Here is a 72,089-nt window from a genome sequence, read left to right on the forward strand (position 1 = left end):
GAGGGTTTTGTCCCAAATCTCTATTTCAATTATTTAATTTAATTGTTGTTTTGTTTTATATTTTCCTTGAAGTTACTAACGTGTGTATTTTGTTATTAGAAAGAGGTACGAGGCATCAATGTAAGTATTTTGATGGTTTTTATAGATGTTATGATGTAGAAATCATGTTTAAGTTGTTATTATGATATTCCTAGTATCATGTCTAGGGTAATTTTAATATCAAGTATGATTGTTATGATGTCTTTTATTTTCTTCCTAATATTTATTCATGTTAGTATCATGTTAGGGTTAAAGCTTTGATTTTTATTGCTTAGTGACATGATAGGGTTTGTTATTAATCTTGTTAGTATCATGCCTAGGATCTTGCTATTATTATGTTTTAACATGATTCATGATTATTTTTATAATTGTTTTGATTATAATTTTATGATTATTATTATGTTGCTTGATTATATTTATTGTTATTGCTTGATCACACTTTTATGCATGTTTAAAGGGAATTGGTACTTGTAATCACGCTTAATAAGATAATTAATAATCTTGTTAGGGTTAATTTGATTATAATTCAAGTGATCGCCAATAATAAATTTATTTGTGCATTAATATTCAACCAACATAGATAAACAGGTTTAGGGTTAAACCTATTGAATGTATGTTAATCAGAAAGCGCACATGAATACGATCTGAATAAAGTAGAGGTCTATTATTAGGGCAGGTTCAATCTCTTTTAGGTTGGATTTGTACCTTCATCCCCGAACCCTATTTAGTTCAAGACCATTTAGAGTTGACGATCTCTTGAATCGTTAAGGGGTGTAACCTTCACCCTGTGAACGGTTTACAAGTTCCTAAAAAAACTTGTTGGCGACTCTTTTGCTCTATCTTCTTTCCCTTTGGACGCCACCGTACTTTAGTGTATGATCACAGTGGGGTTCAAGCTAGGGGGTTAACGCTTGAAATATTTCTCACACTGGGAAAGGGTGGAGATGGGAATTGTTTGCTCATCTTTTACCTGATCAGTAGCTCAAGCAGATTGCTTCTCACTCAGTAATAGAGAATGACACCTTTGAGGACCAACTGTACTGGAGAGGTTCATCTAGTGGAACTTTCTCAGTTAAGAATACTCTAAATCTGATGCGTGAAGAGGATGTGATCCTTAGAAATCCAAAGCGGGAACTTGCGTGGCATACTCCTATGCAGCAAAGGATCAAAACATTCTTATGGCTTGTGTTACATGATCGAGTCCTTTGTAACGCTAATAGGCAGAGAAGACAGTTGACAGATGACCCTAGTTGTCATATATGTGATCTTGGTGAGGATGAATCTTTAATTCACCTTCTAAGGGATTGTCCTGCTTCCAGGGAATTTTGGAAGAAAGTTGGGGATTCAGCACTACATCCTTCTTTCTTTACAAGAAGTCTAGATCGATGCTTGGGTGGTGAAAATTTTGGAAGCTGATGGAGCTACTTACTCGGACAAATGGCCTACATGTTTTGTTGTCACCTTATGGTGGATTTGGAGGTGGAAAATATGCATGCTTTTGGAAGAAAAGAGGATATTTCTATAGATGTTGGTGGCTTCATTCGAGATCAGGTTGAAGAAGTGTGGAGGAAAGAAAGAAAGAAATTCAGGTGCATTGGTTATCCCCCCTGCTGGTTGGTGGACATTGAACACGGATGGAGCTGCGAAAGGCTCACCTGATATTGCTGGTGGAGGTGGTATAATTCGTGATATTGAGGGCAGATTCATCAAGGGGTTTGCTGCAAATTATGGAGTATGTCATCCTTATAGGGGCTGAGTTGCTAGCACTGGAACATGGACTATAAATGGCTAAGCAACAAGGAATTAGGAAGCTCATTGTTCAGATGGACAATAAGGCATGTGTGGAAGCTATGAAGAATGCAAATCAGCAACACGGGGAGTGTATGCACATCATCAACAACTGTCGTAGTCTTTGTAATGTTTTCGTGTCTTTTGCTTTTGTTAATTGTTATAGGGAAGGGAATAGAGTGGCGGATATTCTTGCGAATATAGGGGTAGGATTTCAAGAGAGAGTGGTTTATTTCGATGATCCTCCCGTCGAAATAAAAAACTTTCTTTGGGAGGACTTAGTTGGTGTGGCTTTGCCACGTATGGTGATGTAATTTTCTTGTTTTAGTTTTTGGGATCTTTCCCTCATTTGCATCAAAAAAAAACCTATTTATGTGGTCAAACTTATAAGAAATAGTTATCATGTTATCATGTCATCATGTGAGTTAAAATATTGTTAGATTTATTGCATTTTGTATTTTCATAACATCACACAAATTTTTCTAATACAAAACTAGAGATATTAATAATAATCAAAGTTGTGCATTAAAAACCCCGTAAAAGTAAAAGTAGTATCTCATCCATCCCTTAATTAGATGCCTACTTCTAAAATTACACGGGAATTAAGAAACTTAGAGTATCCTTAAAACCCACAATTGAGAAGTACAAAGGGAATAAAAAGACATTTATTGTTGTCTTTGAATAAAACAAAACATAATGAAATTAAATGTTTGCACATATCAGCAATCTTTGAGGAAAAAAAAAGGGCCAATGACATTTGTTTATGAAAAATAAAAGGACCAATTGGATTATTTTGTTCAAATGGGGAATGAGGAGGAAAGAGACTAAAATGTTTTTCTGCAACCACTAAATGCCAAAAACAAAAGTAAATAAAGTAGTGTCACATCACACTAATTTGGGAAATAAATTTGGAAAATAAGGATAATTTGGTTAAAATTCACTTATTAAAAAAAGGAAATAGACATCTAATTTTAAAACCCTTAAAAATAAAAGTAGGCATCTAATTAAGGGACACGGGAGTACATATGAATAGTGTATAGATTTAAGTGTTTCAAAGTATATAAATATAATAATGAGTATTGATATTAGTGCATAAAAGAGTGGAACTTCTTTCCTAAATAATTAATCATATCAAGGAAAAATGAAAGTAATTTTTTGAAAAGAAACTAATTACAGACCTTCGTAGTCGTCACCTAGTCACATACCATTATCCCTGAATTTGGAAGAAGTATCCAGAGTTACATATGCAAAATCTTAGAGATTATAATAAAGAAGTTGTTTTAGGCATGGAGGCATTTGTTAGCAATAAATTATGTTATTGAAGCCAAGTTGATTAGTATATAATTAAATCAAATATCCAAGTTGATTCCTTTTCAACAAAAAAAAAATTAATAAAATAAAAATATAATATAAAAAATTAGTCAAGTTTGTTAATGATCAACTCAACCAAAAGATTAAGATGACGGTTGAAGTCGGGATTGGTTTATAAACTTTATATATCATACTCCATATGAGAGTCTTTTGGGCTTAAAGTATGAATGCTGCATGGGCCCCTTCATACCCAACGTTTAATAGTTCACTTTGAAAGGAGGAAGCGCATATTCTTAGGTGCCCACTCATGCACCTAGAAATAGGTGTAACAACAACAACAACACAATATGAACATTAGATTTTCAGAAAGTGAACATTAGCTTTCTTCTCCTCTGTTTTTCTCCTTCGTTTTTTATTTTCACTCTCTTCTGTTTTTTTAATTTTCCCCCTTTTTTTACAGTTTTTTGATTGAATTTGTTTCTTACAACATGAAATTAGTTATTAAGTATGAATTTTTGTGTGAATTTCGATAAGCTTTAATTTCAATTGATTAAGGTTTATATAAATCTTTCAATTCACAAATTATACTCTGCCTTTTTTCCTTCCTTCTTTAATTCCCTTTTCCTCTGGTTTTTTTTCCTTTTTTTTTTTAAGGTTTAATGATTGACTTTGTTCCTTACAATATGGAATTGGTTATTTATCTGATTTTTTGAATTCATATGAATTGAATTTTTTTTTAGTTTCGATCAATTTCATCATTGTATAAATTTCATCTGATTTACTGCATTTTTTTTTATCAATGAACATAATCAAGCAAAATATGAACATATGCATAGGTTCCCTTAAATGTGAACATTAGCTTTTCAGAAAGTGAACATAGACATAAAAAATATGAACATATGCATTTTAGAAAGTAAACATAACAATTCAAGATATGAACATAAGCATTGACTTCTTTAAAGTGAATATAAGCATTTAAAAGGTGAACATTTGCGTAAAAAATATGAACATATGCATTTAAGAAACAGAACATATGCATAAATAGATCAGACTTTATGAGAATATTTATGAACAACAAATATTTACTATGAATATTTACATTATGAACATATAAAATATTATTATGAAATATGAATATAAGGCATTTAATTATGAACATAAAAAATTGAAGAAATAAAAAATAATACGATTATGAAACATATGAATCATAAGTATTAAAAATATGAACATATGCATTTAAAATATGAACATATGCATTGGTTCATTTTTGAATGCGTATGAACATAATTAAGCATTTCATAAGGTGAACATATACATAAATAATATGAACATATGATTTAGAAAGTGAATATATGCATTTTAGAAAATTTGCAAAAGGATTCAAAATATGAACTTAAGAATTCAAAATATGAACATAAGAATTCAAAATATGAACATATGCATTTCATAATGTGAACATAAGGTAACCATTTGATTTCACTAATTTTTTTGACAATTCCAATAAAAAATTTCAAACAATAGAGTATCGAACAATATTTAAATAAAATTAAGTGATAATCATATAAATTCAAACAAAATTAAGTGAAATTTACATAAAATTGCCTTTTTTTAAGAGAGGATCCTTTTGATTTTGCATCACTTCTCTAATGTCCATTGATTTTTTAATTTGCAGTTTTTTAGTGAGAGAAAATGAAATAGAGGAGAGAGAAAGTAAAAAAAAGGATAGAGAAAATCATATAAAAGAAGAAGAGTTTTGAGTTTGGAAATGACGTTACATTTATTGGGTGTGGGTGGGTGTATTGCAGTTTTCGTATCTTTTAGTTTTAGGGCTTAATTTAATTGGGTTGTGTGTAAATGGGCTTCTGGGCTGCGTTGTTACACCTATCTAAGGTGCACAAGGGTGCACCTTAGATTAATTGGGGAGAAAGTGGATGAGATTCGAACCTGTAACCTTTGTGTCACGTTGGCGCTAGGATTGGTTTATATACTCTATCTAAGTTGATTAATACTACGTAAGTACGTATGTAGCTTCTTTCCTTAGTCCTTACATGTTATAACAGACGCAAAAAAGGTTAGCAATAAATACACAAATTTAAGTGGCAAGCGCTAATGATGACTGATGAGTTAGCTAAATTCACAAGCATGCAAGATGTAGTTAGATAAATTATGAGGAAGAATAATACAAATTACACGAACTCAAAAGATATACTTGAAAGATAGGGTTACTAGTAATGGGGCGTGATCATATGACCCAAAGTCATGAAGATATATTTGATTTTTAAGAAAATAAGAACTATGTCGTCTATAATAACATCATATAATTTTACATAAATTTGTAAATTTTTCTAAAAATATAACCATAAATCTTTTTTTTTTTTACATGGTATAATGTTGACCACATGGTAGAGTAAGAGATAAATGTAAGAATATCTTTACTAATAGACATCTCAATAAGTCAATGCGCTCTTGAATGGCTCATGAACAAATTAAACTTAGCTCGATCATATCAAAAGTCTCTCACTACTAAACAAATGAGCTTGAACAAACTTTCGAGCTCATTTAGTAACACTTATTACTTGACTCAATTAGTATGGTAGACAACTTGTTCAGTAAAAGGCTAGGGGTACACTAAGTGTACAAAATTCCTTTTGTACACCACCAATAAAAAAACGCCAACTCATCAATGTAATAATGGAAACTAAAAAAAGAAGAGGGAAAGGAAAAAAAAAAAGAAGAGGGAAAGATGAGCGCCAAAATTTTCAGCCTAGGCGCCATTGTGAGGAAGGTGAGAGGCAAAATTTTCAATGGGCGGCAACAATTAATGGATAATACACCATTAAATTCCCAATTAAGCATCAAAATTTCCCATCTTCTCCCCCAAAATTTCAACTTTTCCCCAAAAATTCCTTGGCGGAGAACACATCCAATTTGAATAAGGGAAGAATTGTGAAAAAATTATTCAAGTGTGGATATTAATTTCGTCAATCAGTTACAAATATTCGCAGGTAATCTTGTTAGTTGCTGAATTATTTCGTTTATAATTCCTAATTTGATGATTTTGATAATTTAGGATTTTCATTGTTTGATTTTGAAGTAGATGATTTTTGGGTAAAAATTAGGTTTTTATAAAGATTGAATTGAAAGGGTAAATCATTTAGATTAATAGATTGATTTGTATGTTGTCTTTGGTTTTGTTTCTTGTGGGATGTTATTTAATTGAAGGAGTTTTATGGGTTCCATTTTAATGGAAGCAATTGTTAAATGAAATCGAGGTTTATTTGCTGTCAATAATTTTATAGCATCTATTTTTTATACGTAGGATCATTTTGTCAAGATTAAATTAAAATATAATTTTATAGTATCTTTTTTTATTTTGTTGAATCTAAAATAAATAACAGTAGTGTGTTTGACATTGTGGCAGTGAAATGGAATGCAAAAACATGTCCCCTCGTTTGAACATTAATCTTAATGAAGTGATAAACGATGTGATTAGCTCAATCGGAGATGCAGATCGAATCAAACGATGTAACAGAAGAAGAAGCAACAATGCATGCCATTTGATTATTAATGAAGAAGCTGAGGTTACTAACATTAGTAATGAAGAGATTAAGGTTGAGGTTAATAACAATATAAATGAACATGATTCTCATAATCGGTCAAACGGAGATGAACAAGTCAATCGTACTCCGGCTGTGGGTATGTATTTTGCAAGCGGTGAAGAATTTACAAGGTTTTGCCATATGTATGTCTTTGAGAAAATGTTTGTATTTGTATGAATTAGATATGAATCAGTAAGCCAATATTTAAATTGATCCTGTTAATACCATTTTGATGCTGTTTAAATTCGGAAAGATGTTGTTTTATGGAATTTGATGCTCAGAAATGCGGAAAGGTTTTGGGTTTGTAGTGGGAGTTTCATAATTTCATATTTAAAGAAACCAGACCTCGAACTGTTTTATTTACGATTGGTAACATTAGTATTTAAAAGTACTAATTTTTATTAGGACGTTACTATTTATGGGTAATAGGTGAATGAAATATAAAATGCAAACAAAAATAATAATAATTGGTATATTGAATTTAAATTAATCATGACTCGAATTGTTTTATTGATAATTAGTATCGTTGATATTTAAAAGTCTAATTTAAAATGGGAAACATTAGTATTTATGGCTATTATATATGTGAATGAAAACTAAAAATAAAACCCAAAAAAAATGGAGTAGTTTGGATTCGAACACGGATCACTTATACATAATAGGAAAGCATTCACCAACTACACCAAGGGGTATCAACACATATATTATCGTATTATTTATTTATTTGTACTATTTATATTTATGTCAAATGTATTAGATGATTCTATTAAAGACAATATGATTCCTTAAATGGTAATAATACGCTTATTAATATATTATGATGATTATTATATGTTGTTGTTTGGTTTAATAATGTGTTTCAACAAAAAAAAAAAAAAAAAAAAAAAAAAAAAAAAAAAAAACTTAAATATATTAATCAAAGTGAGATATTTTAATAGGCAGTCAAATTTAAAACTATTTCAATTGCACACCGTCATTCGCTAAGGGTTTGTTCTCTTCACCTTATAAAAATAATTTTTAGGTCTAATAAGTTCAGATTAGTTCAGATAAGTTATAATAATGTCCAATAAGTTACATAAGGTCTAATAAGTTACATTAAGTTAAATAAGGTCTAATAAATTTCAATAAGTTCTAATCAAGTCTAATAATAAGGTCTAATAATAAGTAGGAGTGTCCATTCGATTTTTGGTTTGAATTTAGCCCAAATCCAATCCGATCCGAAATAAATTTCGATTTTCAATTATCAAATCCAACCTGATCTGAATTCCTCACCAAATCCAATCCGATTCAAACATATTTAAAATTCAGTTATTTGGACTCGTTACGAGAGTGCAAATTAAAATACGTTGCATATATTTTGGGCCTAATGCGATAATAAAAATTAAATTACAATAATATAAAAAAATTATTTATTAAAAGTATAGTTGTACACGATTAATAGAAGTATTGAAAACGTAAATAGGTTACATGATAAATAGTAATAATTATAATAATAGTTTAGCATGATTATATTAACAATACTTATTTTTAAACTAACGATTTCATATTTAATTTATTTCGGTTATTTGGATTCAAACAAGGTCAATCCAATCCCATTCGAACGTCCGAATTTTCAAAAAAAAAAACGATTCGATCCGATTCGATTTAAAGTTTGGATTTTTGATTTGATCTAAAGTTCTAGTATAGTGAAGAATCGAACACGAATCACTTGTTTACAATAGGAAAGCATTGACCAACCAAGTCATGGGGTATCAACACGTGCACTTATAAATATTAAATTTATATATGTTATCCATTACTAAGTAAGTTTTAATTTATTAAATTGAGTTTGAAATCATACATGTATATATTAAATTTATCATATTAAAAAACATCCACTAAAATGAACTATTTACATAAGTTATTTGGGAATTAATATAATCGTTTTTGTATGTTTTGCATCATATCCATCAACATAGGTTACATTTATTGTAAGTTGGGTATTAAATGAAGTGGTTATCTTTTAAAATTTCTTAAATTTGAAAAATTGTTACTTAAAAAATACTTCTTTTTTTTAAGAAAAATAAAATACTTATTTAAGAGCACTGTTTAGATTTGATTTACTAAAAAATAAAAACTAAAGATTATTTATAGGTCCTTTTTTATTATATATAAAGAGTTACACATAAAAGTATAACTTTATTCCCTTAAAAGAAATTTTTAAAAAATCTGACTTTGTTATTTTGATATATTAAAAACAAATATGATTACGTAAAATTGGAAAGTTATCAAACCAATGTACTGTCATAGAGTTCGAACAAATATATTTGTTAATTTCGATTTTTGTAAAACATAAATGATTCGTTCATTTCTTTTGTTAGTTATGATTCTATAAAACCAAAAATGATTACTTAACATTTAAAATTTTACTGAAAATAAAATGAGGGAAGATTTTCGCTAAACTCCCATTCAATGAACACTTAATGGTGGTAAAATTTCATGTGGCACTGACATTTACTTTGGAAATAGTAATTAGGAGAGAAAAAGTAATTTCCCTTTTCACCATTAGCGCATACTTAAAGTTTCTTCATCTCCTTCAATATAATAAAATTTGATATATTCATTCGTCTACTGATACTAAACATATTCAGTGAATACTTTTATTAGTAACTTGATACCTAGAAATATAATTTAAAAACAAGTCTATGGCACCACTTGACTCTGCATCTTGTTTCATTCAATATCGACTACATACATTAAAAATATAAATAAAATGAATGTATTGAATATTTGATCTCATGCCCATTATAGTTTATAAGACTAACAATGCAAAATTTATTATATTGTTATTTTAAAAACTAATATACTTGACTAGTATAAATATTTAATAATTCTTATTATAAGTAATATTAAAATAAGTCACGGTGGACTAAAAGTAAACTAGGAATAGCTGAAATAAAATTGAAAATTATACCAATGAAATTAATTAGGGCTCTATTGTCATAAAAATATTTAGATAATAAAATACAAAGTCTATTGTACGCACACTTTATTGTAAAGGAAGAAACAAAAGTTAAAATGGTAAGAGATATTAACATGAATTCATCATTATAAATACTCCGCATATAAGTCAAGAAGGGGTAAAAATATAACATTAGTGAAGGGCTAAAAAGAATTGAAAAATGATGCTACTAAAATAAGAATTCATTTTCAAATTATAGCCTAGAATATATACGAGAAATTGAAATATGATTTGATATTAATAAATGGGTTAGGATCCTGAATTCATTTTTCAATCTTAAATATATTAATCAAAGTGAGATATTTTGATAGCGGTTAAATTTAAAATTATTTCAATTACACACCGTCATTTACTAAGGGCTTGTTCTCGTCAGCTGATAAAAATAAGTTTTAGGTCTAATAAGTTAGATCAGTTATAATAAGGTCCAATAATAAGTTAAATAAGGTTTAATAAATTATATTAAGTTAAATAAGGTCTAATAAATTTCAATAAGTTCTAATCAAGTCTAATAATAAGGTCTAATTAGTAGGGGTGTCCATTCGGTTTTTGGTTTGAATTTATCTCAAATCAAATCCAATCCGAAATAATTTTAATTTTCAATTATAAAATCCAACCCGATCTGAATTCCTCACCAAATCCACTCTAATTCAAACCGATTTAAAATTCAGTTATTTGGATTCGATATGAGAGTGCAAATTAAAATACGTTTCAAATATTTTGGGCCTAATGCGAAAATAAAAATTAAAATACAATAATAAAAAAATTAATTCTTAAAAGTATAGTTGTACACGATTAATAAAAGTATTGAAAACGTAAGTAGGTTACATGATAAATAGTAATAATTATAATAATAGTTTAGCATGATTATATTAACAATACTTATTCATAAACTAACGATTTCATATTAAATTTATTTCGGTTTTTTTGGATTCAAACAAGGTCAATCCAATCCAATTCGAACGTCCGAATTTTCAAAAAAATTCAATCCAATCCAATTCGATTTAAAGTTCGAATCCGATCCGAATTAATAATTCAGTTTTGATTTGATTAAATTTCGAATTTTAATCCGAATGATGGATACTTGTACTAATAAGGTCCAATAAGGAACAATAAGTTCAAATTAGTTTAGTAAGGTCTGATAAGTTCAATAAGGTATAATAAGTTTGACAAGGTGTTACAAAGTTCCAATAAGTTTCATGACTTTGAAATACGGTATAAGTTTTAATTTTACAAATACAAATATGATTCCTTTAAAATTAATATTAATTATTTTTGAGTTTTTAAATACCAAAATGATACTTAAAATGAAAATTTATAAAAATAAAATAAAAGATCAAAACGTGTTTCTTTATACCTCCATAAGATTCGAACACAGGACGACTATCCATAGTCATTCAAGGGGTTTGTTTATTACTAGACTAAGGAGTATCAGCACATACATTGGATGAAAACAAATTAATTTTTATAGTGTATCTATTAGACTAAATTTCCTGGCTTATGCCCATAAATAATTGATTGGACACATTATACACATAATTTACGTGCAAAACATTTAAAATAAAAAGAGTTTTTTGATTTTTTTTTTTCACTTTGAAATATGGTGTATGTTTTGACTTTATATATACAAATATGATTTCCTTAATATTATATTAATAACAATTAGTTATGATTTTTTAAATACAAAAATGATACTTAAAATGAAAATTTATAAAAAAATAAAAAGCAAAATGTGTTTCTTTTGTACCTCCACAAGATTCGAACACAAGATGACTATCCAACATAACTCAAGTGGTTTGTTTATTAGACCATTGGAAAATATTTATTTTAGAAAAACAAATAGTTATTAAAGATTAGTTATACATCTAAAAGTATATCTTTGTTCCCTTCAAAGAAATAAAAAAATTATGTTTTGTTAACAACAAGGTGTTCTCCATCTTTGTACTTCAACTTAGGATAATATACAAGCCTCCCACCCTGCCAGATTGTACACCTTATGGAATTTGAACATGTCATTCTGATCTTTAAAATGCATGTACTAAAAATGGATCTAAGAAAGAGAAAAAAAATGTGTAAAAGGGAAAAAAAAAAAGGGGGCAAAGCGGATTGGGAGGTGATGGCGGTTGGAAGTCTGGTTTACATATTCCACAACACATACCATTAGTTTTATTAATTCATTTCAAACTATAGTGTGTACTAGCATTTTAAACATGTTGTACGGAGATCTCATAGTGACACGTTTATCAAACAAGATTTTATTAAAAGAAGAATGATTCTTTAAAATAAAAAATGTTTTTAGGGGACCAAAAAAAAAAGATGATTTATCATGGTCGCAAGGTTCAAACACTGAATGCATTTGAATAATACAACATTTTGATAATATCAACACCATAGGACTAGGGGGGTATCAGCACATTCACTGGATTACATATTAATATGTATTATTAGTTGAATAGGTTCTTTTTTTATGTTTATCAAAAGAGTGAAAATTTTAACTTATTAACATACTTTTTGTTTTAAATAAAATAGTTTTTTTTTTAAATACTAATAAAAAATTATTAAATATAAATAATTTATATCTAAACGTATAACCTTGTTTCCTTCACTAACATCAAATAATTAAAAACTAAATAAAAGATATACGTATAACATTGTTTCATTCACTAACTTTTACGTTATTCTGATATTTTAAAATTAGATATGATTCTGTAAAGTTAAAAATAATTAAAAACCAGAAGAAAAAATACAATTTATGCCGTCACAGTGTTCGAACAGTGGTTTGATGTATGCACATGCAGCTTTCAAAGTTAACCATTGGACTAAGGGGTATCAGCACGTTCATTATGTGGGAAAAAAACTATATATTACAATGTTTGTAAGAGCGTCCCAACAAATCGTTTTCTTGGAGTCGATTCAAATTCCGGATCGTTTGTTTTGGGTGAATTGTAAAACATAATCTTTAACCAATTTTGCAGCTAATAATTCTAAATCTGTTTTTGTTTTTCACACTTTCACCATACTTTCATTCAAATTAGTTTATTCTTCAAATAATAATCACTACAATTCATTTTAATAATTGTAAGCCACACCACGACGGGCCGGAATATACATGAACATTACAAAAAATTCACCGACGCCGATAGGTTGTTCACCGGCAACACATTCACCCACGGCGTTCGCATTTTAACCAACACCTTATCGCACCGCCATCAATCTGTTTCACGCTGAAATTCAAAAAATCAGATTTGTATATTGTTCTTCATTTGTTATTTACACAGATACATTAGAGGGGAAACATTAGGAGAGAGAAATTAGAAAAAACGACATATGCATCCCATAAGAATCCTAAAAATTGAAATGTTAAGTTAAATCAAATATTTTATTTACATTTTATTCATTGTTCTTCATTCGTTATTTACACAGATACATTAGAGGGGAAACATTAGGAGAGAGAAAAAAAATTAGGAGAGAGAAAAAAATGAGGTCAAAAAATCTGATTTTTTTTTTGGGATTATATTACATTAATTTGGGTAGGTGAAAGGATAGATAAATTTGAAATTCAAAAGTTAAAATTTAAAAAACAAGTTTGAAATTCAAATGAAAATGAAGGTGGCCCACAAAAAAAGAATATTCTCAATCAACCAATAGGAAACTTGTGCACAGGATTCCTTTTGTACACTAAGTGTACCTTAAATTGCTCCCTCCTTACTGAGTAAAAGTATCGTGCATCAGATTTTTTTTTTTATTTTTTTTTTTCTTTTGAAGAAAAAACAAAAGACAAAAAAAAAAAAAAATCAGTGTTCCTAAGAATCAACAACAATTAAAACTTCCAGTAAAAGAGGTATCCAACTTTTATTCCTCACTTCTGATTTGTAACATAAATTACAGAGTATAAAAATATATCCTAAACTTTTCAGATGTCTCTTTAAAGTATGGCTAAACTCTAAGATACAAATCTATTCCTATGGAAAAATAAATGAAAAGAAAAATACACACCTTGTTCTACATTGCTTTTGTTTTCATTTTCTGTTCTGTGCTTAATTTAAAACAGACTATATTTTGTGTTTCTATTTCTTAAAATACATATTAAAAAGAGCTATCATGTTGATGAGTACACAATAAATTAAGCCACCCCTTGTGCTTATTTTGTGTCTGTGCCAGTCTTGAGTCCTCCTTCTGCAGTAAGAACTACCTGCTGATGATCGAAAGCACACGGACTAGCCCAGTGGTGAGTAGCAGATAATCATGTACAGGCCTGACATCTGAGATTGTATCAAATTGGTTTATTTTTGGCCAGCATTTGCTTAATTCACTCTTGATGATAACTTAGACACATATGCATTAACGCGCATCCCTTTATGCTGCTCACACCTCTTCCTTCCTTTCACTGGCTGCCTTTCACAGCATTTTCCATCACCCAAATTCACTCCACAACAGTCTGCAGGGTCGGGATCAGATAAAGGATTTTCAATAACAGACTTAAATATCAGAGACTTGGTTATTTGGTTAACTCTCATACCTTTATGCTCCTCACATCTTTTCCTACCAGGAGAGGGTGACTTTGTACATGGAGAACTATCAAGTAAAATTACACCACAAATAGAAGAAAACTCGTCGTTAACAAAATTTTCTACCTGAGAGTTATTAGTGCTGGAGTCCTTTGTCATGATTTTTGAGTTGATTGATGCACTAGTCAATCTTCTTCCTTTGTGCTCGGAACAACGTTTTCTTCCTTTAAATGGTGAATTACTACAAATTGTTCCATCATTTAAAATCACTCCACAAATGTGAATTTTATTGGTGTCCTCAGCATTGGCCTCAGGATTAGTAGAAACTAATCGTGGTTGTGAACGAGAAAATTTGAAAACTCGATCAAAGAGGTTGAAATTCTTGTCATAAATATCATGACCTGGTTTGTTGCCAAGTGAAAACTTCTCTGCTTTGATTAGGATGCCTACTTTTTGCTCTCTGAAAGATTGTAGCATCTTCAGAATCTTAGGGATTTTAATGTTTCGGGATGAAATCTTCTCCATTTTAGTTAGAACATCATTAGGACGGCGTGCACCATTTCCAGCTTTGTTCCATGCATAATCAAATCTTTCAAGCAGCTTAGCTTCTGTTCTCTCAGCATCACTTTTGCTCTTCATCTGTTTCACGGTTCAACCAAGAAGCAAACCATTCATAACAAGGAATACCACCTTTAAGATTGCAAAAAGCACTGGGAAAAATTATAGCATTTTTCTTACTTATCCATTTAGGGATAAAATCATAAAATACATATCTAGAGATGCAATGCAGGGATTATCATCCACATATAAACACTGAAAATCATAGAATCGAAATCTAACAGACTGGAGGAAGCTATTAAATCTGAAAGATCTATGCTAATATAATTTCTCACAAGTTTGTCTTATCAGCAAAATACACCAGGAATTCTTCCCCTCTTTACCACTCTAAGTCTTTGTCTACATGAACTGCCCAGGAATTCAGCATAAACTCTGGTTTTCTGGTCAAAACCAACCAGAATACTATCCAAATTCTTTACTGCCATAAAGTACCATGACGGAGCATACACTCAAATTTGGATAATGCTATCTTCACTCTTCAGCAATTTGTAGCATTGAAAAGGGATTTTCAGCTTGCAAATTAAAGTACTAAACCTACACTTTTTACAAGAAATTATTCTACCTCAATTAAAAACTGAAGCTAAACACACCAAAACTAGACGTTAAATTTGGGTGAGATAAACCTCTGCAGCAGTTGTGGTAGCAGCAACCAGCTAGCTAGGAGGGGTTGCAGCAACAGTTATGTCCATGCTGTACCCTTCTAACAAGTTTACTTTTGCTAAGAAAATATCGCAGTCTTCCTTTAAGAAGGATTTAATTTGTGATTAAGCTTAAAACATTGTATCATCCATCAAGATGGATGCACAAATACCTATGTTCCTGTTAAATGATGGTTCTTTACCATTTAGTCCCAAAGATCTTACTTTGTTGGTAATCACTAATCATTTTGAAAATACTCATACACACCAATGTATTACCTATCAAGCATTCTACCAATAAGCTAGCAAAGTAGGGTACTTTGTAGACGTCGTCTTTGGAGCAAATATTTAAAGGCCAGGGTTGAGTGAATTCAGTGAACTTATGTTATTGCTTAAACTATAACAGATAGAAATTGCTACCTAAGAATCAATTGCCTTTGTTCTGTCTATTTCAAATGTAATTCTGATCATATTGAAGTGTTCAGATTCATTCTACCACAAGATTTAACAGCAGTCTATCACTTTTGGTCCTCCAATACTCGTACTTCACACTCAAAAGTCGCAAATAGCTAAAGTAGCAGCACACAGTTCTATCAGTTTTTTTCTCACCGATATAACCAGAATTGTCCTCTGCCCAACAGATCTGCAAGAGGGTCTTGCAAGTATGAAGGTCATGCATTACTTTGATACACAATTTAGTACCAGTGTTCCTTTGGAATGGTAAAAAAAATGTGGGAATGAGCTTAGAAATTTGCATCATGTCTGGTGCAAAATCTTGTTTGGGACGAATGAATGTTCTAAACTAATTTTCTTAAGTCCCATAATAAAGGGCAAATAACTCAATGATTCAAAACCATCTAAAAATATTGGTAATCTTTCTAAGTAAATCCCTTTCACACCTATTGCACTATGTACATTCGAGCTACCGCCATGAACTGGTGATACAGCCAACTTTATGACAGCTTGGAACAAATTCCGAAAGACCAAGGTTTAGTGAATGGCTTTTACTATAGCTTGAACCTAGAGCTACTCAATCTAGAGAATGTGCGGCCTACGATCCGACATTACTCAACATAAAAATTCAGGATTTTTGATCAATTAAATCTATAGATTTAATTTTGAATAACATACTAACTAATCTACTACTCATTTTTGGCATAAGTTTGCTTCTGCATGTATACAGGTGCACTCTTTTCACCTAAACTTATATAAATTGAACCTTTGGTTTTACCTCAAGTTTACTTGATTCCACCTTAAGTTTACAGAACCTAATTAGCCTTTTTAACTTATTCGTATTTATCATTCAATATACTACAATTTTAACAACATTAATATTTTTGTCTCATGATGGCCACATATTATTACAAATTCCACTTGGTAGGAAAAAAAAAATCCCCATTTGCTACAAATTATTCTCTACTTTTGCATGAATTTGCTACAAATTTTTTAAGTAGCTATCTAAGCAAAAATTGAAATCCAAAATCTTCATATTTCTTTAACAATTTGACAAAATCGAAAAACCCTAAAAAAAATTGAATTGGGCTTTTTTCTTTTTTGTGAATATCTGATCAAATTCTTATGAAGATTTGATCAGAATTAGTACTCTAGTGTTTGGTTTGATGGGTCGGGCCAAGACAGGGCAAAGCTAATAAGCGAAGGAAAAGGTTCAATTTAATACAAAACAAAACAAAATTCAAGATCTATAATTAATCTTCTTGACCTTTGCACCTAACAAATTCATATATAAAAAAAAAAAAAAAAAGGGAAATCCTCATTGATAGCAACAAACTATTGCACATTCTCATTGGTAGCAAATTTTTTTTAAAAAATCTCTTAAATAGCATTAGTAATCTAATTACTCTCTAATATAGCGTTATTTTACTAAAACTAACATAATTAAATTAATTGGACTAACCATGGTTACATAATATGGAATGGATTAAAATACCCCTTTTAATTTTGTAAATGCACCCCCATTGATCAATTAAAAAAGGCTCATTCATTGAAGACTTTTGCTGTTCAACACTTTCGAACGTAGTTGTGCTGCTGCGTTGATGATTTTCGAGCGCTAAACAACAATCATCAATCTACCAATTTCAATCCTAATCTCTCCAAGGTGCTAAATTCTCACTTTTCCACCATCGCAACTAGCTTAATTCGCAACATATAAATTACAGAGAAGAAGAGGAAGAAGAAGATGGAAGTTAGAAAAATTGGGGAAATAGGAGTTTTATATAAGAACCCTAGTTTTTGAGGGAGGGAAATCGTTTTAATTGTGTTGGAGGGAAATTATGTAACCATGGTTAGTCCAATTAACTTAATTACGTTTTTTTTTTTTTGACAAAATTAACTTAATTATGTTAGTTTTAGTAAAATAATGCGATAATTAGATTACTAATGCTATTTAAGAGATTTAAAAAAAAAATTTGCTACCAATAAGAATGTGCAATAGTTTGTTGCTACCAATGAGAAATTCCCCAAAAAAAAAAGGAAAATCAATAAAACAGTGGAAAAATCTTGCATGAGCCCAAGAATTAAAATTTGTAGAATCTTGATACATTGAACAATAATTTTGGACCCAAACCCCAATTAAAAATAAAAAGTTGCCAAAAAAAAAAAAAAAAAAACCAAGAAACAACAAATAAAAATGACTAAAAACAAAGAATTAAAATTTGTACAATTACTTACAGGAGCCCATCGATAAACAATAGGATAGCCTCGAGAAAAGATCTCCTTAAATAACCCAAAACCATTAATCAAATGTGATCCATTACGCCCATAATCTTGAAGCCTAGACCTCACATTATCAGCTTGTCCCAAGTACACCACAACAATAAACTCGGTATCGAGTTTCGAAACATCACGGCCCGAATCAGAGTGACAAACCGCAACTCCAATTTCATACAATCCAGGATTACAAATTGGTGGGAGGTTAGCTACTCTGTATCTTTCTGCCCCTTCTTTTTTTGCCTCATAATTAACCCAATCTGATGGACCGATTAGGATTTTCCATTTTGAGAAGGCGGTATCGTGTTTCGTCTGTCGGTAATTCTCCCTCTTTAGCCTTGGTGTGGTGGTGGAGGGAGTGGTGAGGCCTTGAGGCTCTCCTCCCATTTTTTGGAGGTGTGTTTAAAGAAATAACCGTTAAAGTTTAGGCGGCTTTTATAGTTGTAGTTCAATAATTTGATTTATTTTTGTTTTATTTATTTATTTATTTATTTTTGTTTTGGGACAAGGTTGCCCATGTGAAAATGTTACAAATTGTGTGGTTGAATTTTATTTTAATGATTTTATCTCTTTCCCTTTTTATTTCTTTTTCCATTAAAAGGAGATTCGATTATACTTCTTTATGAAGTATTTGCTTTATGGGATTTATTTCTTTGATTTGATCCCTTTTAGGGCCATTATACCAAAATAACAAAAAGCTTACTTGATTTCACGCGGTCACACGTCATTAACGTTTACTTGATTTGATTCCTTTAAGGGCCATCACACCAAACATAGCAAGAACTCGAATTTACTAAGGCATAATTGGCCTCAACACTCTGAACTATGACTTAGGTACATTCAGTATCATATACTTTGTGTAGTAGTCAAAACGCAATAAACTAATGAATTGGGTGCAAAGTGTAAACACAACTTGATACAATTCAAACCTGGAAGTAGAGGTATCAAAACCACACCCGACCGACCCAATTTGAAACTGACTCGAAAAATATCCGTTTCAGATTTCAAATCGCGTGGACATAATACTTTAATATGACTCCACTTTTAAAATTAACCCGACCCGACCTCATCAGACCTGATCTGAACATCCGAAGTGACACCTCCACCTGAAAGTGAACCAGACATAAATTTGATTCGATTTAGTTCGGCCAGCAAATAAAGGGTAAACCAGCGATCTGACATAATTCAAACTTAACTTTACCCAACCCAACTTGAAAACCCAATAATGAGACGTTGTATCTTAGTGACATTGTATCTTACGAAGTACATAACATTTGTAGATACCAAAACGTGTCTCCCCAAAATAAAGCCCAATAATGAGTACATTATAGTTTAATATGGTTTGGGACTTTGGGTTGAATAATGAACTCGATGGTTGCTTGAATAAACTTTTGTTCTAACCCAAAGCCATTTTATTTAAGCCCATCAGCCATTTAAACCTTTTTTTTATATTATTATTAATTTAGCCTAAAATCTTTTGTTTTGCCCATAATCCATACACCTAAAGCCAATTTCTTTTTCTCATAGCCTTAAGCCCTTAATCCAAAACAGTGAAAATTGTGGTTTACACCCGGGTGTACGGTGCATCCAAGGGTATTATTTTCTTATTTCGATGATTATGGCTCATTTATCATCAAATGAGAAAACAAATATCTTTGGGTGTACCGTACACCCGGGTGTACATAACAACCTCTCCAAAACAGAGCTAACCTAAATTTTGAATCTTATAAGCTTAGACGGATAGATAGCCGTTGAAATCGCAATTTCAGTGATAATTCATAACCTCAATTATGACTTAAAATGAAAGAGATATGACTAAAATACCAAATAACTGAGCCTAAATCCGACACTCTTGTACTAGTTTAGCCAAATATTGGAATCTACAAAAGATATTGATCGTATTCTAGTTTGATTAGAAAGTAGACTTGAGCTTTCCAATGATATATTAGCCTTATTTAATTTTGAATTCAGAATCAAAAGTTATGAACATTTTAAAATTGGCAACTTCTGTAGACCGCGAGACACGCAAGTCAAGTTGCGTAACACGCGAATCCCATGTGTGTCTCACAAATTTCTAAACTTTTCAATTTTTTTACTACTCGTGAATGGTTTAGGAGGCATCAACCATCACGGAGCCGGAGCCCCTAACAAAAATAATAAGTCGTTCTTGATCAATTTCCAATTTACTTTCAATCATAAAAATTCCATATTCAAATAAGTTTTATTAAAATAATCAACGGTTTTTTTCACCACATATCCCTGAGTTTGTTTATTCATCATATACTCATGAAAATTTTCAAATTCGTCATATACCCCTAAATTGTTAAAGTAATTCATTATATACCCCTAATAAAAATAAGATAAGTGAAATTTGGTTAAATATAACTCGAAATCACTTTAGATCTCTCCCCCTCATTCCAAAACCACTCCTCTCCTTTTTTCAGCCACTGAAACCACTCCAAAACTCTATAACCATATCCATATGATTGATTTTGAGGATAAGAAAAGAAAATTTAGGGTGGTTTTAGGGGTGAGAAAAGGAATGTGGATGGTTTTCGGGGGTTGGGAAATGTATTTAGGGTGGTTTTGGTTCATAATTAACTCTAATGATTGACAAAACTAACAATCATTAGTCATCACGAGTATATGGTGTATTTTTGTGAAAGCTCAGGGGTATATGATGATTTTAAAAATAGTTTAGGGGCATATGGTGAATAAACAAAAAAACTCAGGGGCATATGGTGAAAAACCCGAAAAATCAAAGTTCTACCTCCGTCTACAAAATAAAAGTCAAAATATAATGTTTTCAAATCCAAAATGGAGATAGCAAAGGATGCCAACCTTTCATGAAGTTTTTTTCAATCGGAATTTTAAAAAGATTTGGTTCAATCGCTTGAGTTACTTCGTTTAGAGACAACAAGTTCACTATCTTATGCTATCACATTGTCAACTATTACAAGACAAAACTTTTCCCACAATCAGGCTATCATGTCTAACTCTAATTGAGCAATCCTTATGAATAGCTAAAACACGTTATATTACCAAGAGTTTTTTGTCACTTAGCCGAGAGTAACAAAATAAAAGTAAACATGTGGATGATCAATCACCTTAATACCTAAAGTTTGTAAGGATGATATTCAAAACATGAGTTCAAATCTCATTTATATAATTTATCTTTGTCATCTCTACAACCAAAAAAATAAACATAAAAATTCTCAAAAATAAATTTTGAATCAATCAATTATCTTCGAATCACACACTCCTTGTTTTAGTAAGAAATAATTTTCTTATACCAAATAAAGTAGAAAGATCAATTTAGTCCATAGTTAGCTAAAATAGCATGAAAACATTAGCTTAATGAGAAAGAACATGGAACAAAGTGGGATTGTCACCGTGTCAGTGGTCCCACAAAAAAATTCTCAATAATTTTGATCTTACCTGTTTATGGGATCAATTTCATTGTCATTATTACAAATCCAAACTTCATTAAACTTCCATACATCAAATTTGTCTAAGCTCTCTTTTTTATCCTCTTCTTTTTTCCTCAATTTCTGCTCCAAGAACATTACCCCTTTTAACATCTTCTTTACCCCTTTTTGTATTTAATCATGCAATAAAAGTTACTTCAGAAAAAAATGTAGAAATCATGACATTTTATTGATTTCCCCAAAACCCCATCTCATTTTTTGCATCATTACTCATGCTTTTGCTGCTCACTGTTCAAAATAACAGAAATTTTTTTCTGTTAAAGCTGAAATAACAGAGAAAATTCATTGTTTTTGATGTGGGTTTTTCTGGGTTTGAGCTAAAATTGGGGTTTTAGTGAAGATTAAAGAGGTTTAGGGTTGAAGAAATTAAGATGAATTCGAATCAGAAGAAGGTGGTTGTTATAGTTGCTGTGAAAGCTACAAAAGAAATTCCAAAAAATGCAATGGAATGGGCTCTTGCTCATGTTGTTCAACCTGAGAATTGCATTAAGCTTTTGGTGGTAACTTCTCCTCAAAATTTTGGTAATTTTTCTTCCATATTTTTATTACTTTTCTTTTTCAGTTTAATTTATTGCTGTTAAGTTTGTTTCTATGATATTTTATTTTTGCTTATTGGGTGTTTTTAATTGAATAATATGCTCTTGTTGGTTTTAATTTTGTCTAACTTATTTTCATCCTGTTTGTATGTAATCATCACTATTATACAATATTCGGGTTTAATTTATTTTGCGAATTGTAGTTCTTGTATTAGACGGTCTAGGGACTAAATTGCCTTAGTACCTGCTGGCTGCTGCTGCTGTAGTAGTACTGCCTCTAACTAGAATTAACTCATAGTGTATGAACATGATGAGGGCTCACTTCTAGAGTGGGTTTTCGGGAGGAAGTCATGATTAATTTGCTTTTGCAGTGCTTAAAGCGTTTGAATTAGCACTTTTCTCGTTTTGAAAGTGAAAAGGGAACTGTTTTCCGCCGCTTTTGGTTGTTTTTCTGCTTTAGAATTGGATGTCTTTCCTAATTTGATCCCTTTCTGGCCGGAAATAATCATAGGTTAATAGGCAGTTCAGAAGGTTTAAGGGATATTAGTTGAACCAGAGAATATAGCATTAAAAATCTTCTCGTCTCAATAGCAATAGGTTTCGAATTTAAATGGGTGTTCCCTTCAGTATATCAGTATATGCCTTAATGTTCAAGAATGGAAAGTCAAGCACTCAAGCGTGAAGCTCTATAACTGAAGCTACCCTTTTCTTTTGATATTTTACCTCTATGTAGTGATCTTCTCTGCTTAAAGCAATTTAGCAAATCGCATCAGAACACCTTCTGAAATCTGAATTCTATACCAGAGAAAGTGCAAATGTATTCTCATGCTTATGCAATAATGTATTTGTGTAACTGCAAAACAATGTTACATTCATGGTTTTCTGCCCAATTTAGTGCTAGGTCATTAAATGTGTATTTCCTCATGGTTACATACTGCCGTTTTATGTGTAAGTCTCTGAGTAAACCCCGATATATTAGTATGAATAAACCTAATATTACTGTGCTCTTTAGCTGAGCTACCTTGCCTATTACTGGTAAGATTTTTATTAAAAATGTGCCCTTTCCTCTAATTCAAATGTTGATTTGTATTTCTCACATGAATCAGTACAACTCCTCAAGAATATAGCTGCTACTTTTTTTACATTTTCATTGCCTAGCAGTCATGGTTTTGAATTCTTGGATCAGTTGGATGAAATTTTTCCCTTTATTCTTCACATCTTTATTAAGACAGGGGTGCTGGGTGCAGAAGATTTGTACACAATAAGATTATTAAATGCAACAACAGTGTTCTAACATACCAATGAAATATAATTGTTTTCTTTATTGCTCACAGCAGTTGTCACTTGTCATTGTAAGATCTATAGGCTGACCTTTGTGCTGAAATTAGCTTGTGCATTGATAGTGACTAGTGAACTGTGAATGTACATCATTCAGGAAAAAAACTTTGGGGGCTTCAAAGGTTTACTTCTGATTGTGCGAGTGGAGCATGGAGATCTCGCACAGGAACCCTTTTGGATCAAGAGGAAGACATTACTGACTCTTGCTCACAGTTGATGCATCAATTGTGTAAAGATCAGAAATCATGCAAGGCTAGTTCTTTGACTGAGAACCTTAAGTAGCTTTTGGTGTAGGCTTGATTAGTCCAGTAGGAGCTTATTCCCTTGTCAATTTCTATACAGATTAATGTGAAGATTAAAGTTCTGACCGGTTCTGTTGACGGAGTTGTGGCAGCTGAAGCCAAGAAAGATCAAACAAACTGGGTGATACTGGATAAGTAAGTAATTTAGTTTTAATTTTCTTTGTACTTGTCCATGTACGTGAACCATATAATTTTCAGAGTTTTCATACTAGGCTAGTATTTAATAGTCATTTACTAAACGCAAGTATTCACTTTGTCTAAGGATGTTGGTTTCTCTCCAGAAAGCTAAAGGATGAGGCAAAATTCTGTATGGAGCAGCTTCAGTGCAATGTTATCATGATGAAAGGATCTCATCCCAAGGTTCTTAGATTAAATTTAACTGGATCAGGTGATGTCGAACCTGAAGTGATGCACTCACTGTCCACCATGTCTGAAGCGTCACGTGCTAATGATGCATTAGATTGCCTGAATACAATTCGGGTGCCAAATGTGACACCCACCAGTAGTCCAGAGCATGATACATCGTACACAGCAACTGATGCTGGAACATCATCTATATCAAGCTCAGATGCAGGGACTTCGTCTTATTTCCTCTCAGGAACGATTGAGGACCAAAGGAAAGCACTTTTATCTGTTGCTAGTGAAATTGATAATCTAGAGGATTCTGATACGGACAATGAATCAATGAGTTCAACAAGTTGTTGTCAGCCATGGATGCTGAATAGTCCTATCGTCGGTAGTGACAGCTTGAAATCTGACATAGATGGGTCACTTAGAACTACAGATCAGATACTGGCCCGTGCATCTATAAATCTGCTGAAGAGATTTTCAGTTGCTGAAATGCAAAATCCTAAGCATAAACTTAATTTAAACTCAACAAGCGTACGGGACGCTATCTCATTGTCCAAAAAGTCACCTGCTGAGCCACCACCACTATGCTCAAAATGCCAACATAGGACACCAACGTTTGGTAAACCTCCACAGTCATTCAAATACGCAGAGCTAGAAATGGCAACCAATGGATTTTCAGTCAATAATTTCTTGGCAGAAGGTGGGTATGGTTCTGTTTATCGTGGGGTACTACAAGACGGACAGTTAATTGCTGTGAAACAATATAAATTGGCTAGCTCTCAGGGAGATAAGGAGTTTTGCTCTGAAGTGGAGGTTTTGAGTTGTGCCCAACATCGTAATGTTGTAACTCTGATAGGCTTCTGTGTAGAAGGCGGAAGAAGGTTGTTGGTATATGAATATATATGCAATAATTCTTTGGATTATCATCTTTATGGTATGTTCGCAAATCCTTATGCATATCAGGCCATTTACTGAAAAGAGATGTGGACTGTTAGAGTTACGTGTATACAAAGTATTTACCTTTAAAGCGAGATGCTTAGAAATATCCCATTTTATTAATACTATTGTGATACAGTGAATAAAATAAGCAACCAGCCCTTTATCTAAACCTCTAATCTCAACTTATTATAGTGTAATTTGTTAGCTCTCCCGGATATATTGCACTTGAAATTGTCTTTACATGCTTTTGTACATTACAATGTCTAATAAAGTATCCTTTACATATATGTCGTGACATATTTTTGTTATACCTTGTTTCCGTGTGGCCTATCACATGTAACTTCAAAATGGAATTTACTTAACTTTGGGGTGTACAGGTCGTAGCAGCAATATATTAGAGTGGCCTGCGAGGCAGAAGATTGCTGTTGGAGCTGCTCGAGGACTGAGATACCTTCATGAAGAATGCCGAGTTGGCTGTATAGTTCATCGTGATATGCGACCAAACAATATCCTGTTAACCCATGATTTTGAACCATTGGTATGCTTCTTTCCATTAATATTTACTAGATTGTTTAGAAGAATTTTCCCATCATACACTTGCATAGAAGATTGTCAGTATAAATCATCACAAGTTGTTGATCAAGTATTCTGTACAGAGCTATATTGATCACCATTTAGAATTTGATGTATTCTATTTCCTCTTTTTCTTTCTTTCTTTTTTTTTTTTTTTTTGTTCAAGGATGCCGTGTCCTATATCTATAAGTTTCATAATTTTCTTGAACAAGCTAACTATGCACGATATATCTCTGATTAATAGGTTGGGGACTTTGGATTAGCAAGGTGCCAGCCTGATGGAGGTGTAGGTGAGGAAACTAGAGTTATTGGAACATTTGGGTAAGTTCAGTACTTCGGTGACAACTTCCTGTTATTATTATTAATAATTGCAAGAGATAGTTACATCCATGTTATATGCAGGTATTTGGCTCCAGAATATGCTCAAAGTGGTCAGATTACAGAAAAAGCTGATGTCTATTCATTTGGCATAGTGTTATTGGAACTTATCACAGGACGGAAAGCTGTAGACATAAATCGGCCCAAGGGAGAGCAATGCCTGACTGAATGGGTATGATTTTGATTTTCCAGGTATCTTATGATAACCCATGTCTCTCAAATGAGTAATAAAATTGCATTAATTGGATGGTCATTCAGGCACGGCGTGTAGTTAAAGAAGAGAATCTCAAAAAGTTGATTGATCCATGTTTGGGAAACAGCTATGTGAAAGAGGATCTTGTTTCTATGCTACATTGTGCCTCATTGAGCATCAGAAAGGATCCTGATTCGAGGCCTCGCATGTCTCAGGTTTGAAAGTCTGCACCATATTTTAGGATTTTTAGGCAATAAATATAATTCAATTTGAGTTCTGAAAGTCTGCACTATACTCTTCATTTCTTCAAACAACTGGTACAGTTCATTTTGAGCTCTTATGCCTCTCGTAAGCTAAGATCTAGCTTTTGTAATCTGGACTGGGGTTGAGATTTGAATCTAAAATTTGAATTTCAATTAAGTCATGAGTGTGTTAGGAAAAATAATCAAAGGGACGTGAAAATCACTGTCCTTAAAGTATTATTTGCCCCCACTAAGTTTGCACTTGGGAGATGGCAAAGATACTTCCAAGATTTCCCTAAGAACTAGTGTTTAATGACTGCAAAAATCAATACACACTCATGAACGTTGTTTCCAGAAATTTTACAGAGAAGAAAAAGAAAAGAACGTAGTTTAGTAAAAACAATCATGTTTTATTTATAGAGAAAAATACAACAGATAAGAAGATACAGTTTTTTTAATCTTATCTTCTTAAATCACCAACTGACACAATTATCCATAATTAACTTATTAATTACGAATTTATTTAAAAAAAAATAATTAAATAAATAAGTAATTAATTAATCTGTCAATTACTAACCGCGGCGCGTGCAGTCGTGCAAAGTGCTCTTGATATAAATAATATATATACCAACACTAAGCTCATGCACAATCTTTTCTCTATTTTCAAACACATAGAATAATGCAAGCATTATAAATATTACAAGTACATTTTATTTTGTCAACGTGGGAAACAAACAAATCATTATAATGTTGACATCATCAAAGTACACAACATTATAAAGCAACTCAAACTTTTCTAAAATTTCTATGTGGGATTACTCCTACACAAATTGTTAGAAGACTATCTAGGAAATATTTCAACAAAGATCATCCCTTGTTAACTTTCACAGAAATCTTCCATGTGTAAATCGCTTTATGCTGTTGCATGACATGCATAAATGCAACAGGTTTACATGAGGTTGGGCATTGTTTGGGTGGGATTGGGGGGAGGGGGGGAGGGGGGTCATAAGGAGCTGCAGGTGATGCCCTACTGTCAGAGATGAATGTATCATTGGTCAACATACAAATAGGATACGTCATTATTGGCTTAGTTAGCCGCATTGACTCTTAAAGATCATGCTCAGATAACCCAAAAAAAAAAAATGTTGGTTATTAGGAATTTGAAATTAACGCTAAAACGCTTTTTTTAGTTGTGCATTTTGGACAGATTTGTAATCAATCTAAATTTATAGATCAAACTGTAATTTGAATTTTTAATCCAACTTTCTAAACGAGCGATTGATTTCTGTAACCCCCTGTGAAAATTTAAAACCAGAAGCAATAGGCAATGTGCTTTATTGGGCTGGGAGGAATCAAACATGATCCCAAGTACCAAACTGTAAGGCATGTGAAGTAATAATTCCCAATGTAGGAAGCTCATTGTAGCTGAAGATAGTAGTAATGCCGGGGCCTGCTTGAAAGTCTGTTTACATACTCAACTTTTAGCCTATTGTTATGGTTATTTCACTGTTTTCAGCTAAATTTGGCATTGTAAAGTTAAACAGCATCCCCCCACACCCCCAACAACGTGTTTTGAATTAAAAACTACCATATCCTCACTCGAGTAAAATATTTGATCCCACAACTTGGGATGTGGAAGGCCAAGCCAACCATGATCTCCATGATTAATTTATCGTCATGTCCTGATTTATGTTTGCTTATCTTACTCCACATTGTTGACAATAAGTTGTTTATTAGGTTCTGCGGATGTTGGAGAGTGGCCACTCAAACTCAATGGGTTAATTTAAAGGCTCTAGATCCTGAACAATACTTCAGCAGAAGTCCTTGGCAAAGTAAATACCTTGTTCAGCTCTGAATTCACTTCGGACATGCACTGGAAGTTCTGTGCAAATGATGAACTAGTGCTAAGAAGCTGAAGAAATTTTGTTTGAAGCACCTCAGAATGACTATTAGTGCGAGTTCAACTCACAATGTCTGCAAACATGCAGCAATCTCCATGCAGAGCCACACAGAAGATGGAGACTTCATGCCAGATTTCTATGTTTTTTTAGTAGTGATATCTAATCTTCCTTATCTACCTCTTTCATACAAAGCGCGTTTGTAAACTAGTAGAGCCCATATGTGATATACTGTGGCACTGTGCTGTATAGGGTCATGCAGGCAAATTGAAGGTGTACAGATTTAATAAAGCAATCATGCACACATATTCTTGTATTATTTCATTACTCATTCCTTAATAATATAAAGATCCCTAAGGGGACTACTTTGCTTAATTTTGTAGGATAATTTTGCCCTATATATTTCTAATAAATACAAAAGCTCATCTAATTAAAATTTTCATGTCATGTTGATCTCTTTTAGGCTTATTGACCCTATACTCTTATAAACATTTTTTCATTGTTGTGACATATAACACATATTGACGTATTTAAATGATCTTCTTGTTGTTGAGCTTAAACTGTTTGATCTTTAATTGTAAAATTCAAAGTAGAGTTTTCTCAACTTTTTTTATTTTACGCTTAATTAACATGAAAATTTCTTAACTTATTTTGATAAAATTAGTCAAATTACAATGAAACAAACAAAGGCTAACTTTTATCTAACCCTTTCTTTTTATTAGTGGAACTCGTGGACTTGTGGTCCACTAATCAAGGTATAAACTAAATATTATTGCATATAAAGTATTGGCTGAATATGTCATCCGGTTTTACTGTAAATCCACCTATCCAATACATAAGGTAAAACTAGTGCATGGACTATCCTATTTCAATTCTCGCTCTGTATCTAAATAAGTGAAACATTTTGACTTTTTGCAATATTCATGTAATTCACTTTGACTAATATTTGTGATTAATACATAATAACAAATATAGTCTTGTTGTACTTGTTGAAACTCTTTCAATGAATAGTTTGTTAATATTCAATTGTTATAATTTTATTTATTGATAATTAAAAATATTACTAGTCAAAGTTTTGCATTGACATACGTATATAAGAGAAACGTTTCACTCATTTAAATAGGGAGGGACTAGCTTATAGCCTTATACTAAAGTTTTCAAAAATTTATACATATAAAATGTGCTGATGTGTTAAAAAAAAACTCGTACTTTCTCTATCCCAAAATGTCTAACTCATTAGAATTTTTTTCACTATTATATATTAACTTTAATTATTGTTTTTTTTATTAACATGATAACAATATATTTTATTTTAGGTTTTTAAATAGGTATTGATATAAACTTTTATAATATAATTAATTTTTATTAATATTTACTTATGTAAAAATAACTCAATAAGAGCACTCCCAGCAGTGAGGAGAAAAGCCCTCACGAGTAAAAATAAGGGTGTTAAAAAAAAATCCGAACACTACATCAGTGAGTGAAAAAACACTCACCGATGAGTGAAAATAAAAACCCTCAAGTGTTGAGGGCTTTTGGTGATGAACAGTAACATGTGGCCCCCACTGCTTTTGTTGTTTTTTTACAACGGTTATATTTTGTATTTGAAATATAACCGTTGTAATTATTTTTAAAAAAAAAAAAAAATTCACCAACGACCATAAAATTTTTTTCTCTATAAATAGACATGCATTTTGATATACTTTCAAAAAAACCCATAAATTAGAGAAATTAACATATTTTTCCAATTTCTTCTTGTTATTATTATTATTATTTCTTATAAAAAAAATTTCCAATTAGTATTATTAATATTTTTAAACGTAATTATAAATTTTTATTAAATTATTTTTAAACGTAATTAAAAAATAAATTAAAAAATAGTGGAGGAGAAAGTGATGAGAGGTTTTTTTTCTCCTCATTGCTGTGGTGAAAAAAACATTTGATGAGAGAAATTGTATGGGAGGAGTGAGAAAGTGGGTAGAGAGAGATTGAGAGGGTTTTTTTTTTCCTCACTGCTGAGAATGGTCTAAGGTCAAAGCTTTATTTTTAATTTTAAAATTCTGTATTGTCACTTAAAAAACATTTGAGGAGAAGAAAAAGAAAGATAGTAACGAGGGAGATTGACTGAAAAGAGCAAAAACACAACCAAAATCTGCAGACTTGAAAAAAAAAATAAAAAATGAGGTGGGTTTGCAAACCTCGCAACATCAACACACTTCCTACATCACTGCTCCAACTTCCTTCACTCTCCTTCCTCAGACTTCTCTCCAGTAAACTTACTCACTCTAACTTCATCAACAAATCCTGATTTCTGGGTTCTTCTTTTTCCTAAATTTCTAACATTTTTTGGGGTTGCTTTGATTGATTTACAGATGCAGCAGCAGATGCTTTGAACCCTACTTTTGTCCACCCAACTGCTATTGTTCATCCCAATGCTACTCTTGGTCAGGTTGTTTTTCAATTATTTTTTTGTTTTATTATTAAGTACAATATATGTTATTATACTCTCGCCATCTCTAAAAGTTTTTTCGTGTTTGGAAGAATTTTTAGAAACGGAGGGAGTACCCGTTATGGAGAATTATCGGATTAATGGAGGATGCTCTTTTTTATGATTGATGGCAGGGTGTATCAATTGGGCCGTTTTGTACAGTTGGGTCGTCAGTAAAACTTGGCAATGCCTGTAAATTGTATCCTGGGAGTCACATTTTTGGATTTTCTCAATTGGGTGATAACTGTATTCTTATGACGTTAGTATTTATTTATTTCTTTTCTGACGGTTTTTTTTTGTGATTACTAGGTTTAAACCCGTGCAATGCATTGACTAAAATATGTAGTGTAGTATTAATGTATGCTTTTTTTTATTGTATGGTGATTTTCTTTTATTGCTTAATTGAAAATGTTTGGTGGAATGTCGGTAGTGGTGCTGTGGTTGGTGATGATCTTCCTGGGAAGACTATGATTGGATCAAACAACATTATTGGACATCATGCTATTGTCGGAGTAAAGTGCCAAGACTTGAAATATAAGGTGTTTATTTGTTAATTCTTAATGTTGTAACAATATTGGAATTGGTATTGCATTTTTGGACTCAATGTGCCTTGATTTTTCCTGAGTTCTGAAGTCCGATTATATTTCTTCGTACATGCTACTAAAGTTTATGACTATAAGGAATAATCACTTTTGGATCATGTAGCCGACCCCGCTTATGGGATTAAGGCTTTGACTGATTGATGCTACTAAAGTTTATGTATATGTATGATATGTATGGTGAAGCCTAGATTAAGATGTTTGTTTAGTTAAGTTGTTTATACTTGGTTTTTCATATTATTTTAGTTTGGAGATGTTTCGAGTGTTGTGACGCCTTAGGTGGTGATGATTGTCAGTAATTTTACAAAGGATTAGTGGAGGGTCTTCATGATAGAATCAAGAATTATGAGATTCAATAGTTCTGAAATTAGTGTGCAGTAGATTCTGGTAATGCTTTACGCAAAGAGCATTTTAAAGTACTAAAATATCTAAAAGAAGCATCATATATTAAGCATGAAAATTGTGATTTCAGGAAATTAGTAGTGGATGCGTCGTTGTATACCATGACTATATATATATATATTTAGTTTTCATCTATAAAAATGTTATGGAAAGTAAACCTTCATCATCCAATTTTCAACTAGTGATCTTATTTTCTAAAATCTGTAACAGCATTGTCTGCCATGAATTCAACAAAGGCCTTCAAGCCCTATGCTATTGTTAAGAAAGACAATTTGTGAATAGGATATTGAACTTGTTTTGAAAATTATATTTCAAATTAGAGTCAGAATTAGGCTTATAAATATCACATGATAGTCCTAATTATCAAAACTATATTCAGTCGTGATTTACTCCTTTCAATTTTGGATTGAGATTTGGAGACAAAGGAGTATGACACCCCTTTTGTAGATCAGGTCAATCTTTAATCTTTAATTGTTAATTAAAGAAATTTTCAGTAAAGCAGTCTTTGCACTGTGATATCTGTTGCATGCATGAACTTTGTTTTTTGGTTAGCCTTGTATTGCCAATTTTTTCATTGCTCTTACCTGCGAAAATGCAGCAGGAACAAAAGATGTGACACTTATGACTTATCCTTCTACATAATTTCAGGATGGGGATGAATGTTTTCTTGACATTGGTGACAATAATGAGATAAGAGAATACAGCTCTGTTCATAGATCATCCAAGCCAGATGAGCAGACGGTGTGGAGTGCAACTTTACTTCAATCACAGACATTTTGTTTTGATTGCCTTGCTATTTTATTCACACTTTGTTCATGACTACAGATCATTGGTCATAATAATCTAATTATGGGATCCTGTCATGTTGCTCATGACTGCAAAATTGGTAACAACAACATTCTGGCAAATAATACCTTGTTGGCAGGACATATAGTAGTAGAAGTGAGTTTATCGTCTAATTTGATTTTAATTATTTTCATTTCGTCCTGTATTTCATACAAAGTATATAAATTCAACAGTTTCATTTTACTTTGTCAAAATACCTGAATTAGGATTACATTCACACTGCCGGTGCAGCTGTTGTCCATCAGTACTGCCACCTTGGCTCATTTTGTTTTATTGGTGGTGGCTCAGTGGTATGTATTTTATCCCTTATTCAAAGATATTGATCTTTAAGCTTATAGTAAACGTTAGACATAGAACATAGGGTGTTAAAAACTAGTTGAAGATACCTATCTGGTTTTCTTGATGCATTTTAGCCCTTTCATCAGCTACACTATGCCTTAACAAGAGCGTGCATACTTGTAGTTATCCCAAGATGCAGTTTCTAATACTTGTATCCTTCTAAGGTTACTCAAGATGTTCCAAAATTCATGATGGTATCTGGTGACAGAGCTGAGCTCCGTGGCTTGAACTTAGAAGGCCTGCGACGTCGTGGGTTCTCTGCCACAGAGGTTAGTTAGGTTTGAGGTTTTTAATTAAAATCAGTACATGTGTATGTTAAAATTTTATTACAGATTTGGTGCCTCTGCCTAAGAATGAACTGATGTTACAAAAGCAATAAAACCTTCCATAATTTTATCTGTGTGACCAGTTTAATATGTTGCTGATTTCAGTACATTCCTATGGCAGTTGTTGTAAATGGTAAATTAGTTTGCTTACTGATACTGGGAAAAAAAGCACTTTTTTTTTTCTAAACAAACATTTTACTGATAAAAAATTTCTTGCAAGCTAGCTTCATTCTTGTTTGCTAGGCCTCGTGGAGATCTGATGTATGTAGCTCGATTAGTTTCTTTATATGAGCATGTGGAACATCTTGCTGTCTATTTCCTGGCATCATTTCTCACGTTGTGGTTAATAAATTTCGTGACAGCATTGAGATAATAGTTTTCTTTTCTAGGTTTATGCTGTCTGGTATTTGAGTAAAATTTTATATCATTAGTTATCACAATAGTTTGAATCTTTCAGAACAATAATGAATGTAAATCATCCCACTTGGCAAGGATCTAGATTAAGGGCTTGCGAGCTGCCTACCGCAAGATTTTCATGCCTACTGACACTGAATCCGGGAGCATTGAAGATCGTCTCAAAGAATTGGTAATTTTCCTCCCTATTTGGGCTATTTCTGAATCGATTAAAACTTTAGCGTGCCATTAACTGATAACATTTTCACAGGAGCAGCATGAAGAACTGGGTCAACTTCCTGTCGTATGCTCCATGATGCAATCTATACATGATTCCTTTTCTGAGAGTCGTCGCGGAATATGTAAATATAGACATTGGAATGCATCTTGAATTTATTCTTTTCCCTATAATTCATGGTGAGCTAGTTCTTGGGATTAATTTTTCTGCTTCAATTTAAAGTATAATTATCAATTCTTTCAAGCATCTGCTTGCTTCAGATTAAAGTTCTTCTAGGGAATCAACACAGACCATAATTCTTATTCTGTCAAAACTAACCACATCATAATCCAATAATGCACCATATCTCAAAAACATTTATTTTTTTTTAGTGTTACCTATCCAGAAGATCTTAGCATGCAATCTGAATTTCTGTTTCTTTGTGGACTACAATTATTCTAACTCTAATGATCTAATCTGATTTCTGGGACTTCCTAATCTGCAACATCCTGCATAACATCTCAATTTTGACAACTTTGTGTAAGAATTTTGCTTTAGAAATAGGACCTCAGAGTAGTACTCCATTAGTCCATTCATCCCCAAATTAAATGGCCAGAGGACGACATATAACCTGTATTGTATCAGAAATAAACTGTCAAAGTTTAGAAAAATTTGTTACTAAAAGGCAAAAGTAAAATGTAGCCTATCATTTTGGGATGGATTGAGTAATATATGCATGTAATACATGTTGATGCCTTGATTTGTAATATCTCAAAAGTCAACATTACAACCTTTATTTTGTAAATGTCTTTTATATTGTTTGTAAATTGAGCAAGGTGATGAGGTCATAGTTTGCTCAAGGAACTTCAATTTGCATTATTATTTGACTTTCAATAATATTCTGTGGAGAATTATTTGCCACATTGTCTCAATCCCTTGTATTTAAGGATGTGAGAAAATTTAATCTAAAAAAGCCCTCTATAATAGTTGAATTATTCCCACATTGCATTACTCTACCCTAGTAAGATATTACTATATTTCCTTCGCTCTATTAATATTGCAACAATGGACTTTTTGCACTATTCATCACTCTTGTTTGACCATATAATATGATTTATACGTTAAGCAAATTATATTCATGTGGGATCTTGGTAGATTCGTCTCATAAAATACTTTCACAATATCAACTTTTTATAATTTTTACTCTTATATAATTATAGATATTTAGCATATAAAATGTGCTTTGGAATGCGTAATTTTATCCTTGTTACAATATTAATAGAACGGAGGAAGTATATTTTAGATATGTCAATCACCAACCACCATCTTAGGAAATGTGATGGCTTTTTCTTCAATGTATAGTTTTTTTAAATGCATTTGAGCAAGTAGTGATACTTGATTGCTTGTTATTTTCCAGGAATTCTTTCTCGGTGTATCTCTTTGGACCGTGTGTTGCCTGGGAAAGTCTTCCACAGACATGCGTCTCAGCAGGTTCTGATAAACATATTCACCCTTGCTGCCTAAGCATTAGGATGGAGCTGTGTAGGACAATGAAAGCATATTGAGACTTCTCAAGGAGATGCTAATTTTTGAGTAGTTGCAGATAAAAGATAGCAGTATTTTTGTTGATGTAAGTTGTAACTGCTTGTAAGTTGACACACTGATTTTTGGTTAGGAGATAGAGAAATAAGACAGAAAGTGGATTATCTGGTAAATGAATATGACAGCAGCTTTGTACCATTTTCAAAGCTGGTAGAGTAGTGACCAACTCTGTACTATAATTTACAGCTGTGTTCTGGATTTATGCATCATTTTTTTTGGGTAGCTGGATTTTGTATTCAAGTGGTGAATATGTCTTTGTCATAGCCAAGATTACATGTACATTGTACACTAATTAGTAATTACATGGTAAACTTTCTATTATCTCGCCGACTTGAAAAAAATGAAAGCTTTATGAGTCTTTGGTGAGCTAATAGAAACGAAAACATATACGGAGTAATATTCTATGGACACTAATGTACATAAATCTTGATAAAATTGGTGTAAACATAATTGATAAAATTGGGTATACTCCTCTTTTGTACAAGTCTATGTGCACTAAAACTGTTTGACTTCATAACGAGTATACAAGCCGTTTGACTGAGGAAGTAATATATCAAGCTGATAGCCGTTTCTTTTTAGACCTTGGTGAAAAGAATTGGAGACGAGACAGAAAAATAAGATCATTCTGAGAGTTCAAGCCAGGGGAGGCTAATTTGAAGAAAATATTACAGAATTTCTCAAATAATACACTAACAAAGAAGATCAGCTTTGTTTCTTACACAGATCACCAACAAAATTGGTGAACCAGGCATATACAGCAATAAAGTATATTAACTCGGTGAAAATAGGGAACAATATTACTCAAAATTATGTTCAAATTTGAAACGTATCTAAACATATCACCCAAATTTCCGCGGGCATAATACGGTTTTCCTTTGCATTATAACACCCATACCATTTCCCAATTACAAAAGATATCTAAAAACCCTAACCATAACATGAAAAGGAATCATATAAAAGCTATACACACGAGATTAACAAAAAAGAAAAAAAAAATACGAACATCACAACCACCACCACCACTAAACAAATCACCAAATATTCCAAAATAGCAGAACCTTCATGATTGTGAGATTCCTATATAATAATACCCTTTCACACAGGAATAACGTCGATCTTTGAGGTGTCTTCACATCTCAAGACAATACCTTCTAGGTTGGCAGGGAGTATGCACTTAGACCACTGGCACCCTGTTGGCAATGGCTCAGGAGGAGGAACAATCATTAGCACATTATCATTTCTTTGTACAACCCCCATCACACTCACGGTACTACCTTCTTTGATGTACCTATCATAATAAAATAATACCAAACATGTTACATAGCTCCAATACAGAGACGCTCAAATAATATTACTTCCTCCGTTTTTTTATTATTGCACCATAGAGGTTGGGTGCAAATATTTTGGTAGTGGAAAAAAGTAAGAAAGAGAAAGGTAAACATACAAAATTGCCCATGTGACATATTGATAAACTAAAAAGTAAGTGTGAAAAAACAAGGGTATGTTGGGTATTTGTAGTGTGAACACAAATAATTTTTTTCCTAAAGAGGAAATGGTGCAATATTTGTGAAACTTCCTAAAAAGGCAAGTGGTGCAATAATAAAAGAACGGAGGAAGTATATATTTTGCAAAATGACAGTTTGAGTGTTTAAGCTATTTTTGTCATTGATACTCCGTATAAAAAAAGGATTTATTGAAGTAACAGCAGCAGGTATAGGGTCCGAATAAACCACTAGTCAATTTTAAAGTAATACCCTAAATTTCAGAGTAGTTCAAAAATGTAACACCCTCTGAATAAAGCATTTATGAAAATAGGTACCTACCCTTCTTTCAAACGCATGACACGGTCATCACTAGAGAGGTTCCTTTCAGATATCCACCGAACAAAGTCAGGTGACATATCTTTGTTTGATGGATTGATATCAATGACAACAGATTCATCAACATATGGAGTCACTCTAGCACCATAGCCCGTCTTGACCAGAGCCCTTAACCCAGATTGGAAATCAGAAATGTAGAAATCAACCACATGCCGCTGCAATGACAAATCAAGTTCAGAATAGATTAAAAAAATTTAACATGTATTGCTATTCAAAATCGTTCATATGTTCTTAAGCCAAGATAGATGCTGACTGAAACAAAGAATATAATCTGGCATCAATGCCATGATAAAAAGCATACTGCAAATAAAATCACAACAATTTTGCACAATTTAGAACCTCTGATAAGAGAATTTATGTCACAAAAGAACACAAAGCATTTGATCTGTGCATTCACACACTCACGTCAGTCTGCAACTTTATTTGCAAACAAAGCACAGAAGGGGCGTAGAATTAGAATTGGTTCAGTTTTCAGTTGAGTTTAAAACAAATCAGGAGAGAATGATAATCAAGACAGCTTGTTCCCTGACTGGATATCATAGCTGTTTGAACAAAAACATGCACAGTAGAGGCACTAGCACTAACCAGCTTTTATCTTAATCTTACAGAAACTACCTTAATTACACCTTATTCACAACTAGCCAATATGCAAATGGAAGCCTGGTCATCACTAGTTAAATTCTAGGGAGAAAAAAGAGAACAAGTTCAATGACTACACCAAGTTTGTTCTAATTCTAAGGCTTTTCCATCAATGGCAAATGCTGTAATTTGAACTCTAGTTTAGCTTCACAATTTCTTTAGAGAAGACTACCGGAAATCCATATAATTCAAAGAAAACAAAGGTTTACTTGCACAGCCTAACATATAACTGCCAAAAAAAATATAAAAAAAATGTTGATAGACACTTTTTAACAAACAAACATTTGGAAGAAGATGTGCACAAAAATAGGCTGGTGCTAACTGCTAATTCACTTTACTTCCCCACTAAATATATAGAGTTCTGATACAAACGCAAGAAACACAACTCACCTTGAATTTTCTACAAACCCAATATATAATGCAGGCACCTTCAACGAAATAATCTACATCAAAACCAATCAGTTGCAAAATAAAGTATTTGAAAATAAAACGAGCTTCAGATTTTTTGTTTTTAACAAACAATGAGTATATCTTCTAAAAGTAATTACTAGTATTTCAGATCTTTTTTCGTCACTAAATATTGGGTATATATCAGATCTTCCAATGTTTCACTAAGTTATAGTCAAGAATTGTGAAAAATAAAAAGGCAGCACATAGTAGGAGAAAATAACTTCTCAGCATCTACCTAAAGATACATGAAATATTTTAGTATTCTAGAATTGGAACTAGATTACTACTCCCTCAATCCAAAAAAAAAATTCAAACTTAGGTTTTACAAAGATGAATACATTGGAGAGAGAAAAAGCGGCAGAATTTTTTTATTGAGACTTGAAATGGGAGGAGGGGTTTTTTTTTTAGACATTTAGATAAACAGTAGCATGCAAATTAGGTGTATCATAATTTACTATGGAATCGTTAACCTGATAACCTTTCTTCCTATGGAACTACAAACCCAATTCATAAACTATTAGATATGCCCTCAATCAGAATCTGGATTGACGGTGATGCCAACAAGCAAGTTAGAGCAACCCTGGGATCAACATTAGCATTAGTTCAATGAAGTAGCACCAACTATTTCAATCGTTAAGTTCAAGTCAATACCAGGAAACACAATTAAGTCTATTAATATGAAATAAAAAATAATAAAAAACGCAAATGGCTTGAACTTTAGCAACATAATAGACACAAGGGGATCCGTACAAATGTGCAAAAAAAGGGTTCAATAGTTACCACGCAAAAAAATTGTCAATCCTCAAACCATCAAAAATCATGCAGCGGCTTACAAGGCCACATGAAGCCCACAATCCTGGAGGGTGTTGAAAGTATAATTCTCCATATACACACAATAGCCAGATTTTTCTATAATTCTATACCTAAGGAAAGCAGTGAAGAAGCTAAGGAAACAAATTAAAAGGTCAAATAAGAAAGATGTTATCACCTCTAGCGATCTGAGGCCCCACGTAAAACGCCGATGACTGGGGTTAGCAGCTTTTGAATCCCAACCTCGATACTCAAATAAGCTAGTTGATGTGTAGACACACCGTGGAACCTTTTGGAAAGACGACTCAAGAGGTACATTTCCACATGTTACCACCTTCACAATAGCATGATTAATTTAGTTAGAAAAACTAATTTAAACAATGCCAACTGAAGCATAAAACAGCATATATTTTTCATGAGATATTGAACTTCTCACAACAGCAAGAATTTCAGAATCAAAAACAAAACACAAAACAGCAAGAGCTCAAAAACTCTTAAAGTTCTGTTTAGATAGATTTAAAATACTTGGAAAAAACTGTATTCAATACATAAAAGCTATCAAACAGAATCAGCAACAAAGTTAACTCAAAAGGAAAACCACATGTTGAAAAGACTTTTGATTAGCCTGCAGACATCATAACTGAGATCGGTTGACAGTTTGTACTTTATCAATCACTCATCCTTCTTTTTATTCTTCAGTTTACTCTATTGTTCAGTTCTTTTCTTCAGGTTAGACGTTTTCCCCAAAATTTACTAAAGAGAAAACAATGTTCCCTTCCACAGCTTCACCTGTCATACTGCTTTGTATAATTACAATAGTACACCCTTTTCAGCAAGGAAAATACAATGCTAACTGCATAACTTAGAAGTATACCATACGTCCCTAACTTTCATTCACTCTAATGTGCTCAACAAACATGTATCTTTAAAGAATACAGTTTCTGACAAAAAAAAAAAAAAAAAAAAAAAAAAAACCACCATAAAGTATATTCCAATCACTAACTAGTAAAATATCTAAAAATCCACATCATGTCATACTCATTAAAGCAAAATTATCAACACTATGTATCCCTTTAACTAAAGAGCCAAAATACATTCTTGTTTAGCAAAACAAATCTAATGCCCATCCTAAGTTACATTCAAGAATATCAAAAGAAAATACTGCGGTTTTAGTTCCCAAAAATAGAAGTCCGTGTACCAATGCTGACAACACGCAAAAAAATAATGATAAAAAAAAGATAGCTTTTTGTAGCATTCAGATAGATCTCACATACCCCAGAAACTTTGACAAATTGACCATCTCTCGCTGTTCGAAGCTCTGCATCTGGGTATTGAGCAATAAAGCCTGTGATAGCTCTCCTTCCCCAGAATGTGTTCCATGTGAAGACAGCAGCAACAGCACTAAAAAGCACCACCACGACAATGAGAAGAATTGGATTGTGCACAGCTCCAAGAATAAAACCACCAGCAATAAAACCCATCACAAACAAAAGACCCATTGCCCACAAAATTAGCTTCGGGAAGCTCTTGTGGAATGAGTACTCATCCTCCTGAGTGAGCTTTGTCACAGCCTGGTTGTGTACAATTGATGCAGCATGATGTTTCATAGAACTAGTGGACTCCAGAGGACCAGATGCCTTTCGAGGAGCTCCAGATGAGTTCAAGGGGCCAGATGAAATAGGTCCAGAAGTTATCAATCCTGTGGCGGGAAGGATTGGCGCAAGAGGGCCTGAATTTTGCCGAGAAACACCTCCACCAGCTTGAGGGCCAGAAGACTTTTTCACTGGTTCACCATGTTTGTTAAGTGGGCCAGAATTAGATTTTTTCATGGAAGCTGAACCAGAACCTCCAACATTAGAAGATGAAACCCTGTTCACAGAATTCTGTACAATTGGGCCAGAGTGAGATGCAGCTCCTCCAAATGATCCAGTCCTAGTAGGGGCATTGCTTATTGGTCCAGATTTACGTGACCTTGACCCATCTCCATGTATGTCAAACATCTTCCCAAGTTCCCCAGACTTTTTGATATCACCTCCAGTATAAGGCATGGCCACTGAGCTCATGGTAGGTTGCCTTTCCTTAGGTTGTTCCGGGCGTCCTGACACATAAAGCCCATTACTGAGCTGATGGGATGGGAACCGAGAACCCATCAGGCTGATCTCTTTGATCACCAAGAAGGTACACACACCACTTCCAAAAGAGTCAAAATATTATGGAGAAACTGCATAAGAAGAGTTTGATCGGTCAACTAATAGTCATTCACAAAAATTATCCACGGAAGAGTATGAAAACTATTTATTAGACATTATCAGGCCCAAACAATTTACAGAAACTTGAGTCTAATTACAATAACTAGTCTGGCAAGTTTCGTAAAATTTTCAGGTCTCGTGAGAGACCTTCTAATTAATTTGAATTCAAAAAGCACCTACGGAAGAATCAAAACATCCCAGAACCATCTTCCCTCCTCTCTCTACTAACAATGCTAACGGATTGGAGATCATGTAAGAAAAAGTATAGTCTTCCTTGATAATATTATAATAATGTTCTCTAACTATGACCCTTTGTTCTGATTCTGGTTGTTGAAATTGACAATGTCAACCTAAACCTATCCATAAGCAAGACTGCGGATAACTCAAAAGCGCGATACATGATTCACAAACTCAAGCAGTTTAGCAATATTCTCACAACCATAATGAACAAAAGATTACCCCAGGGTCAAAAATATGACTTCCATTACAGTACTACACCACTCTCACTCATGTTAAACAGCAAAATGTACCCACAAACAAAGATCCGGGGATTGCATCGACATTCAAAATCAATTTCACACCCACAAATCAGGCCCATCCCCGAGCCGGGGCAAAATGGGCACTCACCCTTAGCCCAGATCTTAACTTTAAAGGGTACTCCAACACAATAAAAACCAAATTTGATTCAATTATAAAATTAAACTCATATTTTTTGGGAAAAAAGCTCCAATTACATAGTTTCATCCACCAAATTTGATTCAAACAACAAATTAAGCTCGTAATTTTCTTCTATAGCAACAAAATCAAGTTCAGTAACTATAAACAATAGCTCACTAATCGAGCAAAGGAGAACCCTAAATTGAGTGTACTGAGAATAAAAGTAAGGATAAAACCCTAGATTCTGGGATTGAAATTGGAAGATTAGAAGAAGAAAGAAACATCTTACCTTAGAAGTTGCTTCAATGGAGGATAGATTTCGCCTCAATGGAGAAGGTTGAGTGCGCTTCAATGGAAACTGAGAGAAAGAGGACAGATCTATGTTTTTGGTAGGTAGCTTTTTTTTTTTTTCCTTTTTTTTCCTTTTTTTTTTTTACTTTATTTAACAAATACAGTAATTAAATCATTGATAATATGCAATAGAATTATTTAAAAAATAATGTTGTGTTAGAAGACAATGTGAATGCCAATCATTGATTTGATGTTGCAATGCACATATAAGTCCAACCCCTGTGAATTTATATGGCAATATATGAGCATGATTGAATTGTACTCTTAGTATAGAAGTATTAGCTATATATATAGGGTGTCATATGAGGCAATAATAATAACATACTGCAATTTCACTCATCCTCTTTACTTCTTCTCCTTCACTTTCTCCTTTCACTGATTAAAGACTTTCTATCGGTAAACATTTAACACGTTATCAGCACCAGTTTTCAGTCAGGTATATTTATACCTACTTCTAAAAATTTATAACAAATAATACTATCTACTTCTAAATGTTTCGAGGAGTATGCTCTATAGTTGCCCATATTTGGGATCCTCTATAACAGAAACTCAAACATTTACTATATATACCTCAAAAACAACGGTGAAAGTTCTCTTACTTGTGAATTTACTACTATCATCTTTTGTTTATTCATGTTGATGTTTCTTTGTTTGATCCATGTTGATATTACATACTCATTTTACGTAAATTTTTATATTAGTTATTATAATTGCTAAGTAGTAGCTTTGCATGCATATTATTATTAACTAGATTAACAAAAAGATGCAGCCTTTTATACTTATTATTTTTCTTACTTTTACATACTTTTTGTGTTTCTTTCCGTTTTCGAACCCATGATCTTTTATAGATATTAGGGCTCTCGGACCACTATGGCTTGCATTCCCAGTGTGATAACCTTTTACAATTATAAATATATATATATGGACCATAATTTTATGTCAGTACGTTAGACTATTATATGATATTTTTACAGTTGTACAGAACAGTAACGGATAAACCTACCTCTATAAAAGACGGATTTTTCCCCCAATTTCACCACAAATCCCTTATCCCTTTCCTTTTTTTTATCCAAAAATCACCTAAAAAAAACAATTCACCCCCTTCTTCTCCGATATGTTCCCCGACGACGACAACCAAAACACCCAAAACACCCACAACTTCACTTTTGAGGAAGATTTAATGAAGATAAAACAATATTTCCTTCTAATTACGGCGCTTGTAATTTTATTAGTAGCAATATTAATTTTTGTCATTATGTATAAGTAAAACTCACTTATTTTGTCGTTTTAGTATATTAAAAGCTTGTTTTTGTTTTATTATGTATGTTTGTTGTTATTAATCATCATTGTATAATATTACCGTTATCATTATAATTATTGTTACTACTGTCATTGTTGTCGTTTTGCTGTTTTTTTTTGCAACTAACATGATTAATTTTTGCCTAATCACATAATTACTCACAATAATAAACCAAGGGGGAGAAAAGACTACATTATTTATGGTTTATTATTATTAAATTTAATTATCACGTGTCTTATTAACTTAATTATAAATATGGAAGAACTAAACATGTGAGTTGTACATATAATTTGTTATTATAAACTAATTATCACGAAATTTGTTGTAGCTAAAATGGGAGACCTTATGAAAAGACAGTTCAGCATCTTAGATTTATCTGGAAAGAAATTTCTGGAATGGAAAGTGGACGCAATGATGAATTTGAAAGCTCAAGGCTTGGAGCACACTGTTAAAGAAAATAAAAGTCCCTCTGGTCAAACAACTGATGCTACCTCTTCTGCAATGACGGTTGAAAAACCTATCACTGAACAAGATAAGGCAAAAGCCTTAGTGTTGTTAAGGCATCATTTACATGAAGGCCTTAAAACTGAGTACATGATGGTTAAAGATCCCAAAGAATTATGGGACTGCCTTAATGAAAGATTTGGACACCACAAAAGGGTGCTCCTTCCTAAGGCATTATTTGACTGGACAAATTTACGGTTCCAGGATTTCAAATCTGTAATAGATTACTTCAACCATACATGAGATAGTATCTATATTGAGATACTGTGATCATCCAGTCACCGATGAACAAATGATTGAAAAAACACTCACTACCTTTCATGCAAGCAACATACTGTTGCAAGAACAATATCGTGAAAGAGGTTTTAAGAATTTTAATGAATTAATGAGTGTATTACTTGTTGCGGAACAAAATAGCGATCTTTTGTTGAAAAATCATAATCTCAGACCAACTGGGTCTTTGGCCACTCATCATGAGGCAAATGCAACAAGTTCTTATCCACTCGAGGCAAATGCTGCACGAAGAGGTGGACGTGGAAATTACAATGGCCGTGGAAAAGGCCGCGGACGAGGCCGAGGACGTGGTAGAAACAATTTTCAAAGAAACAGTAATTTCAAAAATTTTGAAAAAAGAAGGGACAGTCATCTGGAAGCCACAAACAAACTCTTTCAAAAGGAAAAGACACATGTTACAGATGTGGCATGATAGGACATTGGGGACGTACTTGTCGTACGACCAAACATTTGGTAGACCTTTACCAGGCTTCTGTAAAAGGCAAAGAGAAAAATGCAGAAGCAAATTATGTTAATGAAGAAAATGCTCCATGTCCTACCCTTGATGTGTCCGATTTCTTCATGGACAATGCTGAAACTGGGAATGATTTCATTCTTGGAGAAAACAACAATGCTTAGGTTCCCCATCTACTAATGTAACATATTCTATGTTTTAATGTATTTTCTTAGTTCCCTGTATTTTAAATTTCTAGTCATGTACTTTAAAACTTTATCATCAATAAAAGTTTGTATGATATTATTCTAAACTAATCTTAAATTTATTTTATGAAGATATGGATCTACCTGAAGTTAGTTCCGAATATCAATGCCTTTTGGACAGTGGAACAACACATACTATCTTAAAAGATAGAAAATATTTTTCACAACTAAAGTTGTTTCAAGCAAATGTAAACACCATTTCCGGGTCAGCTAAATTAATTGAAGGATCTGGAAACGCTTGTATAATGCTTCCAAATGGAACAAAATTAATAATCAATAATGCTTTATATTCGAGTAAATCTCGAAGAAATCTCATAAGCTTTAAAGATGTACGCCAAAATGGCTATCATCTAGAAACAATGACGACAGATCAAAAAGAGTATATATGCCTCACGGCAGAAAAACATGGCAAGAAACATATATATGAGAAATTGCCAGCATACTCTTCGGGGTTATACCGTATAAACATACGACCCGTGGAAATCAATATGATATCTAACCAGAAGTTAGATGACAAACATTTGATTATTTTATGGCATGATCGTTTGGGACATCCAGCAACTGGGATGATGCAAAGAATAATAGCACATTCAGTTGAACATTCAATAAGAAATGTCAAAATTCCCCGATCAGATGAATTAACATGCTCTGCATGTTCACTTGGCAAATTAATAATAAGGCCATCTATGAACAAAATTGCTACTGAATCTCCAAAATTCTTGGAAAGAATTCAGGGAGATATATGTGGGCCAATTAATCCAGCATGTGGACCATTTCGATATTTCATGGTTTTAATTGATGCTTCCACACGATGGTCACATGTCAGTCTGCTTTCAAGCAGAAATGTTGCTTTTGCAAAATTACTTGCCCAAATTATCAAATTAAGAGCACAATTCCCAGATCATACAATAAAGAAAATAAGGCTCGATAATGCTGGGGAATTTACATCCCAAACATTTAATGATTATTGTATGTCAATTGGAATTGATGTTGAACACCCAGTAGCTCATGTTCATACACAAAATGGTCTAGCTGAATCACTAATTAAGAGATTACAATTGATTGCAAGACCATTATTAATGAGGTCAAGTTTGCCATCATCTGCTTGGGGACATGCTATAATACATGCAGCAGCGCTAATTAGATTGAGACCTACAGCTTATCATAAATTCTCACCACTACAACTTGTTTGTGGTCGAGAACCAAGTATCTCACATCTAAAAATCTTTGGTTGTGCTGTATATGTTCCCATTGCTTTACCCCAACGAACAAAAATGGGTCCACAAAGAAGGCTGGGAATTTATGTCGGGTTTGAATCCCCCTCTATAATTAAATACCTTGAACCATTGACTGGTGACTTATTTACGGCTAGATTTGCGGACTGTCACTTTAATGAAACAGTATTCCCAGCCTTAGGGGGAGAGAAAGTGGACCCACATAAGAAAGAAATTGAACTCATTTGGAATGCAACACAACTGTTGATGTTAGACCCACGAACAAATATGTGTGAACAAGAAGTTAAGAAAATTGTTCATTTACAAAGTGTTGCAAATCAATTGCCCGATGCATTTGTAGACACAAAGAAGGTGACAAAATCACATATACCAGCAGAAAATGCCCCTGCACGTATTGAAATCCCAACTGGTAATAAGGCCATAGAAAATGAATCTCAGGCACGCAGAAAGCGTGGAAGACCACTTGGTTCAAAAGATTCTAAGCCAAGGAAACTAAAAAGATTGGATGGAATAGAAAATGAGACTAATAATGTTCCCCCGTCAGAAGGTCAAGAAAGACCAAATGTGGATGAAAGTAAAGAAAATGATGATAATCCAAAAGGGGACGAACAAGAAGACAACCCTACGGGGAATGAACAAGATGTTTAAAACATCGATAACAATGAAATTTCAATAAATTACGTCTCTACAAAGACTCAGTGGAATAGGAAAGATGTTATCGTTAATGAAACATTTGCAAATTCCATCGCAATCGACATCGTGTCTGATGAAAATGATGTTGAACCAAGAACTGTAGAAGAATGTCGGCGTAGGAGTGATTGGCCAAAGTGGAAGGAGGCAATGCTGGCTGAGTTAAAGTCACTTGAAAAACGAGAAGTTTTTGGGAAAATAACCCTTACACCAGCAGGTGTAAAACCCGTTGGATACAAATGGGTATTTGTAAGAAAACGTAACGAGAAAAATGAAATAGTTAGATACAAGGCAAGAATTGTAGCCCAAGGATTTTCTCAAATTCCAGGGATTGATTATGAAGAAACATATTCTCCAGTGGTTGATGCAACTACATTAAGATTTCTGGTAAGTTTGACAGTCACAAAAGGACTGCAAATGCGATTAATGGATGTAGTGACTGCGTATTTGTATGGGTCACTCGATACGGACATTTACATGAAAGTCCCCGAAGGACTAAAACTACCAGAAAACCACAAGCCTAGACAACTGCTTTCCATAAAACTAAAAAGGTCACTTTATGGATTGAAACAATCTGGAAGGATGTGGTACAACCGTCGGAGTGAATACCTTATGAGAGAAGGATTCAAAAACAACCAAGTTAGTCCCTGTGTTTTCAAAAAGCGATCACAATCAGGATTCGCTATCATTGCAGTTTATGTTGATGATTTAAATATCATCGGAACCCCAAATGAACCCGAGAAAACTACAAAATACTTGATGAAAGAATTTGAGATGAAACCTTGGGAAAACTAAATTTTGCCTTGGACTACAAATTGATCACTTGAGTCATGGCATTTTTGTCCATCAATCAAACTATACAGAAAGAGTTTTGAAACGTTTCTTCATGGACAAAGCAACCCCAACCAACTTCCCAATGGTTGTTCGTTCTTTGAATATGAAAAATGATCCATTCAGACCCCGAGAAGAAAATGAAGAGATTCTGGGTCCAGAAGTACCATACTTAAGTGCAATTGGAGCCTTAATGTACTTAGCTAACAATACTAGACCCGACATAGCTTTCTCTGTGAATTTGTTAGCCAGGCACAGCAATGCACCAACATATAGGCATTGGAAGGGAGTTCGACACTTACTCCGGTACCTATGAGGGACACAAGACCTTGGTTTATATTACCAACCAAAACAAGATGCTGCTCTCATTGGGTATGCAGACGCTGGATACTTATCAGATCCTCAAAATGCCAAGTCACAAAATGGATATGTATTCACTTATGGCGGCACTGCAATATCATGGAAATCAACAAAGCAGACATTGACCGCGACATCATCAAATCATGCAGAGTTGATAGCCCTCTATGAAGCAGGACAGGAATGTGTGTGGCTGAGGTCGATGATCAGTAATATCCAAAAGGAGTGTGGAATGAACGCAATAACAGAAGACCCAACCATCATCTTTGAAGACAATACGGCATGTATCGCTCAAGTAACTGAAGGATATATTAAGGGAGATAAAACGAAACATATTGCCCCAAAACTGTTCTTCACACATGATCTGCAAAAGGACGAGGAAATAAATATCCAGCAAATTCAGTCTTGTGAAAATCTTGCCGACCTTTTCACCAAATCACTTCCTTCGAAGAAATTTGAACAGTTAGTTCACAAAATCGGAATGCGATATCTTCGTGAACTATGCTGAGATCAGGGGGAGTATTATATATACTGCACTCTTTTTCCCTTCGATCAGGTTTTTATCCCACCGGGTTTTTCCTGACAAGGTTTTTAACGAGGCAGTATACCAAAGCATATAATACTATATCGTTGTACTCTTTTTCCCTAGTTATGGTTTTTATCCCAAAAGGGTTTTACCTAGCAAGGTTTTTAATAAGGCAACAAATATTTTTTTTTATGTATAAGTATGGGCATTCAAGGGGGAGTGTTAGAAGACAATGTGAATGCCAATCATTGATTTGATGTTGCAATGCACATATAAGTCCAACCCTTGTGAACTTATATGGCAATATATGAGCATGATTGAATTGTACTCTTAGTATAGAAGTATTAGCTATATATATAGGGTGTCATATGAGGCAATAATAATAACATACTACAATTTCACTCATCCTCTTTACTTCTTCTCCTTCACTTTCTCCTTTCACTGATTAAAGACTTTCTATCGGTAAACATTTAACAAGTTGACTGTTGTTGAAACATTTACTCGTAGAATCGCATTAGTCATTTTCTTACACTAATTAGTATTTGGATGTATCAATTTGAAAAAAGAAATAATAATATTATTTTTATTTTTATTTTATTTTTTCTATAGAAATATTTTGAAAATATTGTGTAGCTTGATTGATATTGATTGAAGATAATTTCCTTTTTTTTTATTCTTGATTGATATGTTACCAAAAGTATTCTGTAATAAACTAATAAACATACTCCTCTATGTTGAGGTATCATCTAGATGTTAATGTAATACTTCCTCCGTTTTTTTAGTTGCTACACTTTTTTAAGAGGAAAAATATAGAAAGAAAAATAAGAGGGATTCGTGTGGGTATGAGAGATAGAGAAAAAAAAAAATGTTAAAAATGAAAGTGTTGCAACTAATTAACAATTTTCAAAATAAAAAAGTGTAGCAACTAAAAAGAAACGGGGGAAGTAATAATAATATAGGTAATGTCTACGGGCGTTTGGCAACAGGAATAAGGATAATGAAGATAATAACGTAGAATAAGGATAAAAATTATGTTATCAATTGTTTGGTATGATTTGGGAATTAAATTGGGATAAGTAATGAAATTACTTAACTATCCTTACTAACATTAGTCATCTCTCCTCTTCCTTCCCTTTCATTAAGGGTGAAATTGTCTTTTATTTTTCAATATTAATCCTTACACCTTATAACTGGCCCCCTTGTTAAAAAAATATAGGGATAACTTTATTTTTCATCCATATCCCTTTCATATGGGATAAAAACATTCCCATTAAACAAACAAGGAATTATAAGATATAAGGGATTATTAATCTCTATCCCACCTACAATCCCTACAAACAAACACCCTCCTATTGCCTAGAGCCTTTCCTAAAACCGAGAGGGGTTCTAACCAACTACTCCTCACTCCCTTCTAATATGAATGTTAACTTGACTTATCAACTGCTCCATCGATTTTTTTTTTATTTTTTTTATTTTTTTTTTTGCAACACTTGATGATTCGCAAAGTTTTAGGAAAGTTTATTTGCTCAATATCATACTTTGTACCGTACAAGAAGGGATGCATGAAAGAGATAGCATGTGAGGGAATTAGTTTTATTATTATTGTTATTATTATTATTATTATTATTATTATTATTATTATTATTATTATTATTATTATATCTCAAAAACAAAAGTCATACAACCTACAATAAATTAGTGGGAAGTCAAGATACAATTTGGGCCCCCACTCCTTTAGCTATAGCAAAGCCTACCCTAGTGAATATATGAGCTGCAGCACGAGCCCCAATGTCTTGCGTCGTCGAGAACCTCTGAATCCGCTTCAGCAACGTAACAACCTCCTTCTCTAAATCCCCAAGCGAAGAAAATGAGAAGGGAATGAAACCATATCCAATCGCCAGACAACGAGCTTCATACTTAACCCGCTTCCGATGAGCCGCATCAGCCACAACCCGTCCCGGAACAAAGTCAGACAACCCTGTCTGTGTCAAAGGAGAAGACCCTGTGAAGTTGACACATATATCACGACCATGATCCTAAGAATAAAGTAACACATCGGCAGGTCTGAGAGCCCCGTCATTCCCTCCATATAATCCTATGTCAACCTCCTTTCTTGCTGAAATCCCAGATATGTAGCAAATATCAACAAATGTATCCCAAACAACATTGTGCCGATGTTTAATACCTACAATGCCAGCGCACGACACCACATGGTCGCCGAATACATCCCCAGTAAAAACCCGAGAGCAAGCAGAGCACGGTGTCGAGATAAAGAACAATAGATTACCCATCCGATAACACAACACACATCGGTATGTCTTAGCGTTCATCGTCTGACCTAATCCAGAAATAGGGACTGCCCTAAGTCAAGCAGAGGTGTGATCACCCTGCTGCGACTTCCATAGTGCCGACTGCCGAGGAGACAAAGAAAAGGTGGATTCGGCAAAAGCGGCAACCTTTGTGAAATATATATCTTCCAATTTCTTCACGAGTTTAGGGGCAACGACTTCACAAGGATTACCTAAAATGTCATACTCAACCGTTCCAGTAAACAAACTCAACACATCCTCAAAAGCTTGACCAAGGCCCACAATACCAGTACAACGCAGAAGCTGCGTCTGCAGCCCAGCAAACTGCAACGAGAAGCAAGAAAAGCATAATGACGAACATCACCTGCGGAATAAACACCAAGCCCTCCAAAAGCAAATGGTAAGGTGGCAAGACGCCACTGCCAATCACCAAACCCGGGCCCCGAAGCAGTAACAATACTCTCCAAGGAAGATCGAAGAGCTTCGTCAAAAACGCGCTGAGCCGCCTTGAAAGCACCTGGAGGACAAGTACTCAAGGCAAAGTAGAGTTTAGAAACTACAGTACATGCCCTAAGTAGCAACAGCTCACATTGAGGATCATCCAGCATATATAGCAACCTTATCCATAAGCGCAATGGTCTTGGCCACCCTCTGCATCACAAGCTCGCCACTAAACCTGGAATCAGAACTAACGGGATCACCAAGCAGCTTAACACCATGCAATGGTCGAGCAATAGAAGGGGGAAAAACACTCACAAGCCTGCTTCAAGGGTCGTATGTAGGCCAGAAAACTTCAATTTTTTCCACATTAAGATGTAACCCAAAACGAGGTCCTTCCTCCATAATCAACTGTAGAACCTTCCCTAACACCAAAGTGTCTCCAATAATAGTGTCGTCATCCAAATACCACGCCTGAAGACAAACCTCAAAAGTATCTCTGATTTTACACACAAGAGGTTGTAAAACCAAAGAAAAAAGGAGAGGACCAAGGGGATCACCCTGCTGCACCCCCTGAGACGACCATAAGGTGTGGTCCCCATAATACAATATGGCTGGATTAGAGTAGCAGTATTCAACCCACCGCAAAATACCCGGACAACGACGACGGACTTCACGTAACATGATCGCACGATCAACTAGATTGAAGGCATTTCGAAAATCCACCAACAACATAGAAAGACCAACGTCAGAACCACAATCCTCAATCAACCGATTCACAACATGAAGAATAGCCTCACCCCCTGAAGAAACCCCAACGCCAAATTGAAGACCATCAAAGTAAGTACCCAAAGACTGGCCAACCATAACAACACCGACCTTCGAAACCAAACGTCACCAAACATTACCCACATCTATAGGACGTATACCACCACCGGGCTTGATAAGTGGTGTGAGAGGAGCACTAGCAATATACTCTCCTAATTCCGTAAGACATCTTCCAGCAAGAAAGAGATTGACCACCCCAGAAATAGAGGCAACCAACTCATCTGAGACAGCCACAGCAGCACCACTCAAACAATCCATAAGGTGTTGAGCACGTAAACCGTCCCTACCACAGGAAGTACCACGCGGAAAACTCTTAATCTGATCCAAAACAACAGCAGAAGTAGCAACGAGATGAAGTTGATTAACAGGTATATCAGTAGGCAAGGATGGAGCTAGAAAAGAAGGGTGTGTGGATTGTAAATCTGCAAGAGTGGCCTCATTATACGGAGCAACCCCCGAAAAAGAAAGAACACGGACTGCAGCTGTGGAATGGCTATCACAAATCTTCCTACAACATTGCTTGATATTACGCTCATCCAAATCAAGGTCCTCATCATCAACCACCGACAAAGTAGGAGTATCCTTTGCCAAAGTTTCCCTCACAAGCTGCTCACAACCACCTGGTGAACTCCAAGAGCATATAGCACGAGAAATACTCTCCTCTTGATGCCGACGCTTTACGGAAGACCTAGAATCATGACTACTCCGAGGGCGAAAGGTTTTAAGGGTGCAAAAAGGTAACTCCAATAACGAGACCCAACTGGAAATGTCATCAGGCTTAGAGATCACCTTATCAAGAGCACTTAAGGACACCATAAAAGAGATAAAAGTGATAAAATATTTTTGAGTGAGGTTTAAGGGAAGAGAGAGAAATGATAAAATATGCAGTATATAGTACTAATGTAAATTAAATTTTTTTAAAAAAATAAAAAATAAAAAAAACCAAAAGTAAGTGAGCAAATATAATTTTTTTTAATAAAAAGGAGGAAGTACTTCATATACGAAGTAAGCATTATTTTCTGCTAAATTTGAAAATATAATTAAATAAATTAAAAACTCTTTGCTTCATATTTAGTGTTATAGTTGACCCTTTTATTTTAATTATCTATGCATATAGGCTTTTTTTTTATTATTATTTTATTAAAAAGATTTTATATTGGTATTTTATTTATGATGCAAATAGAAAATATTTAGATGTGAAAGTAAATAACAAAGCAATTAGAGCAGTTCTATCAAGATGTTAATGGAATTAACTAACTATTCAATTTTCACTTAAAATAATCTAATACAAGTATAACCTATCAGTTTTAACATCTTATCAATTATAAGTGTTGTGCTACGTACCTTATTAGTTTTAGTAGTGTCGGGAATAATTTCAAGCGTTAACCCCTAGCTTGAACCGTTCACAGAAAATAGATAGAGCAAAAGAGTCGCCAACAAGTTTTAGGAACTTGTAAACCGTTCACAGGGTGAAGGTCACACCCCTTAACGATCTAAGAGATCGTCAACTCCATAAGGTCTAGAACCAAATAAGGGTTCGGGGATGAAGATACAAATCCAACCTAAAGGAGATTGAACCTGCCCTAATAATAAGCCTCTACTTTATTCTGATCGTATTCATGTGCGCTTTCTAATTACATGCAATCAATAGGATTAACCCTAAACCTGTTTATCTATGTTGGTTGAATATTAATGCACAAACAAATTATTGGCGCTCATTTGAATTATAATCAAATTAACCCTAACAAGATTATTAAATATCTTATTAAGCGTGATTACAAGTACCAATTCCCTTTAAACATTCGTAAAAGGCGTGATCAAGCAACAACAATAAATATAATCAAGCAACGTAATAAATAAATAATCAACATAAATAATAATAATAATAATAATAATAATCATCAAAATAATAATAATAATAATATTCATAATCATTATAACAATTATAATCATAATCATGTTCATGTTAATATTAAAGCATAATAATAGCAAGATTCTAGGCATGATACTAACAAGATTAATAACAAACCCTAGCATGTCACTAAGCAATAAAAATCATATCTTTAACCCTAACATGATACTTACAATCATATATATTAGAAAGAACATAGGAAGCATCGCATGAATCATAATAAGTATACTTGATATTATAACTTTTTCCCTAAACATGATACTAGGAATATCATAATAACAATTTAAACATGATTTCTACTTCATAATATCAATTAAAACCATTAAAGTACTTACTTTGATGCCTCGTACCTCTTTCTAATAACAAAATACACACGTTAGTAACTTCAAGGAAAATAATAAACAAATAATTAAATTAAATAATTGAAAGAGAGATTTGGGACCAAACCCTCAGAAATTAAACCTTTCACGTCTAGGGCGAAGGCAACTTCGAATATGGCTAGGTGTTTCTAGATCTTGTGAATGCGGAATTTTGTATGTGAAAAGCAATTTTTGAGAAAGAAAGAGAGAGATGAATGATTAAAGAGAATGAGAAAATTGAAAACTGATTGTAGGTGAATATAATTGAAAAGCTGGTTGTTGATGAATGAAAACGGAGATTTTAATACGTTATTTATAGAGAAAATCAGCCAAAAAGATAAAATTAACAAAACAGAGTCTTGACGCACGCAAAACGAGATTGGCGCCAGGCGCCAGGCGCCAATGCCTGGCGTTAGGCGCCAATCCTGTTTTTGATGCGTTTTCTAAAATCAGATAAATTTTTCCGTTCGGGAGGATAAAATCGTATCTTTTCCTCAAACATGTTCTTTGATTTTAATTAAAACTCTGAAAAGTCAACAAAAGTCAATTTATCAATGCTAATTGAATTAGGAATGAAAAGAACCTTCTAGAAGAATCTAGAAGACTAAAACCATTCCTAATTGCATTAGGAATGACAAATCTATTAGGCCCTCCTCTAGATCATTGGGCCGCATATAAGGCTCAAATCGGGCCCAATTTAGTAAATTAGCCATAACTTCCTCAATATTCATCGGATTTGGGCTTATAATATATCGTTGGAAAGCTCTTTTCAAGCCCCATCCAACTACACTACTATTGGACCCATATCATGGACCAACAAAACTGGATTGGCTGTTTTCTTAAAATAAGTTTTCAAAAACAGAGAGAAGAGAAAAGAAATTAAAACTATCCGCAACACTAGACTTTCCACACTTTTGCTTCATTTGATTGTGATTCGACGTGAAAGGTACTCATCACCGGGTTTGGTTTTGGGGAGACACAAATGGGTGTCTACAAGTAGTTGTTTATGTAGTGTATCCGGACAAAATATATAAATAATTGCAATACTTGTCTTCTTCATCCGTTTCTAACTTTTTTTTAACAGTGTTTCTAACTATATTGAATCGACATATGATTGTTTTTTCTTTCCATTTGTTCACAAAAAAGGGATACAAGCAAGTATATAATTCGATGATTTCAACTTGATATACTTCCTCTATTTCATTAAAATTGCAAATTTGCCTAATTGGCATGATTTAACAACCTTTTTTTGTAATTACAATGTTTCTTATATTTAATAACCTTTTATAAATTTGCACTCCGTTAGTCCACCCTTTTCTTTTCCCTCTTCTGTCCTTAACATACAATTCAAACTTTTTAATTGCTTGCATTAATTTGAATAGTTTGTTTTCTCTCTTATATTGCATTAGATAACGTGTCCAATTTAATGTTCTAATTTTAGCGAAATTTGTAGATCTTTCTTGTACAGACTCATGAACCAAATCACTTATAGCCTTAGAGGCTACAACTCTAAGCTTAGATTATAGGCAAAAACTTCATATCCTAGTCAAGCTAGCCTCAAATACAATAATAAGACAAAAATAAATTTAGGTAATAAATCAGAAATAATGTTCATAAAAGCCCCCCCTCCCGTTTAAAGTTTTGTTCTAGTATGGAGTAGAGTATTTATAATAAAATTATGAAATCGTAACTAGCTTAGGAAATCGACTTGAACTTGGAATAATCTAACAGGCTAAAACCCACACTAAAGGACTTAGCTAAAACCATGCTAGCTAGACAATAAAATAAAGCAATTAGAGATAGTATAAAAATCTAAGCAACACATATGAGAAAGCCCAAATTTCCGTGAGAGTCTAATCCGAACCCTAAAGTATCCAAGCAAATTTCAATTGGCTCATAAGATGGAATTTGATCATAGATCATGCCAAGATAAAGCCTTCCACATCTAATATGTACCTCTTGGAGTTTCTTGATCCTCATCATTGTCCCCTTTGTCTTGAAAAGAATTTTCCCTCAAATTCTTGTCATTTATGTATGGTGCCTAGTTTTCAACATTGAATGTAGCAATTTCAATTCACCTCCATCAGAGCTAGCAAGTTCGATCTTGTAGGCACTATCTCCAAGATGTTTCAATACTCTATAAGGATTTTTTTGGGTATTTTATACCCGGCCAAGTGGCCCAATAGGAACCTAACATGTATCACTCGAAGGGGTGCCACCTTGGACCTTCCAGTTGGTGACACGTGTCAGGTAGAAACAAGCTCTGATCTGGGGTATTTGATTATCCCAAGTGAACCAATGAGAGAGCAACACGTGTCTCCCTGAGAGGCATTCATGGCCTCTTTGGATGAGCGACACGTGTCACTCATATACCGTCTCTGAAATGGCGGCCTTCAAGGCCCAAACTTGAGGGCGCCGCAAAAACGACGTGCCCTAATCCCTAGGTCATTAAACCCTAGGGAGGGCACACTTTCCAAGGACCCTATAAATAGGGACATTCCCCTCATTTATGGGGACAACGTTACATTAATTATTTCAATTATTACTGAGTTGTCGTTCTCAGGAAACAAACAACACTTGAGCTTGGAATCCGAGCAGATAACTTAATTTCCGCACGTTTTACTCCAAACCCTATACTAACTTAATCTTCGGAGGCGGACCACCGACCATTCGGCGGTCCGTTTGTGTTTGCAGGTACAAGCGACCTTGTGAATCCAGTCTTAAGCTGTAACTCTCCCAAGGGACACAAAAACCCCCAAAACATTTGGCGCCGTCTGTGGGGAGAGTACCTCTAAGATGGCTTCTCAAGATAATCCTATGCCGCCTCCAGAGACCACCCGACCTCTGGAAGAAGTACATGTTCAGACGGACCATGATTCAGGTGACGATGCTGATGTCAAAACCTATGTGGCCCATAATGGGTCACTCATCTCTAAGCGCCTCCGTCAGAAAGACAGGCGGGAGCGCAATGCTAACCAAACGGGTACTAATAGGCCCCCTGGACCCAGTAAGCCCATCGGGCATGCGACTGATGCCTGCCAGGCAGCAGGATCAGCCCCAGTCACCCGTGGCGAGCTCATGAAATTCATGAGTAGTCTCAGGGGTGAAATCAAAGGACTAATCAACAAGCAGACGATTGCCCCTAGAAAGGAGCAGTCGACCACAAGGCGTGTAAAGTGTAGGCAGCAGAAGTCGGTCTAAGACCGACAGCCGACTCCTCACCCGGAGAAGGCTCAGCCTCGGTTTAACCTATCAAGGCTCTGTTTCCCTGAAACGGTGAAAAGGAAAGCCATCCAGCATGTTCCGCCGGATGGTAGCAAACAGACATATCATGATGGTCATCAATACATCGACCAACTAAGAAATCAGCAACTGTCAGAATCGGCTTCAACGTCGACTTATCATGACAATTTTCAGAACACCTCAGTGAGGAATTCCCCTTCCGGGCCGAGGACTCCCTCAAGCGGCCCCTTCATATAATCGGGGCCTCACTTAATCAATTCGGCGTAGTATGTGGCACAACCACCATACAGACCGCCTGCTCTACCTTACATCCAGCCTGCCTTCTTCGGAGGACAGGCAACATATAACTATCAGCCCTTGGACTGGCAGCTTCGGCTACAAAACCTTGGGGAGCAGCCCTCTGCATTCTCCAGGGAAATAGCTGAGGTCGAATAGCCGGCCAAGGTTAAATATGTCATGGTTGGAACCTATGATGGTACTTCCAACCCTGAAGACCACCTCTTGGCATACACCCACTTCATGTATTTGCAGGGGGTTGGACGATGCCGCCTGGTGTCGATGCTTCCCAGCCACCCTAAAGGGCATAGCCCAGCAGTGGTTTGGCAACCTGCCAGCTAGTTGTATAAATAGCTTCAAGACTCTCGCGTTCTTGTTTGCTTCTAACTTCTCTATGAACATCCCTATAAATAAAACGAGCCTTGACTTAGGCCATGCGCAGTAGGGAGATAGAGAAGGGCTGCGATCATACGTCAGGAGGTTCAATCTAGTGAGAATCCAGATACCAGGACTGTTTGACGAAGTGGCTTTTACATACTTTTTCAAAGGTCTGAAGGACGATCGACTTTCAAGTTCGAACTCGTCCGCAAGAAAATCTTCACCCTCCAAGGAGCCCTGATGGAGGCGGATGCTTATATACAGGCGACCGAGCTCTGCTCCTCTAATAAGCAGTCGGACTCTAAGAAGTCTGACCGACAGAAGGAGAGTTGGCCTGCTCAGCCGTCTCTAAAACCAGAAGAAAGCAAAAAGAAAATACAAATCTGGGCGGTTGACAACTCCGATCATCCGGCCCAGAAGAAAAAGAAAGAGTGGAAACCGTACGTTCCAAGGTACGAGTTCCACAAGGACAGCTACTCCATCCTCATGGAGATTAAGGATCGGCTGACTCTTGAGAAGCCAACTCCTATGAAAGGTTCCGCTGAAAATCAGAACAAAAACAAACACTGTCATTACCATGTGGATGTCGGCCATGACACCAACGACTGCTTTAGCCTCAAGCGGGAGCTTGACCGTCTGGTCGACAAAGGAGCGCTGAAATCCTATGTGAAGTTCAAAGTGGCTTCCAAATCAAATCCTGGGAAGTCAAGCAAAAAGACTCCCCAGCCTGCTATCAGCTCTGAAACGGATGAGGAATCGGTCTATACGATAGCAGACGAATTCGCCGGTGGGTGTCCAATCATCCGGGGAAACAAGGACCATATGAGAAAGATGGTCCATTCTGTTGATGAGGGAAAGGCGGCCAACACATCCGCCTTCCCCGAAGTCATCATCACCAAAAAGGACAGAGGCAAAGTCCGTCGGTCGCATGATGACCCTGTGGTCATATAATGCAAAGTGGCCAACCAATTGGTTGGATTCATCTTAATTGACACAGGATGCTCCTCAGACATCATTAGCTACAAATGTCTATCCAACCTGAAATACAGGCCGGATAGTATGACGGATGTCTCCCATCCCCTAGTGGGTTTTAGGGGAGGAGTTGTGCATCCAGTCGGACGCATTGATTTGCCCATCCAACTGGGAGAAAAAGGTAGCGGTCGACATATGACCATTCGGTTCCTGGTGGTCGAGGAGCTGACCGCCTACAACCTCATCCTTGGCGACCCATTCTAAACGAGTGCAAGGCCGTCATCATTCCAGCTCTTATGCTTGTCAAGTATGAGAGGATGATGGGACTGTTGGATCCCTGAACAGGGACCAGAAGACGGCTTGAGAATGCTATCTCTCGGACGTTAAGCCTGCGGCAGCTGCAGCTGTAGAGGGAAAAAAGCCAATTGACCTTGATGAGGTCAAGGATGACCATCTGGCCCCACCAGCCGTTAAAAAATGAAAGCCTAATCCGCTGGTGGTGGTCAAAAAAGAAAAAGCAATAGTAGTCACTGACTGGGGAGAGGTCAGATGACCTCCGTCTCCAGCAGGCTGGTGAGCATACTGATATTCCTCTGGACGACAGCCGTCTAGAGCGAACTATTAAGGTGGGGACGGTTGCTTTTGCTAAATTGGGCACAAGTCTGCACCAACTCTTGAAAGAATTCAAGGACATTTTTGCCTTTGAAGTGGAAGAGATGCCAGGCATCAGCCCGAATCTTGCTGTCCACAAACTCGCTGTGGATCCCAAAAAGAAGCCCTTTCGGCAAAAGAAAATATACCATGGCGAGGAAAGAATTCAGGCGGCAGCTGCCAAAGTTAAAAAGCTGTTAGACGCAGGGTTCATTCGGCCATGTAGCTTCCCTAACTAGGCTGCGAATGTTGTGCTTGTAAAGAAGCCGAATGATACCTGGTGCATGTATGTAGATTACACTGACTTGAACAGAGCATGTCCGACGGATAGTTATCCACTTTCAAAGATCGACAGTCTGGTTGACTCTACAGTCGGGCATGCCCTGATGGCTTTTATGGACGCCTATTCAGGCTTTCATCAGATTCCTATGTGGAAGAAGGATTAAGAAAAGACGGCATTCGCCACTGATCAAGGGTTATTCTGTTACAATGTGATGCCGTTTGGTTTGAAGAATGTGCCTGCTACCGTCCAACGAATGATCAATACAGTCTTCATTAATCAAATTGGGACGAATGTAGAGGCATACATTGATGTTATGATAGTCAAATCCAAACAGCAGGAGGATCACCTGTCTGACCTCCGAGAAACATTCACCACACTCATGCGGCACAAGGTCATGCTTAATCCAAAAAAGTGTGTCTTTGGTGTTGAGTCTGGGAATTTTCTCGGATTCTTGATTGATCAAAGGGGGATAGAGGCCAACCCTGAAAAAATACAGGCGGTAATCGACATATAGTCGCAACCATTCTGTAAAAGAAGTTCAAAAATGAACTGGTTGTCTGGCAGCCCTGGGAAGATTTCTTAGTCAGTCAGGTGACAAGTGCCTCTATTTCTTCCAAGCGATCAGGAAGAAGACTAGATTTGAATAGGGGGAGAATGCTGAAGCCGCCTTCCAAAAGCTGAAAACGCATCTGCACTCTTTGCCAAGGTTGGTCAGTCCCTTGCCCTAAGAAGTGCTCTATATGTATTTGGCAGTTTCAGATTATGCCCTCAGTGCTGTAGTTTTAGCTGAAAGAGACGGCATCCATCTCCAAGTCTACTTCATTAGCCACGTTCTTAGAAACGCAAAGCTTCGGTACCCCATGGTTGAAAAATTTGGTCTCGCCCTTTTCTTGGCACATCCGGTTACGGTCTACACTGACCAACCGATCAAGCGGCCAATGACAACACTGGAGTCTTCTGGTCGAATGCTCAAATGGGCTATTGAACTAAAAGGACTGGAGATCACTTTCGAACCAAGGAAGGCAATAAAGGGGCAAGCATTTGCCGACTTTATTGCTGAAATGACAAGGCTGGCTGAGCCGGATCATATCAATCAGTTTGGAAAGTGTGTGTGGACGGAAGCTCCACGATGAACGGCTGTGGTGCAGGCGTAATTTGTCAGTCTCCTGAAGGGGTCCTATATGAATATGCACTACGGTTCAAGTTCCAGGCCTCAAATAATGAGGCCGAGTATGAAGCCCTGTTAGACGACATTCGGATGTGCAAGGCGGCAAGGGCAACAAGAATTGATGCTTGCTCTGTCTCTTAATTGGTCGTAAGCCAATACAATGGTGCCTATGAAGCCACCCATCCGGTTATGATCAAATACTTGCAGGCGGTCAAGGCTGAAGCTGGGACACTGGAAGACTTTAAGTTAAGCCAAGTGCCCAGATCAAAGAATAATCAAGCGGATGCTCTGTCCAAACTGGCCTCATCCGCCTCTTGTGAAACGCCTTGGTTAGTCTTCTGGGAAGTCATGGAAAAGAGAAGTATATCTGATGAAGACCCCATTGGAGTACTTGACCGAAGCACCACCTGGATGGATAACATCCGGGCATATTTGACAAACGACACCCTCCCAAATTCACCCCAGGAGGCGGCCTTGCTGAAAAAACGAGCTGCAAACTTTGAGATAAGGAAAGGAGAGCTCTTCAAAGCAGGTTTCATGAATCCTCTTTTGAAGTGTGGGACCTTAGAAAGGGGCAAGAAATCCTCGAAGAATTGCATGCTAGATACTGCGCCTCTCATGTAGGCGGCAGGTCCTTAGCTGTCAGGGCCAGGCGGCATTACTTCTGGCCGATCCTAGAGTCGGATGCTATGGAGATGGTTTAAAAATGTGACAAGTGTCAAAAGTTTGGCAAGTTGATCCATCATCCGGCCACTGACCTGACGGCCATCCACAGTCTTGTGCTGTTTGTTAAATGGGGCATAGACATCTTGAGTCCATATACGACTGCACCAGGCGGCAGGCGCTGCATCTTAGTGGCCGTGGATTACTTTACCAAATGGGTAGAGGTAGAGGCGGTAAAAAACATCAAGACAAGGGATGTGATTTCCTTCATCTGGAAGAATATCATCATTCGTTTTGGGGTGCCTATGTATATGGTTTTTGACAATGGTCCTCAGTTTGAGACCCCTCACTTGAAGTCTTGGTTAGGAGATCAGGGGATCTCCAATTACTTTGCATCAGTCGGCCGACCCCAAGCAAACGGCCAAGTTGAAGCCTTCAACAAATTAATCTTAGACGACATTAAAAAGAAAATTGAGAGTGCTGGCGGCCTATGGGCGAATGAATTGCCACACGTCATGTGGGCCATCAGAACAACCGCAAAAGGATCGACTGAAGAGACCCCATTCCTCATGGTGTACGGGGTAGAAGCTGTCTTGCATATTGAACACTATGAGCTGACTCTTCAGATTATGCTATATGATGAAGAGGCGAACTAGGAGGCCATGCGCCTGACATTAGATTTACTCCCAGAGCGTAGGGGCAATGCTGCCTTGCGCCATGAAATATACCATCTGAGAACGAATCGAGCGTACAACAAAAGAGTACACAAGTGCCCTTTAAAAGTTTGGGACTTTGTGTTACGGAAAATGGAGATAGTCGGTAGGGCGAATGAACAAGGAAAGTTAACCCCAAATTGGGAAGACCCCTACCGAATCTATGAAGAAGTAAGAGGCGACAGCTACCACCTGAAAACACCAGACGGTAGGAGGCTGCCCAGAACCTGGAATGTAGATAATCTGAAGAAGTATTACTTTTGAAATTTTGTAAAGTTTTTGACTTGTTAATGAAATTTTGCCTTCATCTTCATACTTGTCTTTATTTTCTTTTCTTTATTTGAGCACCGGCTGCACACAGTGCAGAAGGACCGGCTTATAACAATGAAGGATGCCGCCTGCACTATGTGCTGGCGGATCCTACTTACCTATTATGGTACCAACTGCACAATGTGCAAACGACAAACTCCGAGACTGTGTGAGCTACCGTCTGCCCAATGGACAGACGGCTACGCACATTGTTAATTTAAATATAATTTTGGGATCGTCTGCCCCAACAGAAGACGCCCAAAAGATAACCCGAGTGCACCAAAGTAGTCGGCCTTAAACTTATGCTTAAGCTAAGTTAATAACTTAGTAGCTAATGTCCAAGTGATGAAGAGGCCAATGGCCGGATGAAAAACTAAGTTAATAATTTAGTTATCTTTTATTTCAAGCTAAGTCAATGACTTAGTGGCTATTCAATTATTTAATCAAGGCCAATGACCGGATGAATATTATTTAAAACTACCGTCTGCTCTAACATGAGTATGGCTGTCTGCTCCAACATGAGTCATGCAACCGACGACGTCCATTCGGGCGAATTCGTCGAGGAGAAGCATCTCCCATTTGGGTGACACATTTCTCTACGAAAACAACAAACGGCCCTACCGAATGCGCTAAGGCAGCGCTCGCAGTCGTTTGATTTAATCTAACTTGAAATCTAAAAAGCACCAAGTTGTCCGCCTGTTCTAGTACAGACGGATGGCGGCTACTGTTTGAGGATTAGAGGCTATCAGACTGCCTGTTTTTGCTAAGGGGCAAGGCAGGCAGACCAATTTGTTCTTAATTAAAATGTTAAGTTAAAAGACCTAGCAATTTTACCATATTACGCGAGGCCTTTGGCCGGATGCATTTATAAAACCTTTAGCTCTGCATAGCCGCATGCCGCTTGGTTTGGGGCAATCACCATAGTAATTGATTGACTCAGAAACCATTTATACTCTTCAAAGTATAAAAATTTCTAAGTCAATCAATCCACTCAACCGAAACCAAGCGACATTCGCATACTATACGGGTTAATATACTTAGCCAAAATTCTATGCATAAAAAATTGGAAGCTTTGGGATGTTTTAAAGCATAAACACCAATATAAACAAAACCGGTCAAACAATCGGATGCTTCATAAAAATACAGCCGTCAAAATTGACGACTGAAAGAGTTTTAAATGGCAAAGCCAGGAATTGTCAAATCACCCGACCCCCTGGTCGGTAAAAGATACACTAATTACTCGGCGCGGAGGCCGGAATAGCAGAGTAACTGGCCATTTGGCCGCAGAAAGAAATAACATAAAGCTTAAAGATTAGGGAGCTTCTCAGCATTAGCATCCACCTTGTCCTCCTGCGCATGCTCCTTTTGTTCTTCATCTCCCTCCTGATCATCCTCCTCGTCCCCGGAAGACGAGCCGTCAGACGAGCTTCTGAGCTGCCGCCTCTTTCTCGGCCGCCTCCTGAGCTTTCCTAAGGAGTCGGGCATTGAACTCATCATTTGCCTTATCAAACTGGACCTTCCAAGTTTAATAATCGGAAGACGGCTGAACAGCTGCCCAGGCCGTACGCATGATGACTTCATTATCGTCCATCATTTTTTTGACCAAGGCTTGTTTCTCCTTCTCCATCAAGGACCTATACTTGGTTCGGAGTTGGGTCTCCTGGTTGCTCAGCCGCCCTCGGAGTCTCTTGACCGTCTCCCCTAGGTTGGACGCCTTGGATTCCTTCTCCTTGAGAGTCTCCAGCTTCTCTTCAAGGCCCTTAACTTTGTCCTGGAGCTCCATCACTCGCTGCTTTGCCGCGTCCAAGTTCTGTTGGACTTGCAGATTTGCAGACGCTTGGGAATACAACATATCAAGTGTCAGAATCTCATTTGAGCAATCTCAAACTGAGCTTTGTCCAGAGTAGAGGCGGCCTGAGCATTTGCTGCCTTTACCTCCCTGGTCTTCTCATTGAGTGGCCCTCTGACATCGCTCACGCGCAACATAGCCTGCAGTCGTCCAAAACAGGAAATTCATCAGAAACCATTCGACAAAAAATATTAACCAAGTTATAAAAAAGAAGTTTTACTTCGCAAAGAAGCGCCAGAATGCCATCAAGGTCTAGGGTGCCGACCCCTTTGACGGCAGCCTTGTCCTCAGGATCAAGAGTCCTGAGCATCCACCTGGCCATCTAGAGGACAGTTGGCCTCACTAGGGCATCTATCAATACAAAAATTGCTAAGTTAAGATTTTGAGCAAGGTTACACTTCATGAAGCGCATGGTCGAATGGTCACATGAGTTACCTCCTTCTCCCCCTGCTGCTTCGCTGCCACTCTTCGACACTCGTTGTTGAGCGTCCGTCTTTATTGGAGTCTGAGTAGGGGAAGAGGTTCCCGTCCCTTTTTTCGGCTTAGTGGCAATGCGTTTCTTGCGATTCTAAGAAACGTCGCCAGCCGACTGCTTGCGCAGTTTGGCGTCCGGTTGAGAAGAGGGGGCAGGATTTGATGAGCCAATCTGAAAATAATTCTAAGTATGAGTCCTTAAGACAAAATATACTAAGTATTTCATTGAAGAAATTTTGCAAGAGCTGAACAGTTCGTTACCTTAAAAGTGTCGCCTGGCGGCTGCTCATCCCTTGTTTGAGGTTCGAGCGGTAGAAAGTAGCAGAGATAGCCGACTTCTTGTGACTGGGAAGCTTGGAAATTGCTTTGTCTGCAACAAGCAACAAAAAGAGTTAGCAATGAAATAAATAAACAAAGAGGAAAACAAGCTAATAAAATCATGCGGCCAGCTACCTCTCGGCATCTCAGTACTAAGGCCACAGGCGGCCAAGTATGTCCCGTCCGAGAGCCACTCGAATCTGGGGAATATAGCTTTGGGGGGTGACTTCCTTGACCCACGTCTCGTTGTTTGTCCAGATGGCCACATTTAAAAGGCCTCGGTTAAAAATCTCCTCTTGTGCCCGCCTGGGAACAAGCGGAAGGGCTTTCTTCCTAGTCAAGAGGAGTGGATACTGGATCCAGCGGTTGTACCTCTTGTTTCTTTGGAAGTCCGGGGAAGAGACTATGTAAAATTTAGTTCTCCAGTCCTTCCATTTGTTCTCTTTCCCAAGCGTCATCATGTAACGGGTGTGGCTGGTCAAAGTAAACCAGCCGATCCCGTTTGGATTGGGGGTCCTGCTCAAATAGTGCATATGAGCAAACGCCTCAAAGCTGGGCTCCACCTCCAGCATCTCACAATCGGCAACGTAGCCCAAAATGTTGACCCAAGAGTTGGGGGCTAGTTGCCAGATGCCCAACTGGTATCCGTCCAAAATCCTCTCCACAGCTGGATGGAGAGGGAAGCGAAGTCCTACCTGGATGGCTGCCTCATAGAAGCTAAAGCACTGGTCACCATAACAGGCCATCTCAGAACAGGTGACTGTGTTTATAGCATCCAGCACGGATAGAAGAAACCCATGTCCCATGACATGGGTAGAAAGAAATTTGGGAAGATCATCCTTCATGATCTTTAGTCTGGCTTCTGGGACGTGCAGATAGTAAGGCCCACGTTCATGCCGCCTGGATGCAGACGACTCCTCCCAACCCTTTCCCTTCTCAACGGAGAGGGATTCTCTGGCTGTTTGGAGATTTGACCGCGCCTCCTCCGAGTCAAGGGGGACGAAGTTGGAAGATTAAGACGCAAAGTCATCATCAGAGCTTTCTTCAGAGATGGGGGCCCGCTGGCTTGAACCAGCAGTGTCCTCCCCCTTCTCGTCATCCGGCACCGATCCACTCGGCTCGGGGTTCTCATATTCTTCGTCGCACTCCTCCAAGAATGAGTCATTGGGAGTGCTGACAGTGCTAGGGGGTTCCCTACTTATTTCAGAGACAGGCGCCCTAATGGAGCCGTCAGAGAAGACGGTCTCACTGTCCGAATGGTACCAAGAACCATCCGTCGTATATCTCCTTGTTGTCTGCTTTGTTCTGGCCATCATGTCATGCAGAGGCACAAACACTGTCGAATTTGGAGATGTACTTAAAGGAAAGTTCTTGATAAGTCTATTATATATATATATATATATTTATTCCCTGTCCCACGGTCATATTTGTGCTTATATGAGCTCTACGGAGCTATTTTTATTACTAATATATGTTTTCTAGTGTTTTTGTAGAGTTGGTATTATTTTGTAGGAATTTACAGATTTATGACAATTCCTGAGCTTATTGATCCACTACAAAGATATTGGAGTCGGATGTATTTTGTGACCGTATATTTAAAGCTCAAGGCCGAGTTAAAGGAATTTGGTTCGGTGAATAAGGGCTCAACTTGTAAAGAGATCCAAATTAATATTTCGGATCAAGTAATGAGCAAGCAAGTTAAGGATCTTGGGCCAAAAGCAAATCGAAGCACGAAGCCCAGTCCCCAAAAGAAAGTCAGCTGGGCGAAAGTTAATTTGTGGGCTCCTGATTTGCTTATATCGGCTTTGATGGAGTGTTTTATAGTTAGTGGGATTTGTGGGCTTTTTATTATAAATAGGAGTAGTAGTTCGTAGTATAGGTAGCTGGAGATTAATTAGTTTAACTTTTCATTAGTTTTAGTTTTAGTTTAGTTTTCTTTTCTCTTTTCTCTCTCTAATTTTTTTCTCTCTCCCTTAATTAAACTCTTAGTATTATTTTCTCTCTTGTTTTCTCTCTCTACAACTCTTGGTTTAATCTCAGTTATTTATTTTCTTTCTTTCATCATATCTCCTTTAATAGCTTTGATTAGTTTAGATTTAATTATGTGTGAGTAGTTTTATTTCTAGGGTTTATGTGATCTAATAAATGATATGAAGGGGTAATTTTGTGATTGTTAATTATCAATGCTTGGTTGATTTCCTATTGATTGTTTTAATGCTATGCAATTAGGTTTGGCCAGATTTAATTGTATCAGTCTAGCAATATTAATTCGAGATTCGACAGATGAGAATTGATATTTAGGCTTAGTTTCAATAGGCGGATTAATTTATAAATGGTTAAGTCGAGATTCGACAGATGAGATTTAATACTGGTAAATTAACTCTGTGATTATAATACGTAGCGAAAGCCCTTTATAATCTGATTAACCAATGCTTGATGATTGCTTATTATGATTTTCCCTGTAATATTGTTTATTAGTGAACCTATGCCCTAGGCTTTTAATATTTGATTTTCTCCCCACTTTATTCCTTTCGACTTTATTCTCCGTAGTTTAGATTTTATTCATAAAAATATTGGTTACTTAGATAATTTAGAGTATAATAATTAATTAGGAGTAAAAAGATCTGTTTCCCTGTGGAGTTCGACCCTACTTCCCTATCTACTTTAGTTAGAGAATTTAGGTAATTATTTTTTATTAGGGGATACGACTTTACCCTGTCAAAATTTGGCGCCGTTGCCGGGGAAACGGTTTTATTTTTATTTCTAATTATTATTAGAGTCTAGATTATTTTTAATTTATTTTTTTATTATTATTTATTTTTTAATTTTTAATTTTATTTTTTTTATGAGTTGAAAATATCCATGCTTATGTCACTACAAGAATTATATAATTTTTATGCAGCACCTAACTACTGTAGTTGTCAACGTCTTTGTCATGAAAATCCTGAATGCCCTTATAGTGAGTTTTTTGTGCGTGCTCCGGATGATTTTAGAGTCTTTCCATATACATATGATCATATTCAGAAACGATTAGTTGCTAATGAAAGTTATTGGAAGGCTCTTGATCAAAAAGTCTATGAACACTATAATAATATGAATGTTATTGAGGATGAAGAACCATCGGTTATAGAATTTGTGGTTGAAAAATCATTGGTTGACGAATCGGTGATTGAAAAATCATTAGTTGTAGAAACGGTGGTTGAAAATTCCTTTGTTGATAATGAGGTTATTCGTAAGGGTGGAATTTTCAAGTCATTATTTGATGATAAAGACAATGACTACCTCCATTCTTTGTAAGTGTCAAGTGCCTCGTCACTTTGTGCTTTAGCTCTGTGGAGTTCCTTTAAATCTTCCTGAATATCTAACACAATATGTATCAAATTTTCTTTAGAGAAATGTCTTAATTCATTAGAAGAGTACCATACCTCATCCTCATATTCTTGTAATTTGGATTTTACATCAGTCTTAGCTATAAGACATAGATGGGCCATTTCTTCTAATGGTTGATCTTCTTCTTCTTCTGAATCTGAGTCTCCCCATGCCGCCATCATAGCCTTCTTCACGTTTTCTTTTGTGAAGTAAGGCTTATAGACTTTTGACTCCTTGGCTTGATTTTTTCCTTTAAACTTCCCTTTGTCATTCTCCTTTAGTGCACATTCTCTTATAAAGTGATCATTTGAGCCACACTTGAAACAGGTAGTGCCTTTAGAACTTGCAACCTTCTCGTTCCTATCAAACTTCCTGTTGTTCATCATCTTTTTAAACCTTCTTACTAGCATAGACACAATGAATGGATGAACAATATGAAATTTGATATTCAAAATAGGTTCTTTAGTCTTTTTGATGACAATACAAATTTGAAAGAAAATCTTGAAAGACTAAAGCATGATAACACTCTTTTGAATATCTTTGTTAAAAATTGGTGAAGCAATTCCTAACTCTGAAGTTCTTCTTCGTGATCAGTATCCAAACTTTGAAAAGTTAAAATCTGATTTAGAAGAATTAAAAATGGATAAAGCTAATCTTGAGGGGTAACTTGAAAGAGTTAGGAAGGGTAAACAACTGATTGTATATGTAACACCCCAAATCTCCCTCTATGGAAATACTAGTATTATCCGTATAATTATACCGTAGAGATAGACTTAGGCGTATTACCGCCGCGTGATTACGCAAGGCTACTCAACTTAATAAAAATAACAATACTTTGCAGCGGAAACTCAAATACTCTTATTTATTAATATTAACCATAATAGTAACCAATGTTATGAGTACTCAAAATAGATACAAGACCAAAATCCTAATTTAGTGAAAACCAATCCCGGGACTCCAATGCATCATTTATTGACTTCACCTGAAATAACACTGCTTTCCATTACGGTAAACAGGGCGAACCAAAAAAAAAAAGAAGAACGAGTTAGCACAATATGCTAAGTACGATAAGTGCAAGATAATTAAACTCTATTTATTCGCAAACATGCTTTAAAACCAGTTTCCAATAATTCCAAACTCATGGTTTAAAACCAATTCTCAATATTCCAATAACCAATAAAACCAATGCCAATTATTTAAAACCATTTCCTCATATTAAAAACTAATTCCTCATTATAAACCAATAAAACCAGTAAAACCAATTCCTCTCCTAAGTGTGCACACCCCCCAAGCTAGTCTCCTTATGTTACAAGGCTATTCTTGAGGAAAGACCCGGTCATACAAAGTCCAAGGCCTTATCAATAAACCAAATCCGCATAGTGGGATTACTAACATGCTTATAAAGCATAATAATAAATCAATGATTCAATAAATCCTCTTTTAAATCCAACAATACAACCTTTAATGAAAACAATTCAAACTCCTTTTCCATAAATCCAACTTGCTTTCAAAATCAATCCTTTTTAAACATGAATAATAAATTAATTAATCAAAACATGTTATAAAAATCAATACTACAATTTAATTATTAAAACCAATCCTTTAAACATACTTTTAATTCATAAACCATAATTCAAGCAACATAAATCGTTCAAACATGTTATTCAAATCGATCACTTTCAAGGTATCTAGCCACCTAACGTACCTTGATCTTCGCTTAGCCAACAACACTTCAAAAGAAATCTCAAGTAGCTTGATAAAAAACACCCTACAAATAAATATAACCTTAATCAATATAAGGTTAACAAATAATCACAAATAATTAAATTAAACCCTCCCAACTATATGTACATGAACCTCTTAAATTAATTCAACATGAACATTATTAAAATCTGATTTTATATAATTAAACTACTCATAATAATTTTATATTAATCTCTCATAATAATAATAATAATTGAATAAGAGAAAAGGAGAAGAAAAGAATTGGATTTGCACAGGAAATAATAGGCAGAACTTTTAGAGGATATAACGCCTTTGATATAGCTCCGAATTGGGTAATTCTTGAGCCTAACCTCAAGGATTTTGTGAGAGCAACAACTTTATGTGAGACATTAATACCCAAAAAATGGACCAGAAGTGCCCGAAAATTGCCTTCAAAGATGAACGTGATGATTTGTGTAAAATTGAGGAGAAGAAAAGAAGAGAATTGGTGTGAAGAATGTGAGAGGTATGAAGGGGTATTTATAGGCTAGTATGAGCATGAATTATGGTAGGAAAATGTAGGAAGAATTATGGTAATTAGGGTTTAAGAGATTACTTGGAGAAGTGAGCAAAGATTTAAGGAAAGTTTTGATATTTGAAGGGATTGTGTATAATTGAATATGGAAGGTATGTATGTCATGAAAAATATTAAGGAAATTGGAATT

At 35.2% G+C, this 72,089-nt stretch overlaps 5 protein-coding genes across 10 annotated transcripts; 3 read left to right on the forward strand and 2 right to left on the reverse strand.

Moving 5' to 3' along the window:
- The first annotated feature begins 1,823 nt into the window (after nt 1-1,823).
- Nucleotides 1,824-2,141, forward strand: LOC110716749. Its single transcript, XM_021895384.1, has one exon. The coding sequence runs from the start codon at nt 1,824-1,826 to the stop codon at nt 2,139-2,141; it is 318 nt and encodes a 105-aa protein (XP_021751076.1).
- An 11,494-nt stretch (nt 2,142-13,635) lies between these two features.
- On the reverse strand, nt 13,636-19,322 carry LOC110716641 (protein EFFECTOR OF TRANSCRIPTION 2-like). Of its 2 annotated transcripts, none has more exons than XM_021895287.1 (3): nt 18,188-19,322; nt 14,255-14,882; nt 13,636-14,173 (listed from the first exon to the last, which is right to left on the reverse strand). In XM_021895287.1, exons 1-3 carry the CDS (start codon nt 18,611-18,613, stop codon nt 14,040-14,042), a joined length of 1,188 nt encoding a protein of 395 aa, XP_021750979.1. In that variant the 5' UTR covers nt 18,614-19,322; the 3' UTR covers nt 13,636-14,039. The 2 variants fall into 2 exon arrangements, with proteins under 2 accessions (XP_021750979.1, XP_021750980.1); XM_021895288.1 differs by having other exon boundaries at nt 14,029-14,173; nt 14,370-14,882; nt 18,188-19,318.
- A 2,319-nt stretch (nt 19,323-21,641) lies between these two features.
- LOC110716580 (inactive protein kinase SELMODRAFT_444075-like) lies at nt 21,642-28,852 on the forward strand. The gene is made up of 9 exons (XM_021895207.1): nt 21,642-22,236; nt 23,686-23,840; nt 23,931-24,025; nt 24,172-25,175; nt 25,558-25,718; nt 25,998-26,074; nt 26,156-26,303; nt 26,390-26,539; nt 28,304-28,852. The coding sequence occupies exons 1-9, from the start codon at nt 22,086-22,088 to the stop codon at nt 28,346-28,348; spliced, it is 1,986 nt and encodes a 661-aa protein (XP_021750899.1). The 5' UTR covers nt 21,642-22,085; the 3' UTR covers nt 28,349-28,852.
- A 1,419-nt stretch (nt 28,853-30,271) lies between these two features.
- LOC110716646 (probable acyl-[acyl-carrier-protein]--UDP-N-acetylglucosamine O-acyltransferase, mitochondrial) lies at nt 30,272-35,947 on the forward strand. 5 transcript variants are annotated; one of them, XM_021895292.1, is made up of 11 exons: nt 30,272-30,734; nt 30,837-30,913; nt 31,087-31,211; nt 31,383-31,491; nt 32,602-32,694; nt 32,779-32,895; nt 33,006-33,089; nt 33,303-33,407; nt 33,964-34,050; nt 34,135-34,274; nt 35,492-35,947. In XM_021895292.1, exons 1-10 carry the CDS (start codon nt 30,644-30,646, stop codon nt 34,246-34,248), a joined length of 1,002 nt encoding a protein of 333 aa, XP_021750984.1. In that variant the 5' UTR covers nt 30,272-30,643; the 3' UTR covers nt 34,249-34,274; nt 35,492-35,947. The 5 variants fall into 5 exon arrangements, 3 of the variants coding, with proteins under 3 accessions (XP_021750984.1, XP_021750983.1, XP_021750985.1); XM_021895291.1 differs by having other exon boundaries at nt 34,129-34,274; nt 35,492-35,941; XR_002510551.1 differs by lacking the exon at nt 35,492-35,947 and having other exon boundaries at nt 33,922-34,050; nt 34,129-34,171.
- Nucleotides 35,948-36,429: 482 nt separating this feature from the next.
- On the reverse strand, nt 36,430-42,806 carry LOC110716736 (uncharacterized membrane protein At1g16860-like). The gene is made up of 5 exons (XM_021895369.1): nt 42,651-42,806; nt 40,730-41,676; nt 39,634-39,789; nt 37,500-37,711; nt 36,430-36,964 (listed from the first exon to the last, which is right to left on the reverse strand). The coding sequence occupies exons 2-5, from the start codon at nt 41,603-41,605 to the stop codon at nt 36,772-36,774; spliced, it is 1,437 nt and encodes a 478-aa protein (XP_021751061.1). The 5' UTR covers nt 41,606-41,676; nt 42,651-42,806; the 3' UTR covers nt 36,430-36,771.
- Nucleotides 42,807-72,089: the final 29,283 nt, after the last annotated feature.

This window comes from Chenopodium quinoa, unplaced genomic scaffold (assembly GCF_001683475.1).
Source record: "Chenopodium quinoa cultivar QQ74 unplaced genomic scaffold, ASM168347v1, whole genome shotgun sequence".
Lineage (NCBI taxonomy): Eukaryota > Viridiplantae > Streptophyta > Magnoliopsida > Caryophyllales > Amaranthaceae > Chenopodium > Chenopodium quinoa.

Bases quoted from the DNA above. Each gene is read 5' to 3' on its own strand.
- LOC110716736 (XM_021895369.1), bottom strand. From the start codon at position 41,605: ATGGGTTCTCGGTTCCCATCCCATCAGCTCAGTAATGGGCTTTATGTG. The intron at 39,790-40,729 runs GTATGTGAGATC...GCTATTGTGAAG, and splicing joins AATTTGTCAAAGTTTCTGGG to GTGGTAACATGTGGAAATGT. The intron at 37,712-39,633 runs GTGATAACATCT...TTGTCATTGCAG, and splicing joins GGGGCCTCAGATCGCTAGAG to CGGCATGTGGTTGATTTCTA.
- LOC110716749 (XM_021895384.1), top strand. From the start codon at position 1,824: ATGGCTAAGCAACAAGGAATTAGGAAGCTCATTGTTCAGATGGACAAT.
- LOC110716641 (XM_021895287.1), bottom strand. From the start codon at position 18,613: ATGGGAGGAGAGCCTCAAGGCCTCACCACTCCCTCCACCACCACACCA. The intron at 14,883-18,187 runs GTAAGTAATTGT...ACCGTGAAACAG, and splicing joins TTGTTTATCGATGGGCTCCT to ATGAAGAGCAAAAGTGATGC. The intron at 14,174-14,254 runs GTATGAGAGTTA...CCGACCCTGCAG, and splicing joins AAGATGTGAGGAGCATAAAG to ACTGTTGTGGAGTGAATTTG.
- LOC110716580 (XM_021895207.1), top strand. From the start codon at position 22,086: ATGAATTCGAATCAGAAGAAGGTGGTTGTTATAGTTGCTGTGAAAGCT. The intron at 24,026-24,171 runs GTAAGTAATTTA...GTTTCTCTCCAG, and splicing joins AACTGGGTGATACTGGATAA to AAAGCTAAAGGATGAGGCAA. The intron at 26,075-26,155 runs GTAAGTTCAGTA...TGTTATATGCAG, and splicing joins AGAGTTATTGGAACATTTGG to GTATTTGGCTCCAGAATATG.
- LOC110716646 (XM_021895291.1), top strand. From the start codon at position 30,644: ATGAGGTGGGTTTGCAAACCTCGCAACATCAACACACTTCCTACATCA. The intron at 30,914-31,086 runs GTTGTTTTTCAA...GATTGATGGCAG, and splicing joins CCAATGCTACTCTTGGTCAG to GGTGTATCAATTGGGCCGTT. The intron at 32,896-33,005 runs GTGAGTTTATCG...TACCTGAATTAG, and splicing joins CAGGACATATAGTAGTAGAA to GATTACATTCACACTGCCGG.